This window comes from Hakea prostrata, chromosome 7 (assembly GCF_041222555.1).
Source record: "Hakea prostrata isolate BN-2017 chromosome 7, UWA_Hpros_2, whole genome shotgun sequence".
In the NCBI taxonomy this organism is placed as follows: Eukaryota; Viridiplantae; Streptophyta; class Magnoliopsida; order Proteales; family Proteaceae; genus Hakea; species Hakea prostrata.
In genome coordinates, this window is record NC_142606.1 from 57,104,038 (window position 1) to 57,176,126 (window position 72,089).

At 38.2% G+C, this 72,089-nt stretch overlaps 3 protein-coding genes across 3 annotated transcripts; 1 reads left to right on the top strand and 2 right to left on the bottom strand.

Annotated features, from left to right (window-relative positions):
• Nucleotides 1-11,296: 11,296 nt before the first annotated feature.
• LOC149011455 (uncharacterized) lies at nucleotides 11,297-16,705 on the top strand. Its single transcript, XM_089164411.1, has 4 exons — nucleotides 11,297-11,558; nucleotides 11,724-11,831; nucleotides 12,246-12,413; nucleotides 16,292-16,705. The coding sequence occupies exons 1-4, from the start codon at nucleotides 11,457-11,459 to the stop codon at nucleotides 16,412-16,414; spliced, it is 501 nt and encodes a 166-aa protein (XP_089020537.1). The 5' UTR covers nucleotides 11,297-11,456; the 3' UTR covers nucleotides 16,415-16,705.
• Nucleotides 16,706-17,843: 1,138 nt separating this feature from the next.
• Nucleotides 17,844-37,798, bottom strand: LOC149011456 (uncharacterized). Its single transcript, XM_089163450.1, is given in 11 exon segments — nucleotides 17,844-18,540; nucleotides 18,653-18,783; nucleotides 19,804-19,970; nucleotides 20,068-20,183; nucleotides 20,330-20,485; nucleotides 21,674-21,782; nucleotides 30,227-30,336; nucleotides 36,506-36,667; nucleotides 36,961-37,203; nucleotides 37,312-37,644; nucleotides 37,646-37,798. Coding segments are annotated over 11 exon segments (1,680 nt in total). The 5' UTR covers nucleotides 37,691-37,798; the 3' UTR covers nucleotides 17,844-18,432.
• Nucleotides 37,799-47,004: 9,206 nt separating this feature from the next.
• LOC149011457 (uncharacterized) lies at nucleotides 47,005-50,909 on the bottom strand. Its single transcript, XM_089163861.1, has 8 exons — nucleotides 50,403-50,909; nucleotides 50,192-50,260; nucleotides 48,348-48,407; nucleotides 48,045-48,262; nucleotides 47,740-47,943; nucleotides 47,548-47,640; nucleotides 47,352-47,444; nucleotides 47,005-47,264 (listed from the first exon to the last, which is right to left on the bottom strand). Exons 4-8 carry the CDS (start codon nucleotides 48,153-48,155, stop codon nucleotides 47,196-47,198), a joined length of 570 nt encoding a protein of 189 aa, XP_089019987.1. The 5' UTR covers nucleotides 48,156-48,262; nucleotides 48,348-48,407; nucleotides 50,192-50,260; nucleotides 50,403-50,909; the 3' UTR covers nucleotides 47,005-47,195.
• Nucleotides 50,910-72,089: the final 21,180 nt, after the last annotated feature.

A 72,089-nucleotide genomic window follows, 5' to 3' on the forward strand; every position in this document is an offset into this window, starting at 1 on the left:
TATACCTAAACAATCACATGCTTATTTCCATCATATCACATATCAACGATACATCATCATAAGAAAAGATATGTCATAACATCTCATGATCAAGTGTATAAGTACATGACAAGAATAAATAGACATGATAAACAAAGTAATTAAGCATGGTGCTACTGTCATATGGTAACTACAGTAGTCATATGATGTCTAAAATCAACTAATAAGCTAAGTCTACTAAATTGCCAACAACAGTGTAAAAGTCATATAGTCTATGTTATATAGCAATAATTGTCCTTACCTTAAGCTGTGATGATGATGATCCAAAGGTCACAAAAGAATGATCCAATGATGGTATTAAGACCCTAAACAAACATAAATGAAAGATTAGAGAAGAAATCAGGAAAATCGGAGATCGAACTGGTCAAAATGGCGAAAAACAAAGTTTAGCAGCATGTTTGGTCGATGCTCCTTGGTTGATGGGATCGACCAAGGATTAGTATCGGGTTGCATAGTGTATCTTGGTGATTTTGGTCCGAAATCGGTCTTCTGGGGCTCGGATCGATCTGAAACTTGGAGGGATGATTAATAACAATATAAGAATACATCTAAGCAAGTAATTAACATCATCTAATGGTTTAATTAGAAAGCCCCAAATTGGAATACTAAGTTCTAGAGACAAGAATCATAGCATCAATGAGAAATCATTGTAATTGAAAGGGAAGCTAGGGAATTAGTTGGGGAATGGGTTAGGAACAAGATTACAATCATTTGCAAGCCAATACTTAGACTAATCATACTTCACACTTCAGTTTAGGACAAGAAATCAAGTTGTTAAGCAAGGAATCATGGTAATGCATATGCAAGGATCAAAATGAGAGTGAGGCATAGCAAGAATGAAGGGGAAACTAATGTAAATGGGAGGGGACACACATGACAAGGTGTTTGCAAGGTTGCAGCACCTTGGCCATGGTCTCAACAGTAAGAAGAAGAAGAAGAAGAGGGATGAGTAAGATAGAGAGCAAGAGAGAGAATATTACCTTGTAGATGATAATGGAGGCATGAGACAATGATTAGAGTAGAATATCCTTCACCAATATCAAGGAGGAGCTTTGGGGAACCTTCTCCACATTCTCAGGTGTTGCAATGATTAGAATAGGGTTCAACACACGAGGCTAGCATAAATAGGGGGTGGAATATTCCAAAAGAATCATTAATTTGCAGCTGGGAAGCCTTGGTCGATGCTCCTTGGTCGATGGGATCTACCAAGCAGGATCGACCAAACAAGATTGGTCAGACATAGTTCAGCAACTCGGACCAGGGATTCGGAGGGCTATACGAGGTCAAATTGAGTGGGGTTTTCTCCTACAAGTCAATCAAGAACTCTAGTTTCAGGAAATACCTTCGGATCATGCATGGGAGTTCATTAGGCACTTCAAATAATTCAACCCTCTTCGATGCGCAATTGCTTAACAGTCACTGACAATGCTTCCAAGTATGGAGCACCATCATCAATATCCATGAGTTTCGAGTCAAACACCATGTCTTCTACAGAGAGGACACACAGAGACTTCTTCCTTCACTTCGGGACATTGGATCTACCCTAAGGAAAAGGTCGGTCATGACCTCCTAAGGCTTTCAAAGATAGCAACATTGAAATCAAGGTCCGACTTCAAGGTCTAACATTAAACAAGCGTTTCTTTAACCCAAAACAAATAGGGTGTCCTGGCTAGGTTTGGGCTGGATTTCACACCTGGTCCGCTCCTTGGGCATCCATAAGCCCAACCCTATCATATGCAACATACCATTGCATGAACAACAGTGGACCACTGAATCTCCGCACGGACTAGTTATCTCTGTAGGATGAAATAGAGACACGTCACCATCATCACGGGTCATTCGGCTTTAATTGCCCTACCGAAAGGGTAGTATGTGGGGTACCTAGCCATGCAATTCTAGACTCCCTAGGTATGTCATCCAGTAGTCACGATAGTGTTGCAGGCATCAATGAGCATGTGTCCCATACCACAACCCTCTGATATCTCAAGATATCCCAATGGAATACCCTTTCCATCACAACTACACTACGTCTTTCACCATCATACCACAACTAGTTGTTCAATATCATAAATGATAAAGTACATAAAAGAACATCACAAATAGTAAGTATACAGTAGGATCAACACACTTATACAGTTACAGCAAGATACATGATTAAAGAATAGTAACGAAAGTAGCGGATTCATCATGTATATGTAATTGCATAAAGATAAGAATGTATGTCCTTACCTGTAATTAAGTAAAAGTTTATTAAAGTGCAATCCAATCACAATTACAAGACCTTTAGTAGACTCAGAGAACACCTAAATATAGGGTTACAAAAGTACACAAGAGTCATGAGTCAAATCAGAGCAACAAACAACTTCACATAGCTACTGTGACCCAGCCGGCTGCTTGTGCCGGTTGCTTGGGTCAAGCGAGCGCCCCTGTTATAGACAATTTTCCAACTCCAAAATTCAAACTTCTGATCATCCAATTTCAATCTGTTTTGGGATGATCTTAATCCGAATTTCAATCTGTTTTGGGATGATCTTAATCCGAATTTCAATCTTAACAAGTCTATAGCAAAGAAGCAAAACAACAACCTAAAATTAACACAGATCTAACACCCAAATCACCTCCCTTGATTAGACCCATCCTTTATTCGAATGCAAGGATTCGTTTTCAGACAGGATCTTCTCAAACACATTGATTAGGGTAACCAGCCAATCATAATTAGGTCACCCCAACATGATGGAGATGGATCCAACACCAATCAAAAGTTGAAAGAAGAGAAAGGAGTGAAGGGGATTCACTTACCTCAACCAGAACAGCAAGAACAAAGGAGGAAAGATTCCATATCTCAATCAGCACTTCGCTCACCTTCCAGCACGTCTCCATTACCACCTAACCGTCCAAAACAACAATTTTGAGTATAATAATACGTTAATAGGGTGAGGGTTTCTATTTATAGAGATCAAGGACAAAATTAGGGCAAAACTCGACAATCAGGAACTGGCGGTCACTTGGGGCGGTTGATTGGTTCAATCAACCGCCTTAAGCAACCGCCCCCTAGTACATTGCTATACTTGGGTGCTTTGCTTAAGGGGTTGACACCCAACCTCAACCTAACTCTAATCAACACATGGGGGAGTCTTACCTTCATTCCGGACATCTCCAAATGCCACTTGCCTTCCACCAAAGATCCAACTTCCTAGTAAGGTAGGTTCTTTATCAAGAGAATCCAGATCCATGGGTTCAGGGTATGGATCATGGACTTCTATCCAAACACTCCACAACTTAACCCGGCTAGACCTTCGGGTTATCGTACCTGCAATACGGATTCTGGGTTAGAAATATGGGGTTTTTACATCAGTAATCTTTGAAACGAGCACAAGGTTAGAAAGTGATCCTAGCGAGATAGGAAACAGTAAGTTGGATAATCTGGCCACACTAAAAATTCCGACGAAGTTCTTCGAGAACTCTTAAACGAGAGAAAACAAACCCTAACCAACGGATCTCCAATCTTTTACCTTCCTCCTTTTTTGCAGCTGAGAAACCTTTCCATTGTAAGATCCATTCAGCTAATGTTGTTATTGAATCAATACCAAAGTTAATTGATAGTGGGCTACCAAACCAAGTAGCTCAAGCAATTGAGAAAATATTCAATGGGGATGAGCCATAACCAGACAGGATAATTGCTAAGGCACTTCATTTGGCTAATGAATATATGGAGTGTCACATCCTCCCAGCCGGTACCCTAACTGGCATACCCAAGAGTGTGATCCACAGCCCCGAAGATTAAGTAATGAGGAAATCATCCTCCCACATATACAATAACATAATCATAAACAAAAAATAATCAGGGTTTAAAATATTATAAACAAAAGATTAAAGTCAAGAAATGAATAATCAATATAATCAAAGTGCAAAAATGATACCAGATGTAATCACATCAAAAGAAGTAGAGTGAGGCAGAAACTCACTCCACAAAATACAGCGGAACGTAGAATGTAAGTCTAAAAGAAATAATATCTAAAACAATGGAACTAAGAGAAATATCTAACATCAGGGTTTTCTATTCTATAAATAACGTCTTCAAAATAGTGGACTTCATCAATCCATTTGAGACGTTCCACGTATAAGTTGTCTTTAATCGTAGTACGCAGCTTGATCAACTGAGGGATCATCAGAGTAATCTTGATGGTTGCCAACACCTTGCGTATAGTACGCTTCCTCGGCTTGCACTTCATCGTACTGTTCGCCATAGTAATCAGTACCTGTAGAATAGTCTAACAAAAACAATGTACAAAAGGAATGAGTTTCGAAGAAACTCAGTAAGGTAGTTAATCCATAACAACATAAATAACATGGAAGCAAACCATAACAAGATGCAATGCAATATGAAACAAGTAAGGTATGTATGCATCTAAACTCTATGTATGCTGGTCTCTATGGCAGACATGCTTTAAGTCATAGCACCGTACTTCTTTGGGTAGGTCACGCATACGGCTCTTGTTGGTAGTGGGTCCGGCATCCCTCAGGACAAACCATGGCAGGGGGTTAAGTCAACACACTCTTTCACAACCATTTGGCATAAGTACCGGCGCATGTCAGGGAAAAGCCTAGCCCAATGCAAGTCATCTACTCAGTTACATCAATTCAGGTCCAGATACCTCCATTCTTCGCCCCGGGCGATCCTTTCCGGTATCCTTTCCACTAGAGTCCTAATAGTCCCAGACTACGGACTCATCAACCCTATTGGTTATCCACATATGGTAAACGGGAAGCTCTCATGTCCTCTCACGTCCTCTCACGAATATAACTCACCGGTCTCGAGCCCCCATGAGCCCAAGTCTAGCCATATGCAACCCTCCAATAAATGGCCCCCACAATGTGATTCCCGTCCTCTCACGAATATAACTCACCAGTCTTGAGCGCCCGTGAATCCCCATTGCTGCCACGGGTCGTTCGGTCTCAATACCCTTCCGAATCGGGTCTGATATAACAGGGGTACAACCTAACCAAACACCTGTTAGACAACCCTAGGTATGACAACCAATGATTCGGGAAAGTGTCGATGGGCAACCCCGGAAACATCCCATACTATTTCCGATAATGTCCAAGGACAGAAGTGTCAAAAGGACACCTCCCAATCCCAAACCAAACTTAATCAAACACATTCTCAGATCAGTCATGACATACACAACCAGTAGTTCATCATATAAAAGAGAATGTAAAAGCAAAATCAGATTAAGCAGTAATAAGTAATTCATATAACATGAATAATGAAAAAGACAATATAAACAAGTGCTATTGTTCTCATAGTAGGAGATCAGAATTAAAGTACAACAACAGTAGGTAATCTCATAGTTTCACAAAGTAGAAACCAGAGAACAAGTAATCTATGTAGTTAAGGAAATAACTGTCCTTACCTTCTAACTCGCAAAGGAACTTAGAGAATCAAGTAAGACCTTGACTAAACCTGAGAAAAGAGTCTTAAATAAGTGTGTACTATGAGTTAGGAAAGATACATAGAAGGAAAGATTACAATTCAATCAAAACAGACCAAGAATGGGGTTGATGTACCCATTGGTCGACTGATTGGTCTACTGCCCCAGTCGACCAATGAGTCGACCAACAGAGACAGTAGCCTTCAAAAGTTAGAATTTTTAGAATATGAATCCGAATTTGGTGGTTCAAAAGGGTACAAAATAAGGGGGAAACTTTAATGGAAACATCTAAGTCTATAGAGGACAACAAACCATTAATCAAAGGGTAAATATCACTTACCTCCCCTCTTACCTAGCAAATATATCAAACACCTCCCCTCTATTAACTTTCTCGGTTGAATTTAACTTTTACCGTTAAATATTTTTCTAAAACCCCAAACTACCCTTGGCTAAAATATTTTTTATTTTAAACCCTAAATTATCATCATCACCCTAACAGTTAAAATACTAAATTACCCTAAATTAAAATAATTATTATAAACCAAACACTATAGTTAAAAATCAAATTATCTTTAATTATTAAAAGCCCAACATACCCTTTTTTTTTTTTTTTTTAATTTGATGAAACAATTAAAAAAACACGTACTACTATCAAGTAAAATTAAAAATGCAATTAAAAAAAAAAGGGTATGTTGATAAAATTAAACACGTACTACTATTTTGGGTTTTTTTTAATTGTTTGATACTTTTAAAAAAAAAAAAAAAGGGTATGTTGGGCTTTTAATAATTAAAGATAATTTGGGTTTTAATTATAGTGTTTTGGTTTTTTAACAATTATTTTAATTGAGGGTAATTTAGTATTTTAACTGTTAGGGTGATGACGATAATTTAGGGTTTAAAATAAAAAATATTTTAGCCAAGGGTAGTTTGGGGTTTTAGAAAAATATTTAATGGTAAAAGTTAAATTTAACCAATAAAGTTAACAGAGGGGAGGTGTTTGATATATTTGCTAGGTAAGAGGGGAGGTAAGTGATATTATCCAACTAAGAGGGGGTGTAAGTGCTATTTGTCCAGCTAAGAGGGGAGGTAAGTGATATTTACCCTTAATCAAATCAAGTTTCCAGGTCACAACTCAGGAACCAGAAAGTTAACCTAATTAGGTTAAACATAGATTATGAAGGAAAAATATAATATGATCAAGGGTAAGGAAATAAAATTAATAGGTTACAATTCTAGTAAAGAAAATAAAGTGAGAGTCTTCTAACATGATCAAAATAGGGGTTCTTGATCTTACCCAAGAAATTAGGGTTTCACCCTTTTTGGCTCCCATGAAAAGGTTGAGAGTTCCAGATGAAGGGAGGTAAATTGTTAGGTCAATTACAACAAGAAGAATTAAAGAACATTGAATTTATATCAACCTCCACATTACCCATGAGGTTTCCCTCACATGGGCGGTTTACCAAAAGGTTCTCCTGATGACCACACAAGGTTAGGTTTTCAAGGGTTAGGGTTTCTAGGTTTCAATTGGCAAGGGTTGAGATCATGATGATGATCATGGATCTCAAGGAACATGATGAGATCATGGAATAGATGGTTGCAAAAATGCAGCATCATCTTTCTGATCTCAATCAAGAACATATTTAAGAAAAGAAAATCAGAGATAGAGAGGAAAGAGATCATACACATACCTTTGATGCAGGAGGATGAAGATTTCTTGAGTTCTTGCGGGATATCAACCAAGGATGCAAGGGAATCAATTAGAATAGGGTTCTAACTCGTTCCAAAGGCTTAGGAGGCAGATGAGGCGGAGTATTCCCGAGATTAGACTTAAATAGAGTAGCCACAATTCAAATTTCAAAAACAGAATCAATTGGTCGATTGATTGGTCGACTGGTCCAGTCGACCAATGAGTCGACCAATCAGAATAGCAACTTAAAAACAAGGAATTGAAGGCTCAGATCAAGTCCAAACATCAAGGGGTTTTGCACACACCTAAAGTGACATACCTAGTAGGTAGAAATGCCTTCGAACCAATACAGAGAGCACTCCAAGTCCATCAACTAATCCAATCTTCATCAGTGTGCAGTTTCCATAGAAGGGGCACTGACATCCATACTCAAGGATTCCACTCCAGCCATCAAGTCTTCAACTGAAATGGCCCAAAGTTGACTTCTTGCCTTACTTCGAGTTGCTGGACCTACAAACAACAGGGTTTCCGAGTCAGGGTTAGGGCTGGGTTTCACATGGAGAGTACCAAGAAGGAAGGAGGCAGAATAGGATGAGGCCACAGGAATCTAAATTGATACAATGGACCCCCCCCCGGGTTTGGCTACTTCAAAATAAACACCGATGCAACATTCAGTAAATCTTCAGGTAGATCTGGCCTTGGTTTTATTATTAGAAATGATGGTGGTCAATGCTTACTTGCTAGATCGATTCCAAGACCATTTATTGACATCTTAGATGGAGAGGCCCTAGCAATGCATGATGCCTTGATAGAAGCCTTAGAAGGAGGATATCTTTGTTTTGGTTGAAGCTGATAACAAGGAGCTGATTTCACTACTGGTGGATAATATCAAGACTAGTTTGCTATCTACACAGCCACTAATTCCAGATATCGTCTACTTGGTGTCTCAATTTATGAGTTGTAATTTTACCTATATTCCTAGAATGACCAATGTTGTGGCCAATAAACTAGCAAAGGTGGCATTGTCGATTCCAAGCTCAACATCATGGCCTATTACCACTCCGTGGCTGGATGACTCTATTAACATCCCCACATGTTTGTCTATGTTGCTTGAATGAATGAGTTTCAAAAAAAAAAAAAAAAAAAAAAAAGTGACTAGATTCATGGTGTAGTGGACTCATTTATGGTAAATGATAAGTCCATTATCCTCTTAGGAGTGCAAGACCCTTCAAGAGCAAGTCCTGATCACCTCCTTGCCAAGGGAGAACGATGTGCTCCCCTAACGGTTTTTAATCACATAGTAGGAGTAGGACCCACTAATTCTCATTTTTTCATTAATTTTTATTTGTGTAGTCTTCTGATGGTTTATAATCACATAATAAGGATGGAGTCCAGTAATTATTATTATTTTTTTAGTAATTTTTAATATTTATCCAGTAGACCCCACCCGTATATGGATTTTTGTTCGCGCGCAAGCACAGAAATATAACACTTGTAATTTTTCTATCCAACAACTAGAAAGTAAGGGTACTTTTGTAATTGTATCATTTAGGGTAAAAAAAACTTTTAAATTTACAAAACTCATCCTTCAAGAACTCAAATTCACCGAATGAACCCCAAAAAGCCAAACGATACAAGAAACGAGAAATCTAAACCTTAACCCAAAACCCACCATCACAATTGGATCTCTCTGATTTTTTCATCGTTTTAGGTTAAAGACCCAATTTTTCATTTTAACTTCCAATATCTTTGAATTTTTCATCGTTTCAGCTTGAAGAACTATCTTTTTTATTGTGAAAACCCTAGCCGAATGCCCCACGGCTCAACTTTTTTCTCTTTTGAAAAACCCTAACCTTGATGCGATCGCAAAAGTCTGAATAAAACACAAATCATGAAAGATTTGCCATAATGAATGCAAAAGAAATTGAAGATTATTTCTGCATAAAAGAAGTTTGGGTGAAAGAATACAAAGAGCACAACAAGATGAACAAAACCCGTGAAACTCGAATTCGAATATTATCCTTGAGAGAGACCACTAAATCAGGAGAAAGAGAACAAATCGCAGCTCCGTAAAACTTCAAATACACGAAGTAATGTCAAAAAATGCAATACCGTTTCATGCGTCCAATAAAAAAAACCTAAATTTCAAGCCAAGCAGAGCAAATCTCGAGTGGAAGGTAAACCCTAGAACTCTTCTTTCTTCGTGGTTCTCCTCAAAATAGACAAAAATAAAGAAGTGCAAACCCAAAATCGAAATGAAAGAACAAATTCACAATGGCATTGGATGGATTTGGTCACCGATGATGAGGCCAGTCCGCCAGGGTTTCCACAATCACAATCTCGTTTCTGATTAGCTTTTGGGTTTATTTTGTGAATTGGATTGTTACTAAGTAATTCGCAGCGGAAGTAATTCAATTCAATTAATTGATGGGGAAAAAATTCCTTACCTGGATTTGCTTTCCCTTACTTGAAGTATTCGCAGCGGAAGTCTAGATCCACGTTCTCGTTCCACCACCAAAGATTTACCGGCGAGATTCCACAATCACAGGGAAAGGGAATAATATCCACAACCCAAATGCCGTGGATTAATGGAATGAAGATCAAATACTAGGAAAGAAGAATTTCTAAGCCTGCGATTCTAAGAGAGAGGGAGAGAGAGATGGAGCCGCCGTTTCTCAGAGATTCGCTCGTGCGAATGAATCACTCAGTTACTTACTCACTAATGCGGTGGTTACCAAAATATATAACACTATTTTGTAACCGCCCTAATAGTGAGTTTCCAATATTTCCCTTGGGCATTTAATTTATTAATCAAATTAATAAATTCCAACAGCTCCCACTTGCACAAGGGCAAGTGTTAATCTTTCAATGTGTCCTAGACACACTTGTATATCCCAGATATACACATTCAATCTCTCTGCTATGTATCCCAGATACATAGACCTCTTGTGTCCAAGACACACATGCATATCCCAGATATACATATATATTGATCTCTTCACTATGTATCCCAGATACATAGACCACCTGTGTCCCAGACACTAATATCCACAAGTCATCTTGGAAAAATGGGTTGTGCGACCGGTGATATACACGCACGCGTGAGCCCCAAACTAGAAACCTTCCCGGAAGGCCGAATGGCACATCACTCATAGAAACAAATCAAATAAGCATTAGTATAACACGGTGTCCTAGGTTTATTCAAACTCACCGGACTAAAGGTATCTCGATCCCTCTGAGAGATCACATTCTTGTCCTTAAAATGTTCACTACTGTAACACATACAGTTGGCGCCAGCAAACACTTTTTAGGGTGTAGTTGAATCAAACCTTTCCTTTCACCCCAGACCATCACTACACTTAGGATTGACTCCTTTCCCGATAGTGCCCCTTTAGGTCGAATCAATCATGACCATAGGTAACACCCCAAAGTAGCCACATCAACCCTTCGTTTCATGATGTCGTCGAAAGTCACTAAGAACACTAATGGACCATAAGGTCCAGGACTCACACAATGAGAGGAGCAGGGATCCATCCTCTTATTTCCAATGATCGTTAAGCACACATAGTATGATATATGTGCTATGGTGGAGCATTCTATATACAATAGAACGTATGTCCATCTCAACACCATACAGGTCTTAGTATAGTCGCAACCTCTTGCGCCTAACTCGAGTTTCTTTATTGTCGTCATTCTAGCGCCACATAAAGTACTCGCACCTGGCTCCTATAGGCAACATGAATAGTGGGAACATTCATGTCGATTCTCTTTACAATAGAGAAACTCATCTTGATTCCAAATCAAGGCGACATCATGATTATGAATTGACCTACACAAAGTCATTCACAATCCGTCTCATCTCTGCTCGCCTCCAAGGCGTTAGAGGCGAATGCTCGTGTGAGTGAGCCATTCTCTTGCCTATTGACATATCTTGTTTTATGCTAGCAAAACACAATCACACAGAAAGTGAATAAAAAAAATACTGGAATGAACTCATATTATTCATTAAACTCTAACATTTCTTTCTAATTAGATTATAAAATTACTATAATACCCTTTCTTATAATTTAATACATGGCAAGAAGTTGCACGCGAACAAAAATCCTATACGCTAACAGCTTGTACTTGTAACTTGTAACAGGTTTTAGTCTGTACGGGCTCCACCCAGAGATTCCTGACTTCCAGAGAATCGTTCGGACGGAGAGAAAGCGTAGGGAAATATTAATTAGACACGAAAGTGATCGTCGTGCTATACCTTCAGATCATCTTCTGTTAAGCCCATAGAAGGAATCGAAAAAATGGTGAATTACATGTTGATGATAACCGCTGAGCTCGATAATCTCACCAATCTCCAGCCACAGAATGGCTGCGATGACCCCAACTTCACTTACTATTTCAAGGTCCTTTCCAGAATTGGATCGCAATGTTTGCGTTCTTTAATATTCTAGGTTTTACTGAAATCATTAATTTTTTCCTTCGGTTGAACTCGTTGTGTTATTCCAAAATTTTTCTTTTCTTGATCTCGGTTGTGGTTACTGAAATGTTGTTTGTTGTTTCCCCTACAGATGAAATGTAATAACTGTGGAGAACTTAGTAAGAAAGAAACCTGTCTGAGCTTGGATGAAACTGTTCCTGCTCCAAATGGCAAGGGTACCACTAATCTCGTTCAGAAGGTCTCTCAATCTCTCTTCCATTTGGAAATATTTTATTTTTGACTTTCCTGCTTTAAATGTTCATGGATGGCTTAAGCAGTTGAGCCATAATGAAAGATTTTAAATGTTCCATGAGAATTTTCTCTTTTGAGTTCAGACTCTTGAGTATCGATCCATGGGAAAATAGAAAGATACGTACGATAAACTTGCAAATGGATGCATATGAATTGGAGAACACTATAGTATGCTTAACAATACTACCATGTTCTCCTTAAATATTTTGTTCTCCAGGTATTCCCCTTCTTCCTCCTGAAAAAGAAGGAGGGTAAGTTTTAGTTGACTCACTATTGGAGTACATGGATGCTAGCTTCCAGAATCATATTATTTATTACTTATTGACATTCAGATTTACTTTAATGTTTGGGTTTTCCTCAGTGCAAACTTTGTGGGAGGGAAGGAACTGTGTTGATGATCCCCGGCCGTGGTCTCCCACTGACTTTAGAAACTACTGAATCTGGAAAATACAGCCCCTTGATGGTATTTGATTGCAGGGGCCTTGAGCCTGTAGGTTTTGTTTTTGGAGATGGATGGAAAGCAGAATCTGTAAGTTCCTTTCTTTTCCCCTTTTTATATTCGCCATAACCCCTGGTGCATGTGAATGTGCACCGATGACTATGCCTTGAATTATCTTCAACTACAAATTTAGTCATATGCAGTTCAATAATTTTTCTTTCTGAGAATGCAAGTACTGGATTATTTTCTTTGCATTGTTACATGGTATGTTGCAATTTGTCTCCCATTTGGCCTTCTTCTTGTTTTGTGAGGCAATTAGGTTGATTTTTCTGGATGTATTTTGAGTTTGGCAAAAATGTAGCAATTACCTTTAATATTTTCTTAAGTAGGATTCCCTCCTGTGATTGTTAGCTATTTTTGTTGGAAATTCCTTTCTTACCTTTTTCTTCCTGATATTTTATGTAATGATTATGCAGTTGTTATCTGAATATTACTGTGTCCAAATGGAAATCGTTGGGGAATTTCATTTGTTGTAATTTCTATACCTAGATGAAACATTTGTTTGTAAGATACTCATGTAAATTGTGCAAAATAAAGGAGCCATATAAATAACATTGTTCCAAGAAGTTATCTTTAAGATGAAATATGTTTGTTTACCTTGAACCTTATATTTCGATGTCATCTTATACTGTCTGGAACCCAATAAACTTTGATATTTTACCTTTTAAGGACATAATGAGTACTACAGTCCTTCAGAATGCCAACCCTGTGTTTTATTGTCTAAATTATTGTGTGCTGCAAGTTTTGATATCATTATTGTTGTTATTTCTTTATACTATTGAGTCCAAACTATGGAAATGAATGCAGATTGTCACTTCTTGTATTTTCTGCACCAAAATTATATACATATTCTTGACATAAAACATGACTCATGAGACAAACATACTTTTATCCATACATTTCAATGCACTTCAATCTGTAGTGCTGTGTAGAACCTAATAGATTTTAATATTCTAGCCTTTTAAGCAAACTAAGGATGACAGCTTCATAATGCCAACCCCTGTCTCCCTTCCTCCTTTTTTTTTTTTTTTTTTTTTTTTTAATTATTTTTTATTTATATCCTTCCTTTATATGTAGGATATCATTGTTATTTGTTTGCTAAAGTTTATGGTTGGGGTTCTTGTAGTGTCTAAACTATTTTTTTTCATAGTTATCATGGTGTCTAGGCAACACCCCAGGCACTAAATTTTGAGAACTTTTGTCTCCCCATTCTGTCCTTGCACTTCTATTTTTTAACAGTGGACAAGGCAATACCTAGCATCTAGACACCCCACCTTGATTGTCTTGGCTGGTTTTTGAGTCCATTTAGGACTCTTTTATGTGTTATTTCAGTTGTTATATGATGCTTTATTTTTTTTCCTATAAATAAAGCAGCTGTTATTTGGAGTTCCTCACAACAAGAGAGAGATCTCCCATGTCCTTCTCTCAACTTCTTATATTCTCTTTCTCGAGCTCTCTTCTCTTTCTCGTGCTCCCTTCTCAACAACAACTCTGTTTGTCTTTGTGTGTATTATATTAAAGGGTAGTTTGGCCTACAGTCTTTTCTAACAGAAAGTCTTGTGTCACCGGAATTCTTGTCATATGGAATGACTGTCCTGTTTTACTGATGTATAAAGAAGGAGATCATGGCTTCAGGATGCAGGGGTATTTCCTTTGCAACTATGATCGTTCTAATGTGTAGCCTTGGAGCATAATTGTCCTAATAGTCTTTTCTTAATAGTGGAGTCTTGTGTTAGTGGAATTCTTATCGTGCGAAGTCTCATTTAATCAAGAAAAACTAGAGTAGAGAGATAGGCATACCACCAGCTTGCAGTAAGCTAGCGGGTGGCAACAATGGGATCATGGGGTAGTGCATTATACAGGAGGGGCAGGGCGTTATTTCAGGGGGGAAGTGGGAGATAGACATGGTGGTAGCTCATGGTACTCCAGCTGTGTGCCCAGCCTATGCCATAAACAAATATGGTAGCTGGAGATAAAGAATGATTTTGATTCCCAACCATAAGCACTTTACTCTTCATTCGTTCAATCTGATGTGGCATCAGAGCTAAGAAGAAAATAAGCAAAAAAAATTATATCCTAGTTAATCCAATATGAAAAAGAAGGGGTTCTACTGTTTTGATGGTGCCTTGTTCTGCTGTGATACATAAGCTGTCGCATTTTGAAGAATGTGTTGATATGTCCTGTTTTATCAATATAAAAGGAGGTTACTGCTTCAGGTTGCCTAGGTATTTTCTTGACAAATATGATGGTTTTTATGTGTAGTCTTGGAGTGTACTTGTGGTCTATAGTCTTTTCTTAATAGAGGAGTCTTGTGTTAGTGGAATTCTAATTGTGTGAAGTCTCATTTTATCAAGATAAACAAGTATTATTCTACTGACATGAGAATCTCTATTGATATGAAGTGTCCTGTTCATGTACATCTAGTTTGATCCCTTACGAACCATACACACTTGCAGCACCTGTTTTTCTCGGTAATGCTGTAACCAGTTTAATTCATAGCTCTGATACAATAAGCTGGTGGAGATGAGGAATTATTAATTTCACTATCCTGTCTTGTGTCCATAATATCAACACTTGCATAAAAAAATTCCGAGGTGTGTTATTTTACTAATTGTTTAGGTTGTATTTAAGGGGGGATCTTATCACTACATGGGATGGCATATACAAATTCTAATTCCACCTTGCATTGCAGCATGCCTTACAATGTGCCCTGGCCTGGAAATAATACTAGGCAACACAACCTAATGTCTGTCCTCTTGTCTGCATGTCTCCCTTCTTCCTGCTTTAGCATTTCTGTAGGTTCATGGGGATATATTCTGGAGGTTCCACCATGACCATCAGTTATATTCGTTTATGCATACGAATCAGGGGTGAGTTTAGGGGAGCGCAAAAATGATTTTTATTTTTTTTTGGACAAAAAAATGGAAGAAATTGCCATCTTGATTGAAATATAACCACTTGACCAGAAAATCATTAGATCATAGTTTATCTAGCATGGAAACACTTGCGCACGTTGGTATAGTTTCTATATTAACTATCTTGCAGGAAAAAGGAAAAGAAAGATGTGATAAAATGCATGGTCTGAAGGAGTAAAAGAAGAATTTGAATGGCTGAGATTGGTTAAGTTATGATATGAACCTTAACACCTAAAATGAGAGCAGGACATCTGAAATTGTTAGAGTTTCCTCTAACTGTGATATTTTTGGACGCCAAATGAAATACTGGAGCCAGAATTATTTAACTGGTTGTAGATTATCAATGCTACCTTGGCAAGTAAAATGATAAGGGGTGTATAAACATCTGGACCTTAGATGTGTACATAGATGTCGGATGTTTGTTTGGTTTAAAATGATATCTGGATGACAGATTGTCAAATTGGAGGTTAAGGATCTCCGTTTGGTCGTCCATCATTAACTCGCTTGATTTCAGATCCAATAGAATGACTAGTAGATTATGAAGCCATGACTTTGGATTTCACGTGTTGGGTTAGAAATATTTATAATGAGTTTTACTTGCCTCAGATTTGAAGAATAAGAACTCCCCATTTTGATGTATCTTGTGACAAATAAAATCTGTAATCGTAGGAGGGTTTTTTTATCAGACATATTCTCATTTAACTTTAGCTAAAATTGATTTGCGATCTCCTGATGAATTCCATGGACCACATGAAAGCTTTATTATCAAAAAAAGTTGTCTCTTCTTGAATCCCACTGGTTCTTTATCTATAATTCTACTGCTTGTACTCAATAGTACTACGAGTAAAACATGATTGTGGGTGTTACATTTTTAACATCATTTAATAATCTTTCAACTGCATTTTGAGTAAGTGTTGCTTATTGTGTTTTCTAATATCATGTTAATAATGTTGTCTCAGTTCAAACTAACAAATGTATCTCTAACTTCTGTAGACAAATGGGACTAAATTCAATGAGATTGACTTGTCACAAGAAGAGTACGCAGACTATGATGAGGAGGGACAGTGCCCAGTTATGGTATCCAACCTTAAGGCTAATTTTGTTGTGGTGAAGTAGAATGTGATTCTCTCATACACACAGCAAGGCACAGGTTGGGGGTGGAATTATGTATAGAACTTCTAGGAAGCATATCTTTGTTGATGTGAAGGCCAAGTTTTTTGTACTTTGAAGAGACATTCTGACTACATTTTTACTATTGGAAGTAAATTACATAGGCATACTATGTCTAGGAGTGGTTTGCTACGCATTTGATAAGAGATGCTCTTGACTTGCAACTGACAGCCTTCCAGCATATAATGCAAATAGAAAGCATGGTATTAACCTTTTGTGTGTTTATTTTCTCAAGTGATGCTATCATGTTCGGGTAACTTTGCCTCTCATATTGCAGTAGCATCCCTACCGTCCTAATCGTCAGCTTATGATTCTTAAACTCAGCGAGGACTTACCTTTTTCCATCTTGTTCTAGGTTGCTCTATGGTTGAAAAAGCATCCTAGTTTGTTAATTTTCTCTTCGCGTGCTTTGGTGAGATTGTCGATTTAATATCTGTTCTTACTCTAAATTTGCCTATAGCCGAGGAGCCAAATCACAAGCATGGGGGTGTTTTTTATGCAATTGGGGGAATAGGGGAAATTTTCAGAACTTAAGTTTCTCATATCAATGAAAATTTACAGTGAAACAAACGGAGCAGAGCCATGTTCCCTATCTGAATCATAAGATTACTTGAATAATAGTTTACTCTATAAAATTGCTTCGTTACATTGATGGGGGTTGTCGTCACAGTTTCCCCTCCCTGTTTAAAAAAAACCGAGTGAGAAATTATAGGTAGTAGATGAATGAGAAAGGCTTCTCCTGGCAAACACGATGGAATATTGCATTTTTGTTCTTCCTGGCTTCTCTTACTGCTTTTCAATATGCTATGGTACGAAACCCTTGAATGACTCAGACCCTTAGTGGTGCTTTTAGTTTGAATATTCTCATGAGAAAACGCTGCTGATTGGGTTTGACCTTGTTGGGGTTTTACTCGCCCACCTCAGAATTCGTGTTGTTTGATCATGCGTTGCTTTCATACGTCTTGGTTCGTGTGGATCTCCCCAGCCATAGCTAACCAATGTTTTCTTGTTGGTATCTTGTCTTTATTTGAAACAACACCCAGAAACCAGTCTGCATAGAACTTCTCAGGTACTTTCTTCTGGAAACAAACAAACAAACAACAAAACTGCATAGTCCTTCAGCTAATGATTGGCCTCTTCATCGGTATACAATGCTCGTTGCATGCTCACACATGGTCTCAGAAGCCGGAACTTGGGCAGTGAACTATCTGGGCACTTCGCATCGATGGGCAATTATGGACAGTCTCACTAAGGTTTGCCTAGGCTAGTTTATGCACATTTGACCAGTCCTATGACAAGGGGAGGGGGTGATAACTATTTATAGGACTTCGCCCATGACCCCAAGAAGATTCAAGCTCTTGACCTTGCACTATGAGGCATTGTTCTTGGCATGGACTTTTGACTACGTGAATAAGTACCTTATCTGACTAATCAATTTGTGAACTTAATACCTTGCAAGACATTACCAAAGCCTTATCAAGTTTAACCAAATCTAGGCCCTACAAGAAAAATTGCAAATAAGAAGGATTCTCTTCAATCTCTTATAAAATAGATCCATCATATGAAATGGAGTATAAAATGTATGTACTAGTTCCCAGTGCCACCTGAATCAAAACTAGACAAACGGCTACAAAAAATACATAAATGAGGGCAAAGATATCACACCTCCCCGCTGATATCTCTATTATCTAGCCCTGAAAGAATTGGAAAACTCTGTTAAAATACAGGAATGGCAGTTACAACTCACCTTCTATCAGGGATTGATCCAGGCTTGATGTGTCAAAAGTTCTTTTACAGTGAGCAATAAGGCACAAGCTCTGAAAGTAAAACCCCATGTTTTCTTCCCATTGATCAATGGATCACTCTTTCTCGGACCCTCTTGAAGAACTTGATATTAACCCAAACTCGGCCACAGAGTAAAAACTGAAGTTTCGAGACTGGTGTGCATCTGAAAAAGATAACATTTAAACAAGCTCTAGCAAGCACACACACTCAATATGAGGAGTGTGAGGAAACATATCCACTGGATGCAATTCTTTTAGCCGGTAGCACCCCTCTAAATTTTTCTCCACCTGCACAGAATTTTAGTTGGGTCATATACCTAAAAGACAGATTACGTTCTGAGCAGGGAAAAAACACCCAAAATGACAAATTAATAGATTTTCAACAAAGCTTTATACATACCACACCATGACATAGGTAATCCAGGTCACGGGCACAGGTAGCAGGATTGCAAGAGACATAGATAATGCGTGGTGCTCGCAGCTTCAATAGGAATTTAATCAACTTCATGTGCATACCTGGACGATTAGGATCTGCAGGAAATTTAAGTTTAAGAAAAGCCTATTATGAGGGCAAAAAACAATTCATCCAGTTCTATCCAGCCATTTTTTTATTTTTATTGAGCTAACAATAAAAGCTAAGGCTGGTTTTCATATAAAATGGGAATATACTAGTTTAGGTAAATTTCAAGAGACTTTTATAGTGGAAGTACTTAAGTCTAAATGCCAATGAATAATTGAATACCCCAGTCACATTAGAAAGTGTGGTAATCTTGATGTGAGAGGGAAATATCCGTCTCAATTTGATGCTAGCTAGCGCCAGCACTAGATCAAGGGGTTTCCTAATTGGAGTGGGACTCCTCTTTAAACTCCTAACTGGAGTAGGGGTTTGCTTTAAAACTCCTATTTTAATTATGCTTTTTGTTTTCTTAACTTTTCTATTTTGGTTTCCTATTTTGTGCTGGACTAGTTTCCCAATCAGTCTAGAATTAATTTTTCTATTCCTACTTGTTTTTGTAATTTCTTCTACTTCAAGTGGAAAATCTCTTTTGTTTTTTTTTTTGGTAACACAAGTGGAACATCTCAGATTGCAACTATAAAAATACCTGGTTACAAAAAAAAAAAACTATAAATACCCCATTGAGACCCATGAATAAATCACAATTTGAGCAATTCTCTCTCAAACATACAAAACTAGATAATAGGGATATGGCCAAAAAAATAGCGCTCAATATTCAATATCTTCAATTTTCTTTTCAGATGCCCATACAGATCAAGAATATCCCAGTTTAATTCAAGAAATGTCCAACTATTTGAAACCACAATATTCCTTCTTGTACACCCCCAACCAAAAAATCCAAAACCATACCTACAAAAAATAAAGGTCCTATTCAATCTCTTTTCATTCATTTAGGGGGTCTATTCAATCTCTTCACCTTAAAGTGACTAGTATAATAATGCCTTTCCAGATGACATCACAAAAGAAAGCTAAATCACATAAATGAAAAAAAAGATTACGGCTCATAAGGAAAAATACATCCAAAATAAGGGTACCTGAAATGACAATGTCAGGCTTAGGAAAAGCATCACCAAAACTTTGGTCAATTTTATTCAGATCCCCTTGGACAAATGTAGCATTATGAATACCATTCAGTTCAGCGTTTTGGCGAGCATCTGAGATTGCCTGAGCAACTACTTCATAGCCATAAACATGTTTGACTCTGATAAGAAGTAAATAAGAGGGTATGATTCATGGTTTACATACAGGTAGATTCTGTGCTTGGAGAGAGAGAGAGAGAGAGAGAGAGAGAGAGAGACCGTCTAGCAAGTGAAAGACCAATTGTGCCAGTTCCACAGAAGAGGTCCAGGACAATTTCTGAGTCATCCCCTCTTATACCAGCACAGTCGTCTATAAGCTTATAAAGAACCTCTGCCTGAAATAAGAATGCATATATGCATGTTTACAAACTTGAAACGGATACAGTTGGATTTTGACTACATTGTTTTTTATATTACAAGCCACCAAACTTAACCAACAACTAGTGTAAGACTGGATCAATTTTATTAGTCCATGACATACCTGATGTGTATTTGTCTGGAAAAAGGAGTTGGCTGAAATTTGAAATGTTAGTCCTCTTAAAATTTCGGTGATGCTTGATTTCCCATAAAGAGTATATTCCTGCTCTCCAACAGACGTGTTGCCCACAGAGGAATTTACATTGTTTATGATGCTAACCTATACACATCAGTGAAATAAAATTTAGGGGAAATCCAACGACGGCTCAAAGACAACTCAACAACTTGAAAATTTTAACAGGAAGATTGCCAGATGATGGATATCTGATTCACCATTAAGGCAACCCATGTGAGTCATTTTTCAGAGTTGATCATAGTCATCACCATGCATAACATATCACAACTACGTAGAATAGTTTGTTGTATAAAAGCAGAATCCTTCAAATATTTTGTTAGAGTTGAGCATAGCTGACAAAATTAGAAAGTTGACAAAATCCTGCATCTCCCACTCCACCAAAACACCCCCCCCCCACCCGAACCCAACAAAAGAAGAAGTTGGAAGAAGCATAAGCAATATTTACTAAATCTAGTTGTGTCAAAGTGCAATCCATAGTAAAACTGTAAAAGAACTTAAAACAAAGCCCTATGCTGATTAATTTGTCATTGCTAAATAGGGGATGTTATATGGTGGAAGATAAGGTGTCAAAAGAACAAGGCAAGGACACAGCAAAAAAAGATGGGTTAAACTAGTAAGGTCATAAATACCAGTGAATCAACAAAGATGTGGCACTAATACAGTGGAATGGAAGAAACAGGATTAGTGTAGCTCATCAAGTACAGACACAACAAGCAAACAGTGAGCTGTGAATGTTGTACTCTCCAATAAATTTAATATATGTCTATCTATGGATACCATGGTGATTTACGTAATCAAATTTCAAATTTTAAAAATTTATTGATGTCTATAAAAGAAAATTCACTATATTTGTCAAGTTGAACATTTCAAGAAATTTTGTTCGCTAGAGGACTAAACTGCTTATTTCACCAAAAAACTAGAAAAGTCGAGAAAAATGTGTTTTGACATGAAAACTCTACAATCCAACAGCCAATGCTGCTCAACTTTCTGTGGGGGGGGGGGGGGGGGGGGAATAAATTTTTAGCAGCATTCTATCAACGCAGTAAGGCTAGTGGCATAGAAATGCCAATAAAGATGAAGATTATTTTGTATTCCGTTATTTCATTTAGTGAGATACACTGATTGCTGGACACTCAACAAGAAACTGATTACTGCATATGAAAACCCAAAAAGAACGCCATTAGGATTGATATTGAATGTATGTCCCAGAAGATTGGGAACCCAGTGGGGAAAATCCAGTTTAAATTAAAATAGAGGACAGCAGATACAAACCACTTCAGGGATAGCTGAGATCTTCTCAATGAGAGGCTTAAGTAGCTCTGGCTTGTAGGAAGAAGTCACAAAATTAACCATAAGCTCGTGTGAACCAGTCTTTGTATCTCTGAGACAGAGAAAATTCACCGTTAGGGTCAATAAAAAATTTCAAATGCAGAGCACAATATTCACTTCGGAAGCTTTAGTATTTGACAGAAATCAGCAATGACCATTGAAAATATTAGAAACTGGAAACCAACCAAAGGAGTAAAGAAGCATATATTCACAAGAAAGACAAGAGAGATACAGAACTGAAAGAAAAGAATGAAATAAAAAGACAATGGGTTGAAGAAGACATCCCAGCTAACCACATCAAGGAAGGGCAATGGGACAGTTGAAAACAGGTAACTGTCCTGCTTCAACCCGACTTTGGGTAAGGTATGACTTTTACTGAGTAAGGGTTAGATGCATGGTACAAGAATTTGTCGACAGTAATACCTCCTTTCGGGATTCCAAGATGAGAGGTCCTATGAGTTAATATATTGGTAATATCTAAGTGTTGAAAACATGGACTAAGGTTTCCTAATTAGAATAGGATTATGTGTCTTCATATGTCTAGAGTTTTATTTATATATTTATTTTTCCTACTTAGTATAGGACTTAACTAGGTTGTAACTATAAATACCCTATTGGGGTCTTGTGAATACTTTAACTTTAAAGGAGCAATTCCTCACATTACAACATGGTATTAGAGCAAGGTTTTGTTTACATCCTACAGAGGTGGTGTAGAAAAAAATATTTGAAGCTACTATTCACTATCAGAGCAAGGTTTTGTTTTCATTCTACAGAGGTGCTGTAGAAATATTTTTTGAAGTTGCTATTCATATGTTTGTTTTCTTTTCGGGTATCCTGGAAATATATATTGGGTGATTAAGTGCATGTCTAGGAAAATTTTGTCTAAGGAGTCTGGTATTTAAGCGGATCAGTTGTGTCCCTCCAGTCTTTCCTGATGTACTTTGATTCAACAATATACCAATTGGAGGTACCTGAGGAGATACTTTTCACATGAATTAGTGGGAGTAATTTTGAAAATATTTCAGGGACTTTTTCGTAAATTTTGAAAAAGTTCAGGGACTTTTTGAATAATTTCTCCTTGCGATGATGGATGATCCCATATCTCCTTTATCTGGTACATCTGAAGAGTCTCCCATGTCTTCCATTCATAAGGATCGTGAGTTTTCTCCACTTCAAATAACCACTGTGAAATTTAATGAGACAAATTATCTTAGATGATCTCATTCAGTTTTCCTCGCTATTGGTGCTCGTGGTCTTACTGGCCATCTTGATGGAGCTTCTACCAAACCTTTCACACCTGGTCTGAAACTTTCCAAGTGGTATAAAGATGAATGCTTGGTCATGAGTTTTCTCATCAACTCCATTAGATCTAGCATAGCAGAGAGTTATCTCCTCCTTCCTGATGCGGCAACTAATTGGAAAGTTACTAAAGATACATACTCCAGAGTTGGCAATGATGCACAGTGCTTTGAAATTAGACGAAAAAGCAATCAGTTACAGCAGAAGGACCTTCCTCTTTCTCAGTACTATAACACTCTTCGGGGATATTACCAGACTTTAGATTTCTATGGAAAGTTTACACCGAAGAATGCTGAAGATGCTATTGCCTATCAACAATGGGAAGATAAACAAAGAGTTTATAATTTTTTGGCAAGATTGAATATAGAATTTGATCAAATTTGCGCACAGATCCTTTCTAAAGAGCCTTTCCCTTCTCTGGCTCAAGCCTATGCCATGGTAGATACCGAGAACAGTCGAAGGACAGCTATGGTACACACTCAAACATCTGATAGATCTGCATTGGTGGTTGATTATGGCAATAATAAATCTAGTTCTGGTAATTTTCGCCCTCCAGTAAAGTGCGAGTATTGTGGAAAAGAGCGTCATACAAAGGATAAGTGTTGGAAGTTGCAAGGACGTCTAACAAATTCTCGTGGAGGAGGTAGAAATGGAATCAAGGGCAACAATCAAACATCTGCAAATCAAGCTAATTCTGACACCCTAAATACTCCAACACCTCTTTCCTTAGATGAGCTCCAACACCTTCGCCAACTGATGTCCAAACTTAACTCATCTTCTTCAGTACCGACTTCTAGTACGAGTATAGCCTCTGTCATTGATCCCTCTGTTGATCCACAAATCCCCACAGGTATTTTTGGTTGTCACAATGTCAATTTGACTTATCCCTCTTGGGTAATCGACTATGGGGCAACCGACCATATAACAGACTCATATACTTGTTTCATACTTATTCATCTGTCCCTATTGCTCAGGATGTTCGAACGGCTGATGGGTCTCTCTCCCCTATCTCTGGGAAAGGATCTATTATCTGTTCGCCTTCTCTTACCTTATCTAATGTCATGCATGTTCCTAAGTTTTCGGCTAATCTTTTATCTATTAGTAGCCTTACTCGTGATATGAATTGCAAAATAACCTTCTTTCCTTCTCATTGTGTGTTTCAGGACTTGGAAACAAAGCTTACGATTGGCAGTGGTAGACAGAAAGGGGGGCTCTACTTAATGGATGGGTCCCCATCAGCTCTTTCTACGGTCTCTAGTTCCACCTCCCCTGCACTTTTTACCTTATTACAGTAGCATAGTCGTCTTGGCCACGTTCCTTTACCTATTTTGTCCAAATTATTTCCTGATCTGATTAAACGGTGCAATTTAAATGATTTTTATTGTGAGGCATGTATTTTGGCCAAATAGACCAGGCATGTTTACCCTATTTCAAATAATCGTAGTAAAATTCCTTTTTCACTCATTCACTCTGATGTGTGGGGTCATTCTCGAACTGTGTCTGTATCTGGTCATAGATGGTTTGTTATCTTTATTGACTGTTGTACTAGGACCACATAGGTTTACTTACTTCACCAAAAAGGTGACGTTTTCTCCAAAATTTTCATAATATGATTAGGACTCAGTTTGAGGCGACAATCAAAATCCTTCGTACGGATAACGGAACTAAGTACTTAGGTGGCGCATTCCCTTCCTACTTAGCAAACCATGGCATCATACACCAAACTAGTTGCGTCAACACTCCACCTCAAAATGGGGTTGCCGAACGCAAGAATAGACATCTACTTGAGGTAGCACGTTCCCTCATGTTTTTTATGCATGTGCCTCTTCGGTTTTGGGGTGAAGCCGTTCTTACTGCGGCATATCTAATTAACTGAATGCCTTCCCGAGTCTTAGACCAACACTGTCCCTTTGAGGTTCTTGTAGGTACAGTAGTCTTTACAGTCTCACCTAAGGTTTTTGGATGTGTTGCCTTTGTCCGGAATCACCATGTTCATGGAAAGTTAGATCCTCGTGGGTTAAAGTGCATTTTCTTGGGTTATCCTCCTACACAGAAGGGGTATAAGTGTTATCATCCTAGTTCTCGTCGTTTTTTCGTCTCTATGGATGTTATGTTCCAGGAACAAATTCCTTTTTTTTTTCCCCTACACCTCTTCAAGGGGAGAGTTTTAGTGAAGAGGTTCCAATGTTGATTCCTCATTTCGATATTTCTCTTAAGATTCCTACAGATGATCCTCCTTTGAAAGATGGAATGACCGGACAGGAACAGCTGGTGGATGATATTCAGGGGGAGACTATACCTTTGAAAACCTATCAAAAAAAACAAGTGACCCCTTCTGAACCAGGCCAGTCAAAAGCTTTGGTTCCTGGCCTTGAACAATCCTTTCCTCCAGGTGAGTCTGTCTTTGACCCTTCTTCTAATCCTACTTTAGACTTACCAATTGCATTAAGAAAGCAGCCTCGAACTTGCACCAAACATCCTATTTCCAATTATGTTTTATATCAGTCTCTATCTCTAGAATTTCAAAGTTTTATTTCCTCTTTGTCCTCTACTTTTATTCCTAACACTTGGCAGGAGGCATTATCTCACTCAAACTGGAAAGAAGCTATGGATGAGGAAATGCAAGCTCTGGAAAAAAACAAAACGTGGGACTTGGTGACTTTGCCCATGGGAAAGCAGACTGTTGGGTGCAAATGGGTGTTTGTGATCAAGTACAAGGTAGATGGGACTGTTGAAAGGTACAAGGCAAGATTGGTGGTCAAAGGTTTCACTCAGACTTATGGCATTGACTACCAGGAGACATTTGCCCCTGTTGCCAAGATGAACACAGTTCGTACTATTATTTCATGTGCAATTAATAAAGGGTGGAGTTTACAACAATTAGATGTGAAGAATGCCTTTTTGCATGGAGAACTCCAAGAAGAGGTATATATGGATATACCACCTGGGTATTCTACTACAGAGACTTATAGGAAAGCGTGCAAGTTAAAGAGGGCTTTATATGGGCTAAAGCAATCTCCAAGAGCATGGTTTGGAAGGTTCCATAAGGCAATGATATCTAATGGCTATAAGCAGAGCAATGCAGACCACACTTTGTTTATTAAAAGAGATGGTTGCCACACTACTATACTTTTAGTATATATGGATGATATTGTGATCACAGGCAGTAGTGAGGATGAGATTTCAGCATTAAAGACATTTTTGGGAACTGAATTTGAGATCAAAGATATGGGAAAACTAAGATATTTCCTAGGTTTAGAGTTGACATATTCTACTAGCAGTGTATCTCTATCCCAGAGGAAGTATACATTGGATCTTCTTGAGGAAACTGGAATACTAGGATGTAAGCCTGCTGAGACTCCTATTGAGCCTAACCTACACTTAAAGGCAAAGGAAGGAGAACCAATTGACAAGATAAGTTATAAAAAATTAGTGGGAAAGTTGATTTACCTATGTCACACTAGACCTGACATCACATTTGCAGTTAGTCTTGTTAGCTAGTATATGCATGATCCCTATTCCTCACATTTGGATGCAGTATATCGGATCTTGAGATACTTGAAGACTACTCCAAGAAAAGGAATTTTAATTTCAGCTCATGGACATTTGAAGATTGAGGCATATACAGATGCAGATTGGGCAGGATGTCCAGATGATAGGAGGTCTACATCTGGGTATTTGTGTATATGTGGGAGGTAACCTTGTGACTTGGAGAAGCAAGAAACAAGCTGTAGTTGCACGGTCCAGTGCCGAGGCCGAGTTTAAGGCGATTGCTCAAGGCATTTGTGAGGTACTATGGCTTAAAAGGCTGCTTCAAGAGGTTGGGACAGATTTGGAGGTTCCTATACAGTTATTCTCAGATAGTAAGTCAGCAATTAGCATAGCTTATAACCCAGTACAGCATGATAGGACTAAGCATGTGGAGATTGACAGACATTTCATCAAAGAGAAGCTTGAGGCTGGGTTAATCCATATCACCTTTGTTACTTCAAACGAGCAACGGGCTGATGTACTCACAAAGAGCTTGAGCACGAAGATATTCAATTACATTATGAGTAAGTTAGGCATGATAAATATTTATGCTCAAACTTGAGGGGGAGTGTTGAAAACATGGACTGAGGTTTCCTAATTAGAATAAGATTATGTTTCCTCATATGTCTAGAGTTTTATTTCTATATTTCCTTTCCTACTTAGTATAGGACTTAATTAGGTTGTAACTATAAATACCCTATTGGGGTCTTGTAAATACTTTAACTTTAGAAGAGCAATTCCTCACATTACAACACTAAGATATCTTGGTGAGATCTCAGTATATCTTGGAATTTTATTGTAATTTTATGCTTCCCACCCAAGCATGGCTTTGATTTTAACCAAAAAAACGAGCAACAACTCAGTCAGATCTCCGTCCAACTAGTTATTTCAGACCACTGTAGGCCTCCAAAACCAAGTTCAGATGGGGTACTTAAAATACCCTAGAGTTTCCACTCAGGCTATGATGTAACATTAGGAGACCAATAAACATCTATCAAGGTGGGTCAATTTGGCATTTGAGTATTTTACGAGGGTTTGGTATCATACTGTTGATACCTGTCCCAAACTCTCCTTGTTGACATACCCAACCACACCAATATTCTATTAAATGGAATCTCCTCAGAAGTCTCTTTCATTTATTGTAAAAAATAAAGTTTTCCATCTAAAATGGAAATCATAAGAGCAGCTAAAATTAACCACACAAACAGGAAATTTGGATGCAATTGCTCATTTTGCTAAAATAAAGAGGACCAAGAATGTTATAAAGGACAAACGGCTTCAACTAGTTTTCATGATTGATGATTCCCAATTCACATTTTCCAGCTCATATTCTATGGGAGTGATGAGCCATCTTTTAATATTAAGCCTTCTCTGATCCTAATAATGTTTCTCTTCCCTTAGTCCACCCTGATTGATGCAAACCCACCATGAAATAGGCTATCTACCCCTAAAATAAGCCTAGGGCTGGTCATATAGGGATGTGCCTTTTCTTCCATGGTTTTACCTGTTAATGGGAATCCCCATTTGGTACAAATTATAAGAATCAAGCGAATTTAGTTATTTTAGTTAGTTCAACTTTGTCTTAGAGATCATGTGACCACTTCAAGTCAGATGACTTAATTAGAATTAGTTCGGTCCAGTTTAAGTTAATGACTTATGGGTCCTTTTTACCTTTATCTAGCATGCAATTAGGACCAATTTGAAGGCCGCACACATGAGACAGTTCCTACTCTGTTTCAAATCAATATTTAATGTTCCTAAAAGTTAGTCAAGTCAGTCTTACAGTTAACTTGATGATAGGAGTTAATTATTCCTATTTCTAATTGAACTTTTAATTGCAATTGGCTGCTTAAGGCCATCCTATGTCTACCCCATTCATGGGATGAATAAAATAAGCTTGTTTGACTCTTTGCTGATTGCAATAGCTATTGAGCTGCTGCCTCCTCCATAACAGAAACTGGTTTGGTATGTCAGATCCAGACTGAATTTGATAAGTAACATGCAAGCATAAGCACCATGTGCGTCATATCCAAGCCGCTGAAGTTGGGACTAAAAATTATATCCAAGGCCTTCCTTCTTTTGACTGTGGAAACAGTGTTCTACTATTCTACTCCAACCAGAGTTACTGACATTAAAGAAGACCACCAGCTATGGGTCTAGTTGAAGGATCCACCTTTCTTTACTTCCCCCTTTCCTCTTTACCTTTTTGTTTTCTGTGTATACCTTTTTGTTTTCTGTGTATACCTATCCATGGAATCCCATCCAGAGCCAATTCTCCAGCCCTAGCTTCATTAGATTTTTCCATCGGTCCCGCAAGGACTCCCTCTGAAGAACCACTATTTGGTACACCTTACAACTCCTTTCCCTCCATTACAACCCAAACTCCATCAAAGCTCTGACAACTCAAAACCCGCAACTAGAGGTTAGATACATCCTGTCCATCAGAACTTAGTAAGATTTTCAAGAGAATCACCCCTTTACAGCACCTTCCTTCAATCCACATCCCAAAAGCCCCTTGGAACCTCCATTGACTTTGTCTTCCTAATTCTTCTTAACTGACCAAAAGTTAAGGACTCTGATCCTAACCTGGATCGAATGCCCTTGCCAGGCCCCTCATCAGTATTAGCAAGTTACAGCCCCACCTGAAACCTACAAACCATGCGCCCCTTCTTCCCCCTTTGACATCTGAGATTCCTACACAGTGCCGGTTTCACATTTTAAGGTCCTAACTTGGTCCTCAATTCAATTGAGGCTACATCACTGCTTGTTCCAAGCTAAAGAAAAACTTTTGCCAGTTTTGATGCCGCAGCACTACATGTCTGGGACTCTTGTGAAGGATAAGGGTCAATAAGTACCACAGCAGAAAACAATGCTTTAATTTGTACATGCCAGCTGGTCTTGCACCTGCTCACACCATGTCATTGAGGGTTCAAAATGAAAAGATGAGGGAGTTGCCATCTAGAAACAAGAGGTACAACTGATTATTTGTCTTATTGACGGATACAAATGTGGCAGTATAAAGTCTGCATTGGAGAAACATGGCACAAGGGTCCTCAGGAGTTTGGTGGCAGCTAGCCTTAAAAGTCATAGATCAAGAACTTGCTGGATCTCAATATCATGTTTTTCGGGATTCTGAGATGAGATGAGATACGAGTTGATACCTCAGATATCTCCATAACACCTTGGCATCTTGATGAGATATTGGTAATTGAATGCTTTGGCTGAAACCTGGCTATGATTCAGCCAAAAGTTAAGTGCACCAACTCGGCGAGATCTTAGTCCAACTCAGTTTTTTGGCCGCCTGAGTTGGGCTTCAAGAATGAGAACTTAAACCCTGAATTTAGCATGAGGAACCGGACTTTCAATTCCTCCAGTCTGAATAGGACAGAACAGAGTGCAGGTGACTGTATGTTTATGTGTCTACCCTCTAGAAACCTTCATATCCTCATCAAACATCTGTGGTTGGTTACTTCCCAAGTAGCTCAAGCAGATGGTACTGTAGCTTTTCACATCATTCTACAGCTGAGATCCCAATTCAGTTATTTACCATCCAATGCCCCTGTTAAACCATAACACCTCACCCCCAGCCCACAGAGATCTATATCAAGCTTAAAATGTTCAGAAGCAAAGCAATTACAATTATTAAGTAATCATATCAATGTTTACCTGCCAGTTCTAAGCATTAAATGCTTAAGAAATCCTATATGAGTGCGAACATCATATGGAGAAAGGCCCAACTGTGGATCTCTCCAACAGTTTTGCATAACTGCCAGAACCTATAACAAGGAATGCAATTCAAATCAGGAACCAAAACGAATGTATATAATTGATTTATGGGAGGGAGGGAAAGTTCACAGGAAAGAGGCGTAAGAATCCAACAATTCAGCAAAAGAAACTATCATATCCATCATAACAACAACAAACTATTCAAACCATATGTTGGATGTAAGTAGAAAATACTTACAAATATTGAGACCAGTAGTAAAAGCAATTATACAAGAACAGGATACCATGTTCTCCTCAAAAGTAACAGCCCAGATGAGAAGATAAAGAAAGAATTATTACCATATATTGACTAAAATGCTTGCCATGGTTAAAGATCTTGCTATCAAGCGAGATTTTGCCCCTTCCAAAAACCGAGATCTCGGTCAAGATATGGTCTTTTATTGGGGCCAACTCGATGGCCCATATCAGTGGGTCTACCCTAAGTGTGAAATCGAAATACTGCAGAACTGGGGAATGCAAGGTTATACAACATGTAATATAGAACTTTTAAAGCATATAAATGAAAAGCAAGTGAATCAAACACATCCAATAACTATCAAAATTCGATCCATATAAGTATCACAATCTCGACTCTCGAGAATAAAATGATTGATCTTCCTTTGGTGTTGTAGATGTACTAAGAGTAGTTGCAAGTGAAATCCAACCGAGATCCACAAGAAAAGGGGCAAAAATTGAAAGTTCCAGCGAGATCTCGAAAGAGACGTGGGAATGTCGCCCTTGATCTTGTCTCGCTTTCTTAAAAAAGCAAGATATCTCACAAGATCTCAAACCATGATGCTTGCTCATGAACTAATTTGCTCATGTTGGAAGCAAGCAATGAAACCCAAGTTTTAGGGTTTTTTGCACTTGATTATTTTACCCTAAAATTAGGGTTGCTCCAGGATACTCTCCTTATGAACCAGCAATAAGGACTAACAATTGCAGTTGAGAATTATGCGGGAGGATCAGGTAACAAAAAAGGTTTTAACAATCACCAAGATGGGATAGATTTTAGGTTGGCTAGGTTTTGGGAGAAGACATGGACAGAGCCCGATTAACAAAACCAAGATGGGTTGCAATAAATTAGGCAAGAGTTAGGGTAAATTAGGGTTTTAACAGAACCTAAGATGGGATGGTTTATATGGTAATAGAGTATCCAAACTCACCCTAGGAAGGATGAGGTGGGGAAACGAAGCATGCGGTTGGTCTAGGGAGGGGTTAGGGATGAATTGATCAAGGTATGGGCTGCTTTGGTTGATCTTGAATGGATCTTGGAATCTTTCCCCTTCTTTCGTCTCCTTCCTTCCTTTTTTTTTTTTTTTTTTTTTCTCTCTTTTTTGAATTTGAGTTTAAGAGGACTGTCACCAAGCTTGAGAAGGAAGAACAACAAAGCTGCAATTGCAAAACATTCACTAAAACTCTCAACTCAAGTCATGGGCTAGCTTCCCAAGACTCCGGGGCATTCGAATTTTCTTAATTTTCAACTGAATTCTTTACAAGGAGGTGGGGGCTTAAATAGCCTTACACTTGGGAGGGAAAAGACTTGGACTCAATCAAGAAACTAAATTGGACTCCACTAGGGAATCCTTTATAGATTTAAATCCCCTTTACAACTCAAAAAATAAATAACCACTAAAAATGAATTTTCCAAAAAGCAACTTGCAAAATTAATAACTAATTATTCAGAATGAATCTTACTTTAAAATTGATTCCAACTAGAACTCCATCTCTGACTAGGAGTTAATAATAATAATAATAAAATAAAATAAACAAATTAAAAAAAAAAAAAAAAAAAAAAAAAAAAAGTAGATATGGACTCAGAAGAATATTTGAAAATTTACTGGACCCATTATGATGTAGGAGAAACCCTAGAAACTAAGGAACCTACAAAGTGGGCTACTAGACTCTTAGAATTAGACACCTATTCTTGACAAATAGTAAAGAAAGGAATTTTGCAGCACTTGAATTCTGATTAATCATGCATGTAAGACAGCTAAAGTAGAGAAATAAACACAATAAGTCTTACTAGTAAGCACAACTAAACAAGAATCAATAGGGAAACACGGGGATGGGGATCTTGGAACCATAACACTAAATTGAATGCAAGGGTATTAAGAAACTTAAAGAAAATAAAGCTATCCTAATCAATATCTGATTTCTAAGAAGGAATTCAACAATTAACTATGTAAAGGGAGTCTTAGGAAGTTTTTGTTTTAAACAAAACTACTGCCAAAGAATAAATGAGAAATATTTAGGGAGAGATAATGTTACCTGCTGATCCTGGCTGGAGAGAGGGGGAAGAGCTAGTCCGCCAGGAGAGAGAGAGAGAGCAGCATGAGCTTCTTTTCTAATTCTTTTCTTTATTCATTGATTGCCAAAAACGAATTCCATACAAGGTTTAAATAAAAAAATTGATCTCTCACAACCCTACATGTTTAATTCCCAAAATAACCCCAACTTAAGTTGTAAATATAACCCAAACACAAAATAATTCAAAATTGGGCACAAATAGACTCTAGGCCCAGCCTATAAAGACTCAAACATGATATTAAAATATTTCAATAATAAACTACTACCCAACCCACTAAGACTAAGGAAAATACCATGACAAACTGCCTAGGAGCAGTGTTTCTCATCGAATCATAGGATCCTAGCAATCTGATAACCTCCGAACTCATCATCCATCCACATAAATGATGTCGTGGGATGATCTCTACGTTGGCATCGCTGGTAAAACTTGGAATTGCTCACTGATGTCCTCATCAACTCTCCCCGACTTTGAAGAATTCACCTCCGGTGAATAAAGGCTCTAGTAGTACTCTAGCATGTCTGGGTCAAGTCGTTGTAGCTCCACCATCGTGATCCAAGTGTTGTTGATCTCAGGATGTCCCCGCCACTTAACAAGGAATTCTCTATGACCTCCCTCTTTTGTAGTTGTAACTCTCTCATCAAGGATCTCTTCAACTGTCTCAACTCTGTTGTGAAATTTAGGCATAGGTGGTACTGAAGTAGTAGGGAGTGAAGGGGTCTTACCAGCAGGGTCATCAAAAACAAAGGGAAGGGTGTCAAGGTCATCTGGATAAAAAGATGCAGTAGTAGGAGTGCCATGGAAGGGGACAAGGTCCTCTACATTGAAAATATTGTTGATCCCCATGTTAGTTGGTAGATTAAGAACATAGGCATTAGCTCCTATTTTCTTCAGAATCTCGAATGGTCCTGCACTATGAGCATGTAGCTTGCTCGCTTTACCTTTAGTGAAACGTTGTGGTCTGATCCTAACCATCACCATATCTCCTTCTTGAAACTCTTGCAGTCGTCGATGCACATCAGCTTTGGACTTATATTGATCATTACTCAGTGCTATTTGTTGTCTTATACTTGCATGTAAATCAGATATGTGCTGCGCAAAAGATTCGGCTGATGGGGAAGTCCCAAAGCTGGACATAGCTGGAATAAGGTCTATAGGAGCCTTGGGCTGGTATCCTAGACAAACCTCAAAAGGTGACAAACTAGTGGTTCAGTTCTTAGAGCTATTATAGGCAAACTCGGCTTGGGTAAGGACCTAATCCCAACTGGTAAGGTACTCTCTTATAAGACAACGCAACAAGTTCCCCTAGACTTCTATTAACAAATTTGTCTGATATGTGATGTGTATCTGGATTACTTTGCGAGGCAACTAGAGCATAAACAACTTCTCATTCTTTACACTCAACTTCAAATTCTTGCTGATTTAGTATGCCAAGTGTTTTAGAGCAAGTTTGTTTGATGTTACTGCCTTTATGCTCCACAACCTTAAACTCTTTTAGGGCGCTAGGGGTCAATCGAATCTTTTTCCCTTTATATTCAAAGATACAAATATTAGATTTCCCATACGTAGTGACATCCCTATTATATAACCATGGTCTCCCTAGAATGATGTGAGCAACATCCATCTCTAGGACATCACACCACACTCTATCCTCATAACTAGCAAAATGTAGGGGAACTAAACACCTAAGGGTTACAGGGATAGTAGACTGATCGACCCAAGCAACCTTGTACGGTTTGGGGTGAGCCTCTAGTTTGAGCCCCATTCTGGAAACAACACTTTGAGCAACTACATTCATATAGCTACCACTATCTATGGCGACTCGACAGTTCTTACCTTAATGGCTAGTGTAGGTAATAAAAATATTAGTTCGTCGCAATCATCAGTATCTTTGAGTTGTGATACCATACAATGCACAACTCCAAGCTTAAACCCATATACCATATTGAGATCCTCATCAGATATGTCCTCATTTGGTCTATGGTCTTCATACTCAGGCTCCTGATCATCATCCTGATCTAAATCCACATGGTCTTGCCCTCCAACATAAAGGTTTTTGTTGGGGCATTCCCTAGCAACATGCCCAAATCCTTGGCATTTGAAACAATGGAGCTGGCCAGCTTTCATGGGGGGAGTTCCCAAAATGCCTTTACCCTTGTTATCTTTTGGGAGTTGTGGATTAACAAGCGGTCTTTGGAAATTGGTAGTGTTAGGGGTAGACCTTCGGAAACTAGATTCTCCAGACTGAAAGCTATTCTTTTGAGGAAAAGTCTTCATGGACGTCTCAAGTTCTAAAGCAATCCTAAAGGCTCGAGGGACATCTCGCACTAAGGCTCTTTTTTATATCAATTCTCATTCTCTATTATGAGGTTTTTTCATTATTTTAAGTTGTTTGGCATCTATTATCAGTTTTATTTTTATTTAAAATAATAGAAAATCTTCCAAAATCCATAATGAACTTTTTGTCAATTATGAATTATGGTGAGAATTTCATTATATTCATTAATGCACAAGTTTACTTAAAATTTCTTACCAAAAAAAGTTTACTTAAAATTTTATGGTTAAGATGAGGGTAAAATAGTCAATACACATGTTTTTATAAAAATCCTACTTTTTCCCTCTTTTATCACTTGCTCACTATTATTTACTAATAATTTTTTATTTTGACACCAAACTTATTTTTCATTCCATAATTTAATTTTGACAAAATTCACCAAACCATTTTTCATTATTGACCAATAATGAATTCTTGTACTTATTTCTTTTAAATATGCATAATAGAGAATGATTTAACCATGCTAATTGGCAGATAATGAATTCTTGTACTTATTTTAACCATGCTAATTGGCAGAAGAATGATTCGAGTAAGGTTTATACTGTTAGAGATTACCACTAGGTTTATAATTTTGGAGATTTCCACTTGGTGATTAAGCAATGGTTTGAGGATTTGGATATTTTCGCTAAAATAATGAAAAAAAAATATCTTTTTTACAACAAGAATGAATCATTTCGGGATGCTTAATCAAGAGTAGAGTTGGTTGTGCAGAATTCTACATAAGCCCTTCGTGATAGATTTTTTAATAATGACTTCCAAAGTGTTTAGCCTGCTCTCTGCTTTGATGCTGAATTCAAGCTTGAATGAGTGACATGACATTTTCAGAAACTCCCAGTGTGACTCATATAGACCTACAACTGTGACCTCTTATAGCCTGTACATCTCTACCTTCCTCTCCTTTATAAATATGTTTGTTCTTACTCCAACTCTTGCACAATGACTCTCTTCTTTACACATGGACACACACACAAAAGGAAGGAAAAGGGGGGGGGGGGGAACAAAAAAAAAAAAAACAGACATTTTAAGGAGTATGTAGTTTATGCAGTAACACCCACTAATTCAAGTCCTTTTTCCAATGCCACCCCACAGTTTAGATATTTACTTCTTACCATTCAATCATGGCATGTTATCATAAATTTAGATCTTGAGGAATATAAGAGATTCAAAAAAGCTTCGATTATTGGCTTTACAGTGGATGAAAACTTTGGAAAGTGAAAAATCTCAAACAAAACCATCTTATGACAAAGAATTATTTTATTTGCAGACCTTTTTCCACCCCACATTCAACACCGTACTTGCATGCACAATCTCACAACCTCCATCAAACATTTAGTTAAATGCCTGATGATGGAGCACACATTCATTGCACTTTCTTTTACTGAGATCAAAAGAGCAGGGATTGCAGTATAGAAAGGCCCCCCCCCCCCTCCAAAAACCCCCCAAAAATAACCCAAAAAAACATGGCCTTGTAGATCTAACACCAACCATTTGCATAATCTGTTTAAAAATCCATGGTTGAAAAGGAGAAATTGCATACCATATTGGCTGCCTCACTTTGTAGGAGGCACTTATCAACATTGAGGACCTTATCAAAAAACCCTGGGGCATGAAGCCCCAAAGAAAAATTATCTCCACCCCCTTGCTCCTCCTTCATTGCATCCCTAGGTAGCCACCTTTGTGTACTAAATGAAAATTCCATCTGCAAAACTATTTAAATATGAGTTAAAACTATTCCATTACTATAGACACGAGAGAGAAACCAAATTAAGCAAACATATATCCATGGACAGAGTTCAGGGAGTATGTGTTGTATTTAAGGTCATATAGATCTACAGCAAACACTTGCAGGTTGTGTCCTTGCGACTAATATAGTTCACAGACCGAATGCAGTGCAACTAATAATAAATGCCTGTGCTACTTACAGACCGAATTCAGTGAAACTCCAAACATTACAAACAGAGCAAACAGGCCAAAAAGTTTTAAACAGCTAACCTTGTTTCGGTAATGAAATTGAATGTCGCACGGGACAATGGGCTTCATGGCCATAACAAAATCTGGGTCATCTTTAGAAAATCTGCCAACATGAATCATCAACTCATGGACTTGTTGTTCCTTGGCTCTGAGCTGCGCCTCGTACAACAGGTTCTGCGTTTTACAACCGCCACAATGCGAGGCGTATTCACAAGGGGCATCCACTAGATCCCAGGGTGGAGAAATTGTCTGTATCTTCTGTACCTGTGCGTATTCATTCATTACTGATTCATTATTCAGTGAACTCAACAGTGAACCGTGAGGAAAATAGTCCCAATTTAAACTGAAAGCGTAAACTATGTAATTATCTACCTCGCCATAGCTGCCCTTCTTGCGAGTGACACGGCCAAGAAATCGTTCGCCGGGGAGAGCCCGATCACACATGAGGACGAAACCAGTGTCAGCTACCTTGCAGACTCCCTTGGCTTTGAAGGCTAGGGTTTCGCAAACCAACTCCAATGTCTGGCCTTTCTTAGGGAAGAACGACTGAGACCGACATGGTGTAGCTGTGCTAGTACTAGTAGTGGTAGCTGCAGTAGACTCATGGGCTTCTGAGTCATCAAAAGGAGGAGGATATGGGGATGCTGAAGAGCAAGAAGTAGCAGCAGTTGAAGAGGAACGGTAACGGACCTTCTGAAGCCATGGGCCGCGAGTTTAGGCGACGGAAGCCGCAGCAGTTTACGGTTGCCATTCATTCCCTGCTGATTTTTCCCGTTACGGGAAAGTGACTGCGGAGGAGACGTTGGGGTGGGATTTGGGAAGCGGGCAAACGCTCTTGATCCCCTTTCTTTTTTGAGTTTTTTTCATTTTGCCCACTTGCTTTTGACTAAAATCTTGTTTGCCCACTATAAAAGATCAATATTTCAATCTGCCCAAGCTAACGTTAGCTTTTTTAACATTGACCGTTAAATTTCCATGTGTTAAAAGACATAAATACCCCTTTATTCATGCGAATGATTCAAATGTCCTTCTAAGTGTGTATCTATCTAATTTTTTTTTTTTTTTTTTTGGTAACCAGTGTGTATCTAATCCTAGGGGATGAAAAGATTCTCCCTTCACCATCTTCTTCTTACACCTCGACGAAAATTGCCCCAGCGATCACCACCCATCTCTGTTAGCTACCGCCACCTTGCCTGTTACAAATCATCTCAAATTGTTTCTATTTCTATTATTGAGATTTAGGGAGAAGGATGAAATGCTCTCCTTTACCCATTTCAACCATGACTTCTCTTTATCATCATTGTCTTCATTTTTCCTTTATGGTTTCAATTCAATATAAATATTATTATTATTATTATTTTCATATAAAAGAATAGATTCACTTATCATTTGCCTTGGCCTTGGCCCTAGCCCTACCCCTACCCCTGATTGGCCATATCCTTGGCCTTGGCCTTGATATTGACTCTATCCCTGATAAAGTATGTTTTCATTCACATTATTCAATAAATGAATATCTTTATTCAAAAAAATCCTTATTCAAAACCTTTTTAACAAGTAAATGAACTGTAAATCATTCATAATAGTTAAAAAAATAAAAATAAAAAAGAAGAAAACAAAGAAAGAAAGAAGAAGAAGGCATTTTAGTTACAAACATTATTATCCATCCTTGATAAGTTATTTTGAGATATCATATTGGAGGAAAATGAAAGACTTCAACGTTTTTGGAAAGTAAAAATGACTTAGTCCAACTTCAAGGGGTCCAAACAAAAATTACCCTAAAAATAATATAAAAATGAACTCATAATTTAATCTAATCAAAATGAATTAAGGTCACACTCAAAGCCATATCAAGGTTAACATGAAAATCAGGTAAAATCAAGAATAGGACACTACAACAAAAAAGGGCTTTTGCCACGGAAATTTTCCGTGGCAAAAGCCTAGATACCGTGGCAAATACATTTACCCGACGGCAACTTTCCGTCGGGTTTCCGTCGGTTGGAAAGCCGTTGTAAGCATTTACGACAGAAATTTGTGAGGGTCGGTTCTGTTAGCTTTTGCCACGGTAATTAGTTATCGTGGCAAATTAGTCAAGTATATGCGACGGTATTTACTTACGGTGGCAACTTAGTTTATCAAATATCCTTTGCTTTTTTGCTACGGAAATTTACTACCGTCGCAAATACTCTCTCTCTCTCTCTCTCTTTTTTTTTTTTTATTATTTTATAGTATTCTCATTTTCACATCCCCCTCTCTCCGTACTCTATACCTAGTAAGATGAATATATTAGTAATTTGATTTGAACAAACTTATAACAGAAATTATCTTCTCTTGAAAAGAAAGGGGAAAAAAAGAAAAAAGAAGAAACTGTACTAAGAAGAGTAACCAAATATCAGGATGTAAAAGGAATGATGAGAATTAATGCTATTTTGTATAAAGAATATTACATCCATGGAAAAAATTTCGACCGAAACATGCGAAATTTCGACCAAAATTTCGCACTTTTGAAAAACCGAAACGAAACCAGTGGGTACCAAAAAAAAATCATTGGTTTCGGTCGAAACCCTCGAAATTTCCCTATTGGGTCGAAATATGGGTGAGCCAGTCTGAACCGCCTGGGAAAATTTGCGAAATTTCGAGGGTTTCGATCAATCTCGAAACTTGGTTTTTTGTTTAAGTGAGCCGGTTCAATGTTATAAAAAGTCACCATCTTCGATCGAAACTCTAGGAAACCAGAGTTTCGATCGGGAAACGCAGGCGGAGGCAGAGAGTTTCGACGCTAGGTTTCGACCATTTTTCGAACTTTTTTCATGGTTTTGCATGATTTCAAGTAGATTCAAGCACTCCTTTGGTGAAATCGGCACTTGTTGGTGGATTATTTCAAAGTTTGAAGCTCTATTGGAAGGTAACCTAGCTTTGAATGGTTTAGTGAACAGTAGTTTCCTTGCTTTTAGCTTCATTTCCTTGGGTTTTTAGCTTCTTTCCCCTTGCTTCTCTTCTTTCCCCTTGCTTCTCTTCTTTCCCCTTGAAATTCTTGTGTTTTCAGCATCAAGTCTTGCTGCAAGTTGGCTCATGTATTCCATTTACAGCTTTAAAAAAATTAAATCTTTAGTTGTTTAGCATGCTTAATAGATGTATTCCATTTACAGCTTTAAAAAAATTAAATCTTTAGCTGCTTAGCATGCTTAATAGAAGACTTACAGAGAATATGTTCAAGTTGGAATGTTCAATGTTGGATGTCTGAATTTTGATCCAGAAATTTTGGTACATAACTTGTTAATGAAATATGCCATTATCTTGTTCTCTCTTCTCTATTGTTGTTCACTTGTTCCATTATAGTGCAAGCTTAAATTGAAGAATTTTTCTTAGTTTTTGTATTTAGATGTTAAACAGTTAAAGTATTAATTCTTTGATTAAAATTTAAGTGTTGGACTTGTTGGGTTTCTATTTTAAGTTTTTAACGGTGATTATTAAATATTATGTATGTTTGTATCGGGAATTCGATTCAGGCACAAGCTTTTGAGTTTTGAGTTGGAGATTCAGATAGAAACACAATGTCTGACATAGCTTGGCAGCATGGTAAGCCTCTGACAGATGATAGGAAAAAGTCATAGTGTAAATATTGTTTGAAAAAGATTGGATCAGGTGGGGCCACTAGACTAAAGATCCATCTAGCGGGAGGGGACCGCAATGTGGTTGGATGCCCCAATGTCCCTTATGAAGTTAAAGTGGCAATGACAAAGTATGTGAAAGGAGGGCAAGAGAAGAGGGCACAAAAGAAAGCAAAGAGGGATCGGTTCGAGGCAGGCATGCTTAGAGGAGGTGGAGGTGGGAGAGACAAATGTGGATCCAGATCCAGGTGATGCATCATCCCCGAGAGGCGAGAGATGGAGAGAGTACTCGGGATGAGTAGGGAGTCTTATAGACTCGATGAGATCGGGGAGGACACGAGAGAGCCGTGGGTGCGGGGTCATCCGGAGATCCGGATGTTGGGAGGGCAAGTGGAGGCGGCTCCGGTATGAGGAGGAGCAGTACCGAGAGAGTCGGTTCCATTACCATGGGCCCCACGATCACGACCTAGTGCCACATCTACCGCTTCTAGACCCATTGAGGCCGATCCTGATGTGCGAGATACTACGCACCGATCCCGACTTGTTTGCGAGGCCACGGTCAAAACAGAAGAAATTAAAGCATATGTGGGGTAATGTGAAGGACAAGGTGGGGATGGCCTTTTCTAAGTGGGCATTATATCACGGTGTTCGGGCAAATGCTTTGCACGGGGGCCTTATTATACGGCGATGGTGGATGAGATCGGTGGTCTTTGGACGTGGGGTGGTTGGGCCAACCCCATATGAGATATATAATGTATATCTCCCACGGCATAAGGAAGAGTTGAAAGCCTACATTGATGGCCTTAAGCCAATGTGGATGCACTATGGGGTGATGGTGATGTGTGATGGTTGGACTGGTCCCACTAGACAGTCTATCATCAATTTTATGTTGAATTGTGATGGGAGGACGGTGTTCCTCAAGTCGTCGATGCATCCGGTCACAAGAAGGATGCAAAATACATATATGGGTTGTTGAAGAATGTGGTGAAAGAGGTTGGAGTCGAGCACGTGGTGCAAGTTGTGACCGATAATGGCGCCAATTTCAAGAAGGCTGGGATGAAGTTGATGGAGGATCCCGGGTATAGGCTCTTTTGGACTCCTTGTGCGGCACATTGTATTGATTTGATGCTAAAAGACATGGGGGAAGTCAAATTTGTGAAGAATGTGGTTCAGCGGGCTCGAAATGTGACCACATTCATATATAACCATGGATTTGCTTTGGATATGTTGAGGAGGACATGTGGTGGTGATTTGGTGAGGCCGGGGTCACAAGATTTGCCACAAATTGGATTTCCTTGACGAGTTTTCGGAAGAAGAAAGCCCAACTACGTGCTATGTTTGCATTTGAAGAGTCGGTTTGCTTGGCCCCAATCGGAATCACCAGCGAGGAGGAAGCGGCACGGGCTACCATATCCAGGTGATAGCACGGGCAAATCTAAGAGTTGTTATCAAGCTTCTAGACCCTGTGGTGACAGTCTTGAAGTTGGTAGATCAACAAAGGAAACCAACTTTACCACATATATGGGCTGCAGTTGAGATGATGAAGGAGATGGTTAAGAAAGTCTATCCTAGGGGCAACTCGAGAAATTCCTTAACATCATCCAAGAAAGGTGGGAAAGGCAGTTGAAACATCCATTGCATTTGGCTGGTGAGTTGAAAGTTATTAAAATTTTCAAGTTATTACTTAAATACTTAATTGTTAATAACGTAATACTTATTATGTAGTTTTATAGTTTCTTACCATCTCATTTGTTGGCTTGTTTGATAGCCTATTATTTGAACCCCATGTACCACTACAGTAAAGAACTTGGGATGAGGACAGATTTGATCCGGGCAGTCCATGAAGTAGTGGAAAGGTTGGAACCGGATGCGACAAAACAAGCATTAATTAATAATGAGGTAAGACTATAAGTTGTGACTTGTGAGATGACTAGTAGTCTAGTACTTAAGAATTAGGCTAAAACTTGTTTCTTAATACTAACTTTGTAATTATTTATCACAGTTAAAGGCTTTTAGAGATGCTACTGGTAGCTACGGTCGCTCAGTCGCTATTCAGGCTAGGGAGAACACCACTCCTGGTTAGTCACTTAGTCAGTTAGTCTAAGTCTTAGATGCTCAATTTGAGTTTTTGACACAATTTATTTTTACTATTATTAATTAGGTTGGTTATGTTTCTTGCGGTGAGTGGTGGCTGCAATACGGGTTAGACTCGGAGTACTTGATTAAGATTGCCGTTAGAGTGCTCTCCCGGACATCTTTCGCCACCGGCTGCGAGCGTGAATCTGGAGCACATTCAATCGATACATTCTAAGAGGCGGAGCCGTTTGGGGTGAAGCGGCTGGAGGATCTTGTATATGTTCATTATAATATGAGGTTGAGAGAGGAGCACATTAGGTTAGGTCAAGAGCAAGGTAATGGGGACAAGATTGAGTTGGCTGACATCTTTGCCATAGATGATGATGAGGAGGAGTACCCCCTATTTGAGTGGGCCAGAGAGCCATTATTGGATGAGGCGGGAGGTCGACCCAGCAGTCAAATTGCACGAGAGATGGGAGCTGATGTTAATGAGTTCTTGGCCACGAGAGGGAGAGTGCACACCGAGCCTAACCGTCCCTTTGTACCACACCCTGGTGCATCCAAAGTGTCGGTGAGGATAATATTATATGGTCGGATGATGATGATGATGATATTACTCGGCCACCCGCTAGTCGGGCACGGGATGATGCGGCGATGATGATGATGATGGACTTGGTAGTGGCCCTAGTGGGAATGACAATGGGAGTGATGATGATGATGATGATAATGATGGTGGTGGTGGTGATGATGATGATGGTGGTGACGGGCCAGCTGATCAGGATTCAGCTGAACCACAGGAGAGACCACCACCAGAGCCAACAGTTGAGAGTCAGGGACATGGAGGGCCATTAAGATTCACGGGGGACAGTCAATTCACCCATGCTACCCGGGATGTCGACCACGGTGCGGGTCGTAGTTCCACTTGCGGTCGGAAGGGGAAAGGGAAAGGGAAGCACCATGGACATGGGTATGAGGATGACACTTCATCGTACGGGTCTTACAATCCCATTGAAGTGAATAGCTTGGCGGGGCTCCATAGGATCTATGAGTCTAGATGAGTCAAGAGGCTCCACTTGTCGGATACCGGATACCGGCAACGGCTGATCCCCACTCGTACGAGAGCGGTCTTGCATCTTCTTCGGGGCTTATAGTAGTGCATCTTATTGTCAGGGGTTTCCTCAGGATTATGGAGGACATACAGTAGTGGAAGTGGAACAGGGTAGGATGTATTATCCAGCGTCTGATGGGAGGACGGTATATGTGCATAGGGGTGCAACTTATACGGATGCTTTGATTCGGGGGCACGAGATGTTTGTGGAGCGAGATCTTCGGGGTGCAACCCCAACCCATACCCCCGAGATTCATCAAGAAGGACTTCCCTATCCTTATTGTGCATTCCCTCGGATCGGATATCTTATGCATGTTGATGACCGGACCTATAGAGCTGCCAGTTGTCGATTACCTCGACAACCATAGGCATCACATGTCATGGGATGTCTATGTCCGTTGGTCGGAGGAGAGGATGTCACAAGCACAAGTACTACTCAAGTCACGGGATGGATCCGCTGAGGCACTCCTATTGGCACCGACTTAGTGAGTTGTACTTCCCATTTTATTTTTATTACTAGTTACATTGTATTTGATGTTTAAGAGTTTATTTGATATTTCGAATTGAACTTAAAAGTTAGAAGTTAGAGCTTAGAAGTTAATATGTTCATGTTGAATGTTATGCTTATTTGCTTAAGTATAGTTAACTTTATTGTGTACTTCTCGGTCATCTTTACATTAATGTTATGTAATTTAAAAGACATATTTACATTGATTTTTTTACTAAAATGCATGTGCCAATGTGTTCTTTATACACTAATTAGCTTAAATACAGAATCCCACCCCAAAATAGTGTCTAAAAACTGTCGAAACTTGATGTCGAAACTTGTGCGAAAAAGTCCTCGGTTTTCTCGAAATTTCCCAAGTTTCCACCTAAGTTTCCCATTTTCACCCGGTCGAAACTTGAGTTTCCCTCGAATTTTTTACCATGATTACATCATTGAATCCTCCAGTGGCACCATAAAAAACTAAAAGGATCTGTGGCAATATAGTGAATCCAAGACTAACAGTAACTTCCCAAGAGCAATGTTTAAACTCTAAAAAGCACAATGTGATAACATGAAACAAGAAAAATTTAGAGCTACAAAACATCATAAAGCACCCTGAGAGAATTAGCGTTATACTTGAGCGGTTGAGCTACAGCCCTACCCAATTGCAGTAATCCTCAAGAACTTCAAGAACAGCAAGCGAGATGTACATATGTGTTAACATCATTCACGTAATTGACCCCTGTGCAATCTGCGAGTTTAGCTTTGGTCCGTAGTAAATCTCCTTTATCCAACTCTCCGTTTCATTCAAACCAAGTATCTATGGCCGCTTCAGCATCCGTGTATCTCTTTTGAACGAGAGAATAGTCGAGCCAATAAGATCCATCCTTTGATGTTAGAATTAGCTTTCAAATCCGAAAGCGCATTGCATAGAGAAGCAGTATAGACCCTCCTCTCCTTCAAAGCATTTACAAGGCTGAGGTGAAAACTAACTTTGGGATCTCTCTCTAGATCTCGTTGTTGAGAAGAGATATATACAAAGGTAAGAAGAACCTGAATTGGTTACTTACAAGTATATTAGAGTGAAGAAGAACTGAAGCTTATGAGGCATATATAAAAGAGTGTAGAATTCCTTTATGCATTGTATATTTGTATTTGTTTCAATAGAAGTGTGCTTGTATTGAACTTTTGTGAAAACAATTTGCACTCTATGTAAGAAACATGATAGTTGAGTTGCCCATGTACCCAAACACTAACTCAACTATCTGAAAATTCAAATTTCCTTTCAATAAATCTACTCCTATACAATGGTTCTTTCAGAATGGAATCACAAAAGATTGATCTCTCACATCAAATAGAGCATAGCTTTTCCTTTCAAGATTCATTTCTCATTTTATCTGGAGATAATTTGTTTATGTTCACTCACTTATGACTCTATGAGAGTCACTTGTAAGATATGAAGCTGAACTAGAAAATAAAAAAGTGTTAGGATGCTGAACTAGAAAAGCTAATTTTTTTCAAGCCAATAAGATCCATCCTATGTTATTTGATAGTCTTGAGTTAAGGTTGAACAGGGTTTTACACCAACATGAAAAGTCTAAGACTAAGCCAAGTATACGCAACAGTATAGGAGGCATCCCAAACTGTTACATACTGAACCAAACCAACCACTCCTACCAACAAAAAAGACTTTTTTTTTATACACACCCCTATTTAAGAATGCTCAGGTATCATTCTTAGTTGATGTATCATAGAACCCACTCCTTTCTGAGGTTTTGCTTTATCAAAAACTACCACCCCAATGCAATGCAATGCAATGTAAAGTTGCCTGCTCCATGGCCTCTGTCAAAATAAATAAAGTATTTTACAACTACTTAACCATTACAGTAACATTGCAAGTACACTCCAGTCCCGGATTTCTTTGCCAAGAAATTTGCAATTACGGTACAGCCTCAAATGAATGGTACCAATACCAACCTTAGCAGCAACTAAATAAATTTTAAACCCAACCCAGAATTGAAATCAATATAACAAACAGAACAGTTAGGCTTTTAACCACCATATAGAATTCAGATATGTTAGGTTGGATTTGAAATTTCACAAATTTTCAGTTGTTTATTATAATCTTCGTTTGGTGTGAGATTTTTATCCCAGTGCAGTGGTGCTGATACCTCACATTAATACTTTCTGTCCATGTCCATATGACATTAATTGCTACTAGGCTCTGTTCAAAACAAATTTGCTACTAGGGATGACCGTTTAGGTAATATCCATATCCGGATCCAAATTCGGATAATCTAGAACCATAGACATTCGAGTTATTTTCATGGGTCTGGTTCCATATTTGTGCCTGATCCATTTATATCTCTTTGCACAAGAATGGGCCTAAAATGAGCTCGGTCTCTGTGAGCTCTATATCTATAGATCATGGCTTACATCTCGGTTGCCTCCATGTATTATTACCCTATAACATGATTATATAATGTGTTGAAAATTTTCATTATTTATAATACTAAAGACAGAACATGCTATAACACTATTCAAACCTAGAATTGAAATCAATATAATAGAGAAGCATACCTTTGAATCTAACAAAGCCTTGCAATAATTTTGTTTTAAGAACCATACTCACCTCAAGTACGTCGTTCTTGCTTTAGGAACTCTATGTCAGCCCCCGAGTGAAGAGTAGCCAACCTCAAGTGAAGATATCTTTCCAGGCCCGACTAGCTATCTCTTCGACTGACTAGCTATCTCTTCAGCCTAACTAGCTATCTTTCCAGCCTGACTAGCCATCTCTTCAGCCTGCGCCGATGTTGTTGCCTCTAATGTATGTATCTTAGCCCGCAATTGTGTATTCTCTTTAACATATGACTTCTTGAGCTCTCTTGCTGTCCCGTGTACTTGTGTTGGAGTTATTCCAACTCCACACATCCGTACTCGACCATGGACATCTTCACCTACACAATCTCTAAAAACTTCATCTTGCACAGCAGGGGTCCCCTCGCATTTCTTCGGGCAGTTTATTGAGTTGTTTTTCCATATTGGCCTACATTTGAAACACAAAAATCAATTACAAGCTGTATTAATTGAAGCTATAAAATGGTAGTACCTCATTTATGATTTTATAACTTACAATGATCACATTAGCAACCTCGTCTGTAGGGTCACGTGTAATCTTGAACAGTTCCATACGAGTGGGAGGTTCTTTCTCTGGGTGCTCCTGACGCTATACAATTAAGAAACAATAAAATATTATAACATGTGAACTACCATAAACAACATTTGAACTTCCATAAACAACATTTATACTTTCAAATAACATCATATACCTTCTTCTCTCGAATTACAGCAAAAGAAGTCTTTCCTGTGTTGTGTAATGATTTTAAATTTTTTCTATTGTTAATATTGCGGGTCGACATAGCCTAAAATATTTTCAAACACACAGAATTAGATTAGAAATATTATTGCTAACATAATTTACTATTTTGTCACAAGATGAGCTAAAATTCTAGGCATCATACCTGACTAGCCTCTTGGCTCCATGTCTCGAGGAGTATATTCCATTGTTCTAATGGAACACGCTTATCTAAATGGGCTAACCTCTCCTCATGTGTTCCGTACTTGTTGAACACATTTACCTTAAGCTCATATTTAAATTCCTTCCATCTTTCATTGAGCTTAATTTCCACCAATCTCCTTAAACTATCAGGGAGATTGAATTTTTCCTACAAATATAATATGGTAACAGTTAGTCTAGCTCTAGGCAATATATGAATACAAACATCTAAATATAGGTAAGAAATATGATACAGGAAATATATCTTACATATATCTTATTCACCGCGTCATCTTTCAGAGGTTGTGGGATTTTCCTCCAATCAGGATAGGATAAAGGAAGTAGCTGTGCATCCCTTGCTTTAACTCCAACCCAAGTCATTAACTTTGCAGCTGATTCGCTGCAAGGTTGACCATTATCATCAATTTTGCCTACGAGTTCTTCAATCGCCTTCCCTCGAGCCGGCCCTCTTCCAGATTTCTTGCCACCTGAAAATATTCAATTCTAGTGAGATACACATATTAACTATTAGTTAAACCAACATAAATTTGCTAAAGATGTTTAATCTCTTACCTATAGACTGCACTCGAAGATGGAGCAGAGAACTCACTGTCACTCATGTTTGGCAACAACCTGCATGAAGTAGCAGAGTTTGAATCAACCAAATGAAAGAAAACTATTATGATGAAACAATTCAATCTAATACAAGGTTAATCAACATGAAAATCAAATAAACATATACAGCCATCGAGATACTTAATGGTTTCTTTTAATGATTTTTGTTGGGTTTCTAATGAGTAGCAGAGAAGCTGCTGTGGACTTTGTTTCTTTCCAGTTCACTAAAATTGCAAAATTTGGGGAAAGCACATACCACTATCATTTTCATATATTCTGGTTTATTGTATTTAGTTTTCTAACATAAGATTAGAATATCAAAGCCACAAATACCACTTCAGTTCATCCATACTCGTTTACATGCACATGAACTAGAATTTGGGAGAACAAATCCTAATTAATGTTAAATGGATTCCATAATAATTCTTAAAGAAGTACTGCACAGTGTTCTCTGAGTCTCAATCTACAAGGACAGATGGGCCTTCAATAATATCCCCTTTTTACTGCTAGGACATGAATCTCACACTCTGGTGAAAGCCTTCTTCACCCCACCAGAGGATCCAGCAGGAATAACCTTCAATACATTGAACCTCACCGTCTTTGATAATGGTCTAAATAGAAAACATAAGACATTGTTTTATCAGATAAACAAGGTGGATTCAAGGCAAACATGCATACAAGTTGTAAATGTCAAGTGATTCAATTAGCTGCCACTAACTTGCACTGGCCAATGATCCCATGGTCCAAATCAAAAGGCAGGCCAGTGAAATTCAGAGGGAAAATAAGCATAACCAATGCACTTCCAACATAATTGATTCATGCCAATTGCGAGAAAGAAGTGAAATAACAACTAAACGAGCAGAGAAAAATTAAACAAGCAAAGCTGCATTTCCTAAAGCAGAACTTTATTTTTCAGTTAAATCTTAAAGCAGAACTAACAAATAAACATAAACTCCAAAAACGCATTGACATGCTGACAGAGAATTTGTCCATAGGCAAGATAATTTTAGGTTGTGTTATACATGCCCAAAAGAAGTAGATAAAAGCTAATCTGTAAGAAAGTTAGCCAATCTAGAAGATACTTTCAAGAGTTGTATCACATTAAAGTTATCATGGCAAAAAAAAAGATCAAGCAATGCCAAAAACAACCACTAGATCATTGTAGAAGTGACAAAAGCACTCATTCCATATACAATAGGTCAGCAATCACCAACCAACCAAAATTTAAAGGCACTAAACACTTTGAGAGTCCATCAGGCAACCAATAATCAAGAGGCCTCTCTTGAGCAAACATTTAAAGCCAGATTTGGTTGCCACCACCCTCTAACTCCAGTGGTCATTGAAGAAGTTTAAGATTGATGGACTACTAGAGAAGAGACATCCAATCAATGAAATAGAAGAAGCAGTTGAGCACAAATTTCACATCAACTCATACAACTGATCAGCTTATATTACTCTGTTTCCCAGAAGGAAACAAAAAATAAAGAATGATTAATGACTACCTTAGTCTTTATGCTAGTGAAGGTCACCAATCAATCTTATTGTTTGAAATAGAAGTATGAAATACCTGATTGAGCAACCACAAAACCAATGACCTCACACTCACACAAACACTTCAACAGAGGAACACACATAAACACAACTATGGTCATATTAGGAAAAAATAAAATACAATATAAAACCAAGAATAGAGTGGGCAAAGAATTATCATAATCTAATTAAACCAATCTTCTAATCCAAATAGAAATAGTCGTTCAATATGGAAGAAAGACAAATCAGGGAAAAATGAAGTATCAGTCTACCTTATGAGTCCGCACTTTGCAGCAGCAACAGCAGCCTCAAACAGATATAAACCGTGAGAAGAGTGAGATCTGAACAACAAAGAAATGAAATTAAGAATGAACTATCGAGACTACTAGTTTCAGCTCCGAAACAAAAACGGAGGAGATCATAGGAATGGTCGATCAGTAAGGAAGAAAGACAAATCAGGAAAAATGAAATATCTCCGTCTACCTTCTGAGTTTGCACTTTGCAGCACCAACAGAAGCTGAATCACATTCACAAAGCCAGGTCGTTCGCCGCCTCCAGATTTAAAAGACTCCTCAGTCACTTTCCAGTTAATGTCTTTGACCCTTCAAACCAAATCCGCTCGATGGCTGATTCTGCTGCTTCCCAATTCAAGCAAATTCAAATTCAGAGGGACGACACTGTAAGTGTTATAGCATCTCTTTCCTTGTTTTACCACATTTTCACGTCAATCAAGCTTTGCGCGCTACTTCTCCGCTGGAACCACTAAAACCCTAGAACCACTCTCTTATAGCTTCTCCTTTCTAATGTGATCTGTAATGCCTGGTTTGTGAACTCCAGAAGCAATTCCTTCTCCACTGAACCACTCTCTTTTAGCTCAATTACAGGACAAATTGTTTAACTGATCCACCGAGAAGGTAGTTAGCTCAAGAATCAGATGAGGAAAGACAAACTCCACTGCTGAGTTGATTCTCAGAGAAGTAGGAAGTAGGGTTTTATCAGTTTCGCGCCAGAATAAATTGAGACTAAGTAGAAGGCGCGTAAAATAGACATTGCCTGGCAAAAGATTTGGGGTTTTATCGGAGAATTAAAAAAATGCTTATAATACGGTAATTTATTACCGTAGTATATATTGTCCTTTTCGCCACGGTACCTACCGTAGCGTATGGAGTTGGATTATCAATTTATCATATAAAACAAAGTGCTCAAATATACATGATTCAAACTATTGCTACGGTAAGTATCTACCGTGGCTTATATTAATCTAAATGGTAAATATGTAGTATTTTAAGTATTCGGGAAAATGGGAAATTGAAACTGACTATTTGCCACGGCAATAAAATATCCGGATCAAGGTCAAAATTAAGGACAAAATTAGGATTAGGATCAAGGCCAAAATTTGGGTTAGGATACTGCCAAAATTAGGGCAACGATCAGGTTCAAAATGAAAGTCGAGATTAAGGCCAAAAAATAAAGTGTTAGGGGCACATAGTGCTATTTCGATGAGGAATGATCCAGACTCAGGGGTGGGGGAATTGGGGAATGCTTTAAAAAAATGTCCATGATGCATGCATCTCGAGGAGTCTTTGCCTCCCCCTGTATGATCTCCTGACTTACATATTAGGATGATGTGTCTACCTTTGAGTTTTACTAAATTGAATTAAAAGTGTGACTCTAATAAGTCTCCTATGAGCCCTTCTCCAAATGTATGGTAATAAAGAAGTATGAGGAGAGCATAGAACTCTACCTTAAAGGTTTGAAGATTTGGACTCTAGAGGAGTTGGGTTAGTAGTGGTAGTCTAGATATTGCATTTTTCAGCTCTTTTATTTGCCATGTAGCAAACATTTATTTTTATTTGTTTGTTAGAAATAGCATACATTTATCAGTTCTACGTCTTGAGCTTTTTCTTTTTTGGGTAGGAAAATAAATTTATTTAAATTTAAAACTATGATGGAATGTATAACTTTTTTTTTTTTTTACCAACAGAATTGCTAACTCTCTAGCCAGGAAGGTAGTCTCCTTATTGAGTAGGAAAGACTCACTAGTATCCACTGCATGGTTTGCCAAGATGTAACTCAGATAATCCTGTCTCTTTGTCTTTGGAATAAAAGTTGGTTTACCAAAAAAAAAAAAAAAATTAAGAAAGGGAGGTGGGGAAGCAGTCAAGAAAAAGCCGTGTTGTGTTTAAGCCACATGGTTTGCCAATATATCCATCGTATTGTGTTGTGGTCAACTTGAAATATGTAGTGATCGAACCAAGTGGTTCAACCAAACTGCTACAAACTGACCAGATCTTGGACAAACCAAGATCGAACTAAGTAGACCACATGTCAAGTCTTTTAGTCACAATCAACTCTTGTATAAAGATAAGAACAAAACTCTATGAAGATAGGACTAAGAGTCTACACCAACTCTTATCAACTCAGTTTGAATAGAATTCTACTAACTCCAGAGAGATAGTTAATGTGGCGTTTGGTTCCGCAATTCCCTGGAATCAGATTCCAGGGAATCATGACTCCAATAAAATAAATCGTTTGGTTCACACGTTGAGTCGGAATCCAAATTCTTCAAGAATCATCAGGAATCCACAATTTACACTAAAAAATTGAATCCACTGGAAACCACCTCAAGAGGTGGTTTCCAAACAGACTCACCTAATTCAACCCCAAATATAAATATGGATGATTCCCATAGATCACCATTATCGTGAAAGATTCAGACAGATTCACTTTCCAGAATTAGGGTAACCAAACAATTTTTTTTTACGAATATGATTCTACAGAACCAAATTCCACAGACTCATGATTCCCCTACGAAGCGGATTCCAAGGAATTGCGGAACCAAACGCCCCCTTGGAACTCTATTACGACTCTTAACACAGAGAACAACAGGTAACCGCTCCCAAACAGCTATAAATACTGACATCTTCACCATTATCAGTTATGCATTCTTGAGTTATTCCAACAACTTCAAAATTTACATTAGAGTAGCATGTTTTGTGTAGAAAGAGAAGACTGACTTGCTCGTCAGAAACGATACTCGACCCCTGGTCGACCACATTTTTTGCAGGGGTTCGTACGTTCGATCAGGTTGAATGGTATCTGCAACAACACATTGTTTGCATCTCTTTTAGTATATGTCGGAATCTGATCAATCGAAAAGCCTTCTGCAATTCTTCTTGAGTCCTAAATTACATGTTGTATTCTCCAAGGTGGGTGATCTTGTTGGTGTGACAATACGTGAATCACTGTCAAATTATCACTTTCAGTTATGATTCCAGGATGACCTTTCTCCCTCACGGCCTCACCCATGAAAGAGCTTGTCGAACAACAAGTGCCTTAGCTTCAAGAATACCCATTTCTCCACGTCCTTCTGTTGACAAAATAAAAACTGACCATTATGATCTCTTGCACCAACAGCATTAATTTGGATACAATGCTTCTCCGGTGCTAGCCACATCTAAGTTGTGAATGTCTTTGGGAGACGTTGGATGATTGTAACATTTAGATAGCTGGGTTGCAAAATGAGAAGTCCGAAGATGGGTTTTGGATGGGTTTTGATGAATAGAGTTGAATAATTTATCCTGTGAAGGAGGATATGATTTTAATTGACCATATTGGCTCCACAAAGAGAACAACAGCCTGGTAGGACACATTCTTTTGCCAACAGTAGCTCGGCTGTAGGTAATCTTTGATGTATTTTTTGCACAATTGGGAGAACAGGTCTCAACCAATATGTACTCAAATTGTTGTAATTTTAAAATGTTGGATATATGTTATTTTGGATTTTATTAAATTAATTAAGTGCCTTCTTTGCGTTTCTATATTAAGAAAGTTCAGACTTACATTGGAAACCGAGATTTCGGGATTTGAGTTTAATAATAGGTTCTTCCTATTAGTTATAATTTATAATAGTAAGATACGATAATGCATGTATGTAGTGTACAAGTGATAGTATACCATCCAAATGCACATGCGCAATGAGGGCTGTTGAGACGCTTTTGGCCCACGCACTTGGCACGCTTGCATTGCTTCAAGCAAGATCTAATTTGTACCTTTGTTTTAATCAATGCTCGATCAAGGTTAATAGAGGCTGATCCATCAGAATCCAAGTAGATCCAATAGTTACATTAGCATTAGTAATCTAGCTGTGATAAAGGAATATCGCCACTGATACATAATTGATCAATCTTGACCATCGGATCATGCGGCCGAACCATCCGACGGCTCATATTTGATCTTGTATGGATGTGTCTATATAAGGAGGTACCTATCTGTATAGAGTCATGAACTTACAGAATATGTATCTCTTTGCCTATAGGTACCCCTTAGACACACAAAACGAGCTTTTAAATTCCTATAAATACTTTGTGGTTTGGATTTTATAAGTATATAATAAAATTCTGAAATGAATTTTTATTGGGCTTTCTTGTATCCTGAGAAACTATTCGCTAAAATCCTATTGCACAAAGTGGTGGGAACGAATAAATTCTTAAGGAAACTGATACGATAGCATGCCTGAAAGTGTCAATGTCTAATCTCCTCCTTGTGCAATTTTGAACCATCTTTTCTTACACAGTTCCCTAAAATCTAATGGAAAGATAGCCACAGAGTAGACAAGATCCCTAATGCATTTTTGTCCAAACATACTTATCTTCTCTAGGAGACAATGGTATAATACTCATAGTAATCTCATCCTCATAGCAAGGTACGAAATTTCGGCAAGATTTTGCCCATAGTTCGGTAAATTGGAGTAGTAGAAGATCAGGTAGTGGCAAAACCTCCATTGCCGAAGTTGGTCTTTGCCTTAGGACCACGAAGAGTCCTAGCAGCTTCATCGTAAGCCCTAGCCACCTCTTCTGCAATGTCGAAGGTACCTAGCCACTTCCTCGTTTTCTTCCAGGGATCTCGGATCTCGGCGGCGTATCGTCCCCAAGGACGCTTGCAGACACCTCTAAGATGGACCTCCTTTAGAAGCGGTGCCACCATCATCGTTTCCTTATCCCTGGAACCGCCCATGCTTCCTTTTTTATGCACATGAAACGCTTCTACCGCCATGAGAGGGAGGGAAAAAGCACCCAATCCACAAGAAACACGCCACAGATTCAACAAATCACCACAAAAGTAACAAAGACCACCACATAAGTAACAAGAACCACCAAAGAAGCTGCAAAATACACCAAAGATCTACAAAATTAGAGTCGCAGAAACGAAGAACACCAGAATCCAGAGAATGCAAGGCAACGAACCGGAAGACTAGAACATAAATGGCAATAAGCAAGCCGAAAAATCATAGTAGAAACCAGAAAAGGACCATTGATAACAAACAAGATCCAAGAAAAAGAAAAGTTGTAGATTGGTTTTGGGTTCATTTCGCCCAGCACCGAAATTCGGCAATTTTGCCCACCTTGCCTCATAGTCTGGTGGCCTGCCACCATTCTCTTATCAGTCCAACATTCTAGGACCCGATCGGACTGGTTTACAATGATCTTCTGGAGGTAAAGCAAGTGGGGGGCTGCAAGAGCTAGTTTTCCATGTATCCAAGAATCAATCCATGCATCAATATACAGAAAGCCTTTCTTTAGCAGTTCTCTTGCACCATAACCAACGACTTCCATCCCCATGAAGTAGCGGGATAGGTCTTCATTGGTAAGAAATTCACATTTTAAGCATTTGGTTGATGCAAGCAAATGTTTTTTTGGGTTACGAATTGAATGGTGCTTTGATTTTTTTTAAAAGACTGTTGTTGGCAACAGTTGCATTTTTGGTTGATGCAGATAAATGTTATTCTTTTTTTTTTCAAAAAAAAGATAAACAAATGTTTTTTTGGCTATGATTATAAATGGTGATCTATTTTTTATTATTTTTTTTAAATATAAAGATCATTGTGGACAAGAAGGACAAAGACTCTATCGAATCTAAGACCTTCTTGGTATTATTGTTTTTACATTGGAGGGTATCACCGCTATGACATAAGCACATCTACTTGTTTGTTAGTGCATGGGGTTGAAATCCTCAGCAGCACACAAAAGAACGGCCACTCTAGATGTGCACCATGTGTCACAAACATAATTCAAGCTGTTGGTGAATTAGAACTAAACCAGTTATATGTGCCCAACTTCTAACTATGTTTAAAAAGTATTAAGATTAAGTTTGCAATTTCCATTTTGCTCTTCACTAGAATTATAAAGCCAAAAGAAGATATTACATTCATTAAGAAAAATCATATGAAGTACCAATTTTACTCTTATATTTTTAGTCATTTTGAAATTCAAAAAATTGCATCGTAAAAAATGAATAACAAATCTCACAGTTTTTTCGTGTTTTTTTAAAAAAAAAATACAAAGATGCTAGGTTTTTTTTTTTGTTTTTTTTTTTGTTTTTGGGAAGTAGGTTTTTTTTACTACTAGCCAAAATCTGCACGTGCAATGCACGTGTATATACGAGAGAAGAAAAAAGAGAAATTATTGAAGCAAGTAAAAATTTGGAAATACAGATGAGAAAACAATTTTACTAAATATCATTTTATTTTCTTTATTCAAAAAAAGAATATCATTTTATTTTATTACCTAACATTTACTTTGTCCTTATGGTTTAAACACTACCGAATAAATAACTATAGAAACAAAACCTATTCACCATGGAAAGCCATGAGTAACAATTCAGACCCTTACTAAAAAGTGTCATTTCTGTACCGCATGATTCAACACACCCCTTTTTATCTATTGACTATTTTCAGAATAGAAACTATTGAAGTTGGGTCTAAACGACACAGATTAGAAGCCTTAAAAAATAATCCAATATTCATATAAGGCCTAACTTAAGTAAGAAATTGTATGAGTAAACCAAGATAGAATAATGAGATATCCAAGTCAAATTACAGGATTAAGAGATCAATGGGAGCTTAAATGGGGGACCAATTCCTTTGTTGAACAAATAAAAACCTACAAATATATAAGTGTTGAAGCAGCATTGACCTTGGTGTGGGGATCTTCAAGAAATTGATGTGACAATCAATTTGAAAGAAACCAAGCAGCTTGTACCACTCCCTTTAGATCTATTTGAGAAAGACGATCTGATTTCAAAAACTTATGGAAGGTCATGATATTAATGTCTCCTTCTATTAGTAAATGGTTATGTAAGAGATCCTCAGTGGAGAAACCAAATATGGTACGTTACTGAACTGACCAACACTTGTGGTGGAAAGTTTTGCTATCACTTTCGCTTATCTTTTCTCTTGTTCAATACCTATTTTCATGTTTCTTGCACAATCCCAAACCTATCAAGAGAGTATAGTGAGTTGCGCATGAATAATTATAGTAATAATAATAATAAACACTTCAAATAACAAAAAGTCTCTAACCACATATTGTTATCTATAGTATGGAAGTTGAGATTATGATCATACAACTTATTCTGGTGCCAGCTATTCATTGTTCAACCGAGTCATTTTTTTTGTATGATCTGCCCTTTTCCAGTAGAATAAATGCAGTATGATTATTATGCTTCAAAACTCTATTAATGCCATTTACATGCATTAAGTGTATTCAATGAGGTTTGTCAGTTGAACATAGTAAGATAAGAACTTGAAAGATTTCGTTGGGAAAATTGAAACAGTCCCGACGACAAGGTAGGAAAAATTTGATGGGCAAGTACTCCTGCCACACCACTTAGTAATGACCTGATTTAAATTCAAAAAATACTAAAAAAGAAATAATTTATCTGTACCTGTGGGTCTTCATGCTCTAGATGCTACAGTGCCAATGAACCTCACTAAAGATGCTTAAATTTAATGAATACCAAACTCAACTCTTCCTTATTAAAGTGGTTTTGTTTAGTTACCATGATCTGTTCCATCAATCCCTATATGTATGTTCATGAATTCAATTATCTTAAAACAAATACAAAATAGCAGATTTTTAGGATCCACATTTGAAGGCTTCAGCTAAAGTTTTCTAACGTTGGCTGCCAACCTTGCACATCAACCAAGTGTCCTAAAAACAAGGCATACTAAAATCCCCAACAAAGTAGTTATTTAAATTTGAGTTTTCACCACCTTCCTAATGTTTGATTATATTTAAGATCAAACAGAAGCCCACAATAGACTACCAACTACAGGTGGAAAAAAGATAAAAATAAGGCAACCCTACCAAAAACTGAGAAGCCAGATGTTTCAACATTGTCTTGGAATATGCATGTCCTTCCTATCCAACAACATATTTAACCCAATTTGTCATGAAACCAAATGCCTAAAAAGAGAAACTACACTAAAAGATCCCAAAAATGTAACAGGGAGAAGAAATAATGAAGACAATAGGAAATCATCATAGGGAGTTGTTCAGACCATCGGACCAGCCAGTCCAACTTCCAGAGCATAGACTCTGATTGATAGTTAATTACCAACTTTCAAATTTATTGACATAGTTTCAAGTAGCCTAAACCCAAGAATATATAAGAACATACATGAATATCTACCAGCATGCAACAACATGAAAAAAAAATAGGTTAGGACGTAAAAAGGAATAGAAACTGAATTAGGGAGTGGCTTTAGGAGAATAAGAGAGGTCGATGACAGTAAGATGCCTTGTAATCGATGAAAATGAACACCGCAATTTGTTGGGGATTATGAATCAACTATTACCTCCCGCCATAAATCAAGGACCCAATAGTGGCAACAAATAAATTACTGCAAAACTAAGAAATAATTGAACTGCCAAGATGAGAAATAATTCCACAAATTCCAAATATTCCCTGTCATGCTTTTGTTTTAGGATAAAAAATCAATCACAAGAAGCTAAAGATTGGAGTCGCTAGTCTAGAAAAAGAAGGATTAGCAAGAATAAAAGTGAGTTCACAATCATCATGTTTAAACCCACCTAAGTCACCATATAAAACCTAAAAAATGTCGGCATTTGTCAAAATCAACTGAAGGGGGGGAGGGGAATGAGGGACTTGGATTCAGAAGACCTAAGTACAAATTTCACTTACGAATTAGCATGATCTAATTTGCTGGCATGATCAACCGCTTCTTTGATCGTTTACAATCAACAGTTCAAAGTTTGAAGACTGGAAGTCTCTATATCTCATCCAAGTGATTTAAAAATCAATTAGATTTTTACAGACCTTGTCGTCCGCGATAGATTTGGAATCGACGCTTGGTTTTGGTGATGGTTCTCTTTTTATTCCCGAAATGAAGATGTAAACTGTTGCAGCAGCCACAGCTATAGAGCATAATGTACCTATGCTAGATAGTCCCTACTTCTAAAAGCAAATCCCATCCGCGCCACCTTCTTCCCAGTTGCTGCTGCTTTCTTCCTTGATCCTGGAATTGCAGTAATCGTTTTTCAGCGTCTCTTGCATAGTTGGCACGTTGGGCTCTCCTCCAAAGCCTTCTGTAGGGGTGTCGCTTGGGCTTCCTACGTGGGGTTCGTTTTGGGAGTTTTGGAGGCGACGTTTGGGCTGATTAGCCTGTTCGTTGTAGAGCTTGTCATAAAGATGCATGGCCACATTCCCTAACCCCATCATGACTCAGTAAAATCTAGGACTTACAAGCTAAACCGATGGCTACAATTAGATAAAATAAGTTCCCATATTTAATTTAATGCTTTAATGGCAATCACGATCCCTACAAGTCACGGCCCACAAGCAACAGATCACTTATTCAATGGCATGTGATAAACAATAAGTTTTTTAAAAGAATTGATCAGTCATAATATATAAGGCTAATAAATAGCCATAAACAAATTGAAACCTTTGCTGACTTGCACTTAATTTTACTGATGGGATTACCTGATTTAAAATAGGAATAGCGGGTCCTGAAAGCATTGCTGCAATAAAGAGTTTAGGACAGTTCAGGTCCTTCAGAATAAAATGTAGTTTATAGCTACTTTCTTTGTCATAAATACATCATGCTCTGTTTCCTATTAAAAAAATTCTGGATTTCTGGAACTCTATTCAAGCCTGTAAGAAAGACAAAATATTTGCACATATCAATTAGTCGTGTGCTTATGCGCAACAAAGGTTGTACCCTGTGCAGGACTGGGGAAGGGCAGTCATAATGTTCAGTCTTAACCTTCTTCGCAAAGAAACTGTTTCTTGACTTGACCCATCAACCGCTAAGTCATAATGGAGCAGCGTTGCGGTGAGGTCCACTCTGCGTACTTGAGAATAGCTTCTTGGGAAGGAAATTGGGATTGATTTTCAGGTCCCAATAAGCATAAACAGTTAGCAACATCTATACTCAAATCTGAAGCAACGGGGAGACAAATAAAGAACCTCATCATGGATGAATATGGAACTTATTCTAATATATGGCCTAAAAATCACGTTAATGGAATAATTATCAAAACCTAGACTGAAAAACTTTTAACGAATGTTACAAGGGATTATGAGAATCAAATAAAAGAACCCACTGACATACTTTCGGATGTTTGTATCTACACAATTCTTAATTTATTTTGTTGTGATTTCCCTTTAGAATGGCCACCGAGCACATTAATGGAAGAGTAATAAGATAACAAGTTGAACATACCTCCAGAAGACATCCCAGCAGTAACTCCAAGTGCTTCTAAAATTCCAGTGGCCATGAAACGGCTCTTGGGGACTGCAAGCATTTCATCAGTCACATTCCCAGCACGATATCTTGCTAAGAGGATAGAGAAATAAATTGCCACATACCTGTGAATTTACATTACAAAACCCACCAATAAAGCAAGCAATATTGAACGAAACATAAATAAGAATGAATCCAAAAAAGAGTAAGAATCAATCCAATTACCCAAAAGTCGGGACCTGAGCGAGGAAGAAAGGATACTGCTTCAAGGAACCAGGGCAAGCTTGTAAAGAATGCAGTTCACAATAGCTAAAACCACCGTTACCGCAGAGGCAACAATAATTCTTTGGTTATCGGGAGACGAATGGGATTTGCTCGCTTGAAGCCCGAAGCCGAAGCCCAATTAATTTGTTGCTTCCCGTCTGCTTCTCCTGAGAGTAGAGAATCTTTCTATGGCGAAATTCTATGAAACCTCCACTGGTAAAAGAAATGACGAAATCCTGTGAATGAAGAGCGAAAACTAAGTTCATTGCCTCTACTATAAGAACACAGTGACAGAGATGGACTGAAACTAACGCACGAAGCATGCGTGTATCCCATTAAAAGACTATAATTCTCACTGTCTTCTAAGGTACTCCAAACAAAGATGAATTTTGTAGTCTCAAGCACGTAGAATGGGCGCCCTATGATTCTATTCTTCTCTTGGCTAGAAGGCGCCCTATGATCAACTCTTGCGTAGTTGGCACGTTGGGCTCTCCTCCAAGGCCTTCTGTAGGGTGTCGCTTGGGCTTCCTACGTGGGGTTTCGTTGTGGGAGTTTTGGAGGCGACGTTTGGGCTGCTTAGCCTGTTCGTTAAGCGGGAACAGGTGCTTGGGGGTTTGGAAAGATATTGTTAATGTCGAAAATGTATGTGACTGTTAGAGAAGGTATGATTTTTAAGGGGTGCTGTCGAAAAGGTATGTGACTGTTAGAGAAGGTATGATTTCTAAGGGGTGCTTTCCAAAAGGTATGTGACTGTTAGAGAAGGTATGATTTTTAAGGGGTGCGGTCGTTTGATACCGGGTTTTTCGAAAAGGTTGATGTCTATTTAGGAGGGGTATTTTGGTCTAAGAAAATACATGCCACAAGTGTTTGAGGTTTTCCTTTTATATAGTAGTATGATATGATATGATATGGTAGTATGATAGTATGATAAGATAGTACAAAAATTCACCAATTCTAACATTGGACAAACTCAACATTACACGTACGATTTTAATGTCGTGAGCAAGATTAGATTAGCAATTAAGCTAAACTATAGAGGAGAACTACAATTATCACAAAATAAAATCTTAAAACTTAAATTAATATTTAAATTAATTTAATTTAAGATTCTTATGCCACCTCATCAATAATACCGTTAAATTAAACGCACAACAGGAAAGTCGCGGATGTGTATCAAGTCATAGTGTCCTTTTTTTACATTTTCGGGACAAAATATAAAATCTTCATTTAGATAAGCTCTAAATATGGAAGAAATTGGATCCAACTCAATTACTCTAAAAACTCTTCATTTTATTTAATTTTTATTATTGTTGTGACTAAAATATCCCAATCCCGGTTCAGGCCGGTTTACTCCAATCTTATAACAATTCGGTTGGTTTTAACTAATCAAGTAAGCAATCTATGAGTCCACTCAGGAACTCTGAGGAAGGCCTAATTATGGCCATTGCGGCCATTCCTATGCTATAATTCGACGGTCACAGTTAAAAGCAGAACAGGCGGGAAATATTGTTAGGTTTTTTTTATTAAAATCTATATTATCTATATATTAAGTTTCAAAATTAGTTTTTGCATTTCTTTTATTTAATTGTTTTGTTTCGTGTGGGACCCTTGAGGTAAGGGTGGTAATGAGGCACCATGAGTAAAGGATGCCCTTCATGACCTTGGTTAAAGGAGGCCCTTCATGACTTTGGTTATGAGGCTCTTCATGACATTGGTCATGGGTCTTAAAGGTCTTGATCATGGTGATGAGGTGGGCTAACTTGAATGGTGGAATTACTCAAATTCTAACTCTTGACCTTTATTTCTCATTTCAACTTCATGACCATTCATGGCCATTACCATGAGTGGGGGTTAAGGTCTTTGAATGGGTTAAAGCCTATTCATTCCAAAGAAGTGAATATGAGAGTTACTTCCCCAAGTAGTGGGGAGGTTAGGTCAAGGGGGTTTATTCACATTAGTGGAGGAGGGACAAACCATTGATTCTCCATTAGTAGAGAATTGATTCTCCCCTTGTGGGGAGGTGTGGTTTGGGCCTATATAAACCCAACCCTTCCTTGCATATTGTGTGCTATTGTGACTCTCCTCACTCACATTATTTGTTTTACAAAGTTCATTTCTTTCTTGAGTTGTCTAAGTATTGTGCTCTAGCTTTTGGCTCCTTTAAGGGACTAGAAGAACTACCTCATCTTCTAGTTGGAGGTTGTTTTATCTTGGAGGTGGTGGTGCGAAGAACCCTTGGTAGTAGGGTGCATCAATTACCTTAAAGACAGCATCAAGGTGTGACTCAACCTCATCAATCAGTGGTTCGTTCGGTTGCTACTTCAGGCTCTTCAAATTTGCTAAAGATCTTCATCTCTCAATTGTATTGCAATTTCACTTTTATATGTTTGAAGAATTTGTAATACAATTACCCCAACAAGTTTAAGGTAATTGATTTGGAAGATCCAATGGCAAGTCTTGGAGATGGCGACTTCAACAAAGACGGAGACAACAACATTGAGGTTGTTGATGGAATTAACACCGGAGGAGATCCTTCAAACAATACCGTTGTAGGTAATGTCAACAAACAAGGTGACGACACTTTCGTTGCCATAGATGGTATGAGATATCCATTCCTTGCTACTCATGATTCAATCCCCACTAATGTAATTCCAACAGTGACAGATCTTATCCCGGATTTGGGTAAGATGAGGTTTGTCACTGAGTTCGACAAAATCGAACAGTTTGGAGGTCAAAACTTCAAAAGGTGGATGCAAATGTTGCTATTTGCCTTACCCAAATTGGGGTGGCATTTGCCTTGACTGAACCCATGCGGAAAAAAAGTATTGATCTGTTAAGGAGGGCAAAAGGGTGGCTTGGATTCAAGCGGACTACCAATGCAAGAATCGAATTCTGAATGCATTATCTAATGACTTATACCATGTGTATAGTTCATTAGAATATGCTTATTCGATTTGGGATGCTTTGATTAAAAAGTATTCTCTTGAAGATGCTGGTTCAAAGAAATACTTGGTGGCTAGCTTTCTAAATTTTACTATGAAAGATAGTGACACAATATCAACCCAAATTGATTTATTTCAAATTGTGGTTGGGAAGCTAGCAAAAGAGAAAATGGTCTTACCTGAAGAATTTGTAACTGGTGCCTTGATTGAGAAACTTCCACCTTCATGGAATGCTTTCAAGATGTCTATGAAACATAAGAAGACAGGTTTGACCTTAGACCAGTTGGTTGTAAGGATCAAGATTGAAGAAAGGAACCGGTTCAAAGACAAAGGTGAAAAAGACCTTGGAGAAAGTCGCCTAAAAGCGAATTTGGTGGAAACCAACAAGCAAAACAAGAAGAGGAAAAGTCATCAAGAATATGATGAGTCTTCTAAGAAGAAGAAACTGACTTGTTTTGTTTGTGGAAAGGTTGGCCATTTTAAGAAAGATTGTAGGTTCAAGAAGAAAAAATTTGAAAAGGTGAACCTAGTTGAAGATGATGTGTTTGTAGCTATGATCACGAAGCCAATTTGGTTGAAAAACCAAAGGATTGGGTGTTGGATAAGCGGTGCTACAAGACATATCTGTGGTGATCTTAAGATGTTTTCCTCCTATTCCATGGGCTCAAATGATGAAAATGTATTTATGGGAAACTCCCAAAGTGCCCCTGTTATGGGAAAAGGTAATGTGACTTTGAAACTTACTTCGGGAAAAACTATTGTTCTCACCAATGTTCTCCATGTGCCGGATATTAGGCGAAATCTAATTTCAATTCCTTTGCTTAATAAAGTAGGAATGAAGTTGGCTTTTGAAAGTGATAAGGCAATTATCACTAAAAACAATGTATTTGTGGGAAAGGGATATCTTAGTGAGGGATTGTTGTACTTAGTATTTCCAATGTTGTAATTAAAAAGGCTAGTACCTCTTCTGCTTAGTTTGTTGTTTCGTCTAATTCTTTTGATTTGTGGCATGGTAGGTTAGGTCATAGTAGTGTAAAATATATCACCAAACTATGCAAGTTAGGGATGATCCATGAAAAGGTGGAATCTCCCAAGGACAAGTGTAAAACTTGTGTGGAGGCTAAGTTAACCAAAATGCCTCACAAGACTATGGATAGAAAGAGTGATCTCTTGAAATTGATCCATAGTGACTTGTGTGACTATAAGTCATATGAGTCAAGGGGAGGAAACAATTATGTTATCACCTTCATAGATGATTATTCTAGATATACCATGATTTATTTGCTCAAATCAAAGGATGAGGCCGGAAAGGCATTTATATCTTACAAAACGGAAGTTGAAAATCAACTTGGCAAGAAGATTAAAAGACTTAGAACCGATAGAGGGACTAAGTATTTTAATCTTGATAAGTTTTGTGAGGAAAATGGAATTATCCATGAAACGACCGCTCCTTACCAACCGGAATCAAATGGGGTAGCGGAAAGGAAAAATAGATCTCTTAAAGAGATGATGAACTCCATGTTGTTGAGTTCTAATGTACAACTTGATATGTGGGGGGAAGCCATGTTGACTTCATGTTATCTATTAAATAGAATCCCACATAACAAGACCGGTATGGTTCCATTTGAAAAATGGTTTGGTAGAAAACCAAGTATAAAACATTTACGTGTTTGGGGCTGTTTGGCCAAGGTGTTATTACCGGATTCCAAGAAAAGGAAACTAGGTCCCAAAACATGTGATTGTGTGTTCTTGGGGTATGCGATAAATAGCACGGCATACTGATTCATGGTAATTAAATCCATGGATGATGTTATTGAACCAAATAGCATCATAGAATCAAGGGACGTTGAGTTCTTTGAAATAATTTTCCCCTTTAACTCCGCCTTACCTATAAGTAAGGAGAGCCAATTGATCAATGGGGAGTTGGATCCAATTGAAGAGAATATCAATCAATTGGGTATTAGTGATGGAAATCAATCAAGAACGAGCAAACGACTCAAAAGACCCAAATATAAGGATGATGAGTGGCTTGTTTACTTGGTAGATAAGGATCCTCTTGATTATAAAGAGGCTATCACATCATTAGATGCCATCTTTTGGAAGGAGGCAATCAAGAGTGAACTTGATTCAATCTTGGCGAATAATACTTGGGAATTGGTGGATTTACCAATTGGCTCTAAAACTTTGGAGACCAAGTGGATATTTCAAAAGAAGTTAAAAAGTGATGGGTCCCTTGATCGTTTCAAGGCTAGACTTGTTGTCAAGGGATTTAGGCAAAAACCAAACATCGATTATTTTGACACATTTGCCCCTGTGTCAAGAATTGCCTCAATAAGAGTTATGTTGGCAATTGCGTCAATACATAACTTGGTCATCCATCAAATGGATGTAAAAACTGCTTTTCTAAATGGTGATTTAGAAGAGGAAATTTACATAAAACAACCAGAAGGTTGTATTGTAAAAGGACAAGAGCAAAACGTTTGCAAGCTTCGAAAATCCTTATATGGATTGAAGCAAGCGCCTAAGCAATGGCATGAAAAATTAGACAAGGCTCTAATTTCAAATGGCTTTATCATCAACAATGCCGAAAGGTGCTTATATAGCAAGTTTCACGGTGGTAAAGGCGTATTTATTCTACTATACGTAGATGATATGTTGATAATGGGGACGAGCTTGGCAGTAGTGAATCAAACTAAGCATATTTTGATGTCTAATTTTGACACAAAAGACTTAGGGGAAGCTGATATGATTCTTGGGATCAAGATCATCAAGTAAGGGAATTGTATTTCACTATCTCAAGCTCGTTATGTGGAAAACATACTTACAAAGTATGGCTACCATGAACTTTCAGCAGTCAAAACACCTTTTGAGGTGGGATGTCATTTGAAAAGGAACTTGGGTGAACCAGTGAACCAGAAAAGGTATGCACAAATCATTGGTTCAGTTTCATATCTCATGAATTGTACACGTCCAGATATTGCTCTTGCGGTAGGAAAGTTGAGTCAACATACTCAAAATCCAAGTAAAGAGCATTGGAGTGCAATTGATAGATTACTAAGGTACCTAAAAGGTACTATAGACTATAGTTTACACTATAGTGGTAAGCCAACAGTTTTAGAAGGGTATTGCGATGCTAATTGGATTTCGGATACAAACGAATCCTTAGCTACTAGTGGGTATGTGTTTACACTAGCAGGTGGTGCAATCTCTTGGAAGTCCACAAAGCAATCATGTGGAACAGGTTCTACCATGGAAGCTGAGTTCATAGCTTTAGAGAAGGCAGAATGAGAGTTCCGAATGGCTTAGAAGTTTAATGGCGGATATACCATTGTGGGAAAAACCGACGCCATCGGTATCACTACATTGTGATAACCAAGCGGCTATTCACTTAGCTCAGAATAAGGTGTACAATGGTAAAAGGAGGCATATACGCCTTAGACACAATCTTGTGCGACAGTACATAGATGAAGGAATGATAGCTATCGATTATGTGAAGTCAGAAAGGAATCAAGCTGACATGTTCACAAAGGCTATGTCTGTCAAAAACTTGTGTATTGCATCTACAGGAATGGGGTTAATGCCTTATCCTCGGGTCACATGATGGATACCCTACCTATGTGAAGAGGCTAAATACCTGAATTAGGTTCAAGGGGTACAAACGAAGTCATGGGAAGACTGGTTCAATACTACCATTTATAATTATTCCATTCTAGGGTGTAGATGAAGGTAATAGTACTACCACAAGGGTAAGGTTGAGCGAAGCTCTTAATTAGTCTCATCCCAAGGAATGTGGGGGTGTGTTAGTTGTGGTGCACATCAGAGACTAACCTAAGTGGATGTAGGTAGTTTGGCCGCCACTAATGAGAACTTATAGGCGAGTGCTCTAAACATTCATGAATCCAAGATAAGGGACATGGCCGGTTCAAAAGTTCAATGTGTAGTGTAAAAGGTAGCTCCAAAAGTCGACCTTTAGGACATGGATGATGGGGCGGTCAGCTACACTAATGAGGAAAGGTTCAAGGAGTCTGACTCTACCCGTACTTTGTAACGCGACTCATTAGACCTAGTGTAGGTTCAAGTCCAAAAGACACCTACAACGATGTGTCCTTTAGTGTCTAATAAAGTCACAACACGAGTCCTTTTTTTGCAATTTTGAAACTTGTGGGGGATTGTTAGGTTTTTTTTATTAAAATCTATATTATCTATATATTAAGTTTCAAAATTAGTTTTTGCATTTCTTTTATTTAATTGTTTTGTTTGTGTGTGGGACCCTTGATGTGAAATCCCCCAGATTTCTACCCCTTTAACCCGTGGTTTTAAGATCGAGAACCTGGGCCTTGATTCGGCGACAATTGTGGACCATTCAATTCGAGCCCGAAGGATTGGAAATTGAACAAATGTTGGTAGATGACCCTTATAATGACTCAAAAACTCTCTTAGAGTTTAAGTGAAGAGAGAAGATTAGTCTCGATAGTGTAAAAATGATAATTTTGGAATATCTGTAGATCAGTGATGGAGAATCCGATTGACGCAAATAAGATATCAAATCGAAGATCGTTGAAAGACCTTTCCAACGAGCCAAAAATCATCAGAATCAAAGTTCGTTTGGGGGTCCAACCACGAGCCAGAAGTTTGAGCCGTTTAGGTGAACCAACCCCCACCCTATTTTCTGTTTAGGGGCAAAATTGGAAATTCGGATTTTTAAACCCTATTTATGTTTTATCTCATCCGTAAACGCATTTTTGGAGGCTAGAAAGAGGCGGAAGCTTTGGAGAAAAGGAGAAACGAAAGAGAGGAGCGATTTCCATTCTTCCGAAGGTGTCTGTGATCTGAATCTTTGCAAAATTGTTACGAAAGGTTAGTTTTCTTTAATGCTTCTCTTACTCACAATTTTGTGAGTATTTTCTCTCCTTTCCTTTTGAGGAATCTTGAAAGGGAAGGTTGTTAGGCATCTTGGTTGCTTTCCTTTATTGTATTAATGTTCCTTCCTAATTTGTGGGAGTGATATCTTTTCTCTTCTATTGAGGGATCTATGAAAGGGAATAATGATAGGTACCCTAGATGCTTATATTTTCTTATATTAATGTTTCCCTTGAGTTTGGGAGTAATGCTTTATCCTCTTGCAAAAGATTTTAGAATTTTGATTCTCTAGGTCACCCACGGGTGATTTATGAGAGTCAAATTTGGGGCTTTTTGAGATGGGTCAAATTTAATAAAATTGAAGGTACCCGTAGGATCCTTTTGTTTCCAATTAGATTTTCCTAAAGTTTTGCTTCATTATAAACTTCGAGTTGGTGGCAAATTAGTGATCATTCACTAGTGAGGTTGAGAACTACCCTTTTTAACCTAGTTTTCAGATTTGGGTTTTTGTGGGAAGATTTTAAGATATCATTTGAAACCCAAATTGGCTCTAATTTGTGATAATTATTTCTTTTGCATGAATAGGTTAATATATCTTTAGTCACTAATTTGTGAGAAGGAATTATTGATCATTGGAGGAAGAATAAAGTAAAAGGTGAGGAATATACTTAACTTTATATTACATGTGTAATGATGTCAGTTACTTTTCATTATTGATATCTTGTATTGCTTTAGTATTATCTTGTGGTTATTTTATGTCTTTTGTTAAATATGAATTGCTATGATTTATGTTTATTATTATTTCTGATGTTGCTCCTTGCTTTGAAATCTATTATTGTTGTTATGAAATGGAATGTGATTGTATGAGAGGAGAAATATTATTATTTCTTCTACCTTGTATTTTCTACTAGGGTTGTGGGTTCACCCATTGCCCTAGTGATATTATATGATTGCTTATATTGTGGTTGGGAATGGGGAATGCCCTTTGGGCATTTCTCGCTATAGGATACCAAAGGAGGCGGTATGGGACGCATTCCTATGGTGCCCTTGGCTCTTTCCCGATTACTAATTTACATATTTAGGGCATGTCTAGAAGTGTTTGGTTAGGTGACCTCATGAGTACTACTACCCTTTCGGCAGGGGTATTGAAGCCGGTTAACCCGTGATGTTAGTGGTTGGGTCCTGTATGTCAAGCAGGCCCACTATCATCATAGAGAGGTAGGGTTGCATATAATAGATAAGGGCTCATGGACGCTCAAGACCGGTGAAATGACCCGTGAGAGGACATGGAGATCATCCTGTCCATTATATGTGGATGACCACTGGGTTAATGAATGGGGTCCAACAGATGCCTCCATTGAGGATTCCATTCATAGGTGGGAAGGTATTGAACCAACAGAGCATTAGGCGTGAGGGGAAATATCCGGACCATATGTAGTACGAGACTATATGACTTTGTATTGGGCCTAAGATTATCCTTGACACGCGCCAGATCTTATACCAATGGTGATGTGAGAGAGTGGTGACCTAATCCCCAACCATGGCTTGACAAGACTTTACACAACAACCGCGGAGAACCCAACAGATGTGCATCAGAGCCGTGAGGGAAGAGTGATGAGACCGCCCAAAGAAAACTGGTGTGTGACTTAATGCGTGTCTACCATAGAGACTTCATGATAGAGTTAGGAGCATAATCATTCACATATCATATCATTGTCATTAATTACATTATTGATATTCACGTTAGATGTGTGGTGTGAAATCTTGAGAATGAATGTGTGATATGATGTTGAGTTGACCTCACTGAGTTCTGTTGAACTCATTCCTTTTATATGTCTTTTTTTCTATTAGATTATGCTGGCAGTTATGAGGACTTTTTCCAAATGGAGGATGCGTTACCAGTATGTCTTCTTGAAGGAGTGATCGAAGAAGAAGTGGACGCGCATGGAGCTTCATGCCAGTATCAAGACTATTCTTTTGGGTGAGATTCCATTAGAGAACTAGTATACTTTAGTTTTCTGCTGCGTTGAAAATTACTCTCTTTTCTTTTCAAAACTCTAATGTTATATTTTTATTTTGAAGTAATGGATGACTGTAACCATTATTTCGGTTTTGATAACTTAGTATGATAAACTTGATTTATTCTTGTCCATTTAATTATGCTATATCATGTTTTGTATGGATTTGTCACTGAACCTAGATCTTGCGGTGTATCACCCCCACGGGCATTCGGGTAATGACCGGATCCGGCTGGGTGGGGTGTGACACTTGAGGTAAGGATGGTAATGAGGCACCATGAGTAAAGGATGCCCTTCATGACCTTGGTTAAAGGAGGCCCTTCATGACTTTGGTTATGAGGCTCTTCATGACATTGGTCATGGGTCTTAAAGGTCTTGATCATGGTGATGAGGTGGGCTAACTTGAATGGTGGAATTACTCAAATTCTAACTCTTGACCTTTATTTCTCATTTCAACTTCATGACCATTCATGGCCATTACCATGAGTGGGGGTTAAGGTCTTTGAATGGGTTAAAGCCTATTCATTCCAAAGAAGTGAAAATGAGAGTTACTTCCCCAAGTAGTGGGGAGGCTAGGTCAAGGGGGTTTATTCACATTAGTGGAGGAGGGACAAACCATTGATTCTCCATTAGTGGAGAATTGATTCTCCCCTTGTGGGGAGGTGTGGTTTGGGCCTATATAAACCCAACCCTTCCTTGCATATTGTGTGCTATTGTGACTCTCCTCACTCACATTATTTGTTTTACAAAGTTCATTTCTTTCTTGAGTTGTCTAAGTGTTGTGCTCTAGCTTTTGGCTCCTTTAAGGGACTAGAAGAACTACCTCATCTTCTAGTTGGAGGTTGCTTTATCTTGGAGGTGGTGGTGCGAAGAACCCTTGATAGTAGGGTGCATCAATTACCTTAAAGACAGCATCAAGGTGTGACTCAACCTCATCAATCAGTGGTTCGTTCGGTTGCTACTTCAGGCTCTTCAAATTTGCTAAAGATCTTCATCTCTCAATTGTATTGCAATTTCACTTTTATATGTTTGAAGAATTTGTAATACAATTACCCCAACACTCAAATATCCCAATCCCGGTTCAGGCCGGTTTACTCCGATCTTATAACAATTCGGTTGGTTTTAACTAATCAAGTAAGCAATCTATGAGTCCACTCAGGAACTCTGAGAAAGGCCTAATTATGGCCATTGCGGCCATTCCTATGCTATAATTCGACGGTCACAGTTAAAAGCAGAACAGGCGGGAAATCTATATATAAAGGAATAATGAACTCGTCAAAGGGTAAGTCTTAGATCAACCGGAACACAGTACTTTCTGATTTTAATCTATTAGAACACCTCAGAAGCTCCTTTGAGTTTTGAAGCATTGTTTTCACCATTCTGACTAGACGCGATGCCGATTCAAGACGATCCGCACCGTTTGTCACTGGTGTTCTATTTTTTAGGAACGAGAGATTGATTCACTGTTGAGCAAGCCGGATCGATCCAGATTTGAGTGGTTTGGTGCAAAGATTATGGTTCAAAGCCTCCGGCAAAT

Bases quoted from the DNA above. Each gene is read 5' to 3' on its own strand.
- LOC149011455 (XM_089164411.1), top strand. From the start codon at position 11,457: ATGGTGAATTACATGTTGATGATAACCGCTGAGCTCGATAATCTCACC. The intron at 11,559-11,723 runs GTCCTTTCCAGA...TTTCCCCTACAG, and splicing joins ACTTCACTTACTATTTCAAG to ATGAAATGTAATAACTGTGG. The intron at 11,832-12,245 runs GTCTCTCAATCT...GGTTTTCCTCAG, and splicing joins CCACTAATCTCGTTCAGAAG to TGCAAACTTTGTGGGAGGGA.
- LOC149011457 (XM_089163861.1), bottom strand. From the start codon at position 48,155: ATGACTTGGGTTGGAGTTAAAGCAAGGGATGCACAGCTACTTCCTTTA. The intron at 47,641-47,739 runs GTATGATGCCTA...AAAATATTTTAG, and splicing joins GGAGCCAAGAGGCTAGTCAG to GCTATGTCGACCCGCAATAT. The intron at 47,265-47,351 runs GTAAGTTATAAA...TTTCAAATGTAG, and splicing joins AGGTTGCTAATGTGATCATT to GCCAATATGGAAAAACAACT.